The following is a 53,311-nucleotide window of genomic DNA, read 5'->3' as shown; positions in this document are numbered from 1 at the left end:
CCCCTATTCGGCTATAAATCCATTTATTCCCTATATTGGCATAACCGTTCAAGTACAATATTCAGAAAGTCATCTCTGGCCTCACACGAACAGAGCCACATTCCAGAATAGTTCTCTGCCACTTCCTTTGCAACCAATAAGTGCAATGACAGAGCAGAAGTCACTATCTGAAGATTCCTAGATTAACACTCCGAGTTCTTCAACAAGATAAAAACTCAGCAAACCTGGAAATCCCCGCTTGCTGTGTTTTGATTAGTAATGGAACTCTAATGAGCAACTGATAGCTATCACTTCCTAGTGACATCTTTAATTGACGTCTTATGTCCAACAAACTTGCGTCAAACCAGGCACCTGTCAGGTATAAATATTACCAACGTTGCCTTAAGCAATTGCCTGTTGCTAGCCGTCTGCTGCTGCCCCCGCTGTTAGCTGAAGCTAGCACCCTGTTGCTGCAGCCTGCTGCCCATCGCCCGAAGCTGCTGATACCATTATCGCTGCTAAAGCGCGAACGATGGTGTGGTGTAACTAGGAGCTGAACAGCCGTCCCTCTGCGAAGACATCCAGCAGAAGCCAGCTGCCCGCGGACGCTGTCTCCCCTCCTCCTCGACGCGCTGAAGAGAGACGCTGCCTTTCTCGTGCAGAGAAATCCAGCTCCAGCGTTTCTAGTCTGCCCTGGCGGGTGACTGGGATACCGAGTTCCTCCTGAAGGAGATACCAGACCTCCATCATTCTATTCAGCGGTATGGTGTTGACTAAACCCTTATTGAGAATTCTTGAAGCAAACCTTGGCAAAACCAACTTAACTTAAAGCTACTTACTTACTCCCCTTCCACGTGTTAGGCTTAGGTCAGGCACACTGGGGTAGGCTTAGTTAGAAGCACCAGTTGAGTATTTTAGCCTAATGTATATATGAATGTATATATGTTTTATTACTTTTAAACCATTGTATGGCTAAGAAACCATATCAATGCTTTTACAGTATTATTTCGCAATTCATCTTACTGTACGTACTTTTTATAATAAAAAGTCTTGCAATTGTGGCAATACATTTCTCTTGTACGAGAAGAAAGACTGTTCAATAAATGTCAACCCTTTATTGACAAACGCCCGTCTCTCTAGTCTCTACATATTGTGAAAGTAGACTGCACTAACCTGACTGAGTGAAATACATGTCTATTGTTTCACACGACCCTAGAGATGGACTCTTGATCTGAGGAGCAAAGTTGTCATGTTGCACGGTTGTTGGAAAGCTGAATCCCTTCTTATCTGTGCCGGGGAAGCTGATCACTTCCCATGCAGAGAAGAAAGTTTCCAGTGACCTCTGAGCTAGTTGGTAACACACCCAATTAAGTTTAGCATAGTCAGTAGAGGCCTGGAAGATCCGCACTTCTACGTCGATACTACCGTTTGTTATTCCAATGCGCAGGGCCTAGTGGGAAACTAGGAACTACACTGGTTTCTGAAGGGGCGCTGCTGGTTCCGTGCACGGCCCTGCCGGGATCGCCATGCCTCCTCGTCCTCCACAGCGCCTCTGGTGCAGGGCAGGTAGGACCTGGTCCGACAAGCACCCGCGACAGTCTCTCCGGCGATGAGCATGCCGCGTGGAGGACCGGCAGTGCTATTTTCAGCAGACAGGAGCTCCGAATCTTGCTTCCTAAGCCGCCGCTTGGCCATGCCACCACCATTTTCTTTTAAAGCACTCCCAGGCCATGTTAAACTTGCAGTATCAAAAGCCACCACTGTTAAGTTGTTAATTGATGAGTGGTCTAATTTTATGGATATTATGAAATTATATATTCTAAATTCCAATAAAATGTAAGTGCAGTTTGTGATGGCAGACTATAATCAAGGCAAAGGATTTGTTGTAGCCTGAATAGGAGCAAGTCTCAGCTCCCTTGTAGCACTTGTCAACATAAACCTGCACAATTGAGTATTTTTAGGTAGGTTCAAAAGCAAACAGCAACTATGCTAACATAAGAAACTACCTTCATTAAAATGTAATTCGGAACCCTGTGACTGAAACACCTAAAATAAAACCATGATCGATACAACATGCATGGTTGTAGCACGTAGGATTCCACACCAAAAAAAGTTATGGATGGTACTTCAAGGAAGGCACTCATTAACATGTGGAATAGTCCAGTCTTTTCCAAAGCAAGGCGGCATTAAGAAGAAACAGTGGTGGAGAGGAGCCAAGATGGCGACGGGAACGGACGTGTAGCCCCTCGGCTCCTCGATCCTTTGTTCTTCGCGATGATATCCTGACCTTTATCCTGCCGCTGTGTGATAGCGAGAGGACGGCAAGAGAGCGCTGCATTTACTGGTGCTCCCCTGATGTCCCTGCCTGCCTGAGATCCCGATATATTACCAAGTGCTTTACGGCGTTCGTCCCTACCTCCGTAATCGAGACCCAGGCTGGGATGCAGATATGGCGGCTGCCGGAGCTACGAGGGGGTACGGATGCAGAGTGAACCTGAAGTCCTGATTGGCGCCGCTGTCTCCTAATGTATGAGACTGCCTGCCACTTTTGCACTGTGTGCCTGCCGACCGGGAGCTCTCACGGGTGCCGATGCAACCGGGACCTACAGGGGAGGTGAGTGGCGCCACCCCCACGATGGGAGACATTCGGACACTGTAGCTTCCCCATAAGCCTGCTACCGCTCCGAATTGATCGGCGTGAGGTCCTATCACGGATCGCCCACTGCTTACGGATCTGCCCTGGGACAGCGACCTGAGTCTCTGTGATTTTGCGGTATTTGCGTTCAGGTGCCACTGTGATTCCCCCGATGGGGCTGCCAAGATGGCCGATCCGGCTGCGCTAATTACCAACGTTGCCTTCGATAAGCACTAGACTGTGCTGCGGGGCACTGTACTAACTTTGGGACCGCGCCTCTGCTAGTGGAGAAGATGGGACCCCCGGCTGCTCTAACTCCTGGCTCTATTCTCGATGCACTCGACAACTTGCGGGCGGACGTGCATGAAGGCTTTCTATCGCTGTCCAAGAGTCTTGATGCTGTCGCGCCCGGGGTGGATTCTACACCATTGGCTTCCTTCTCTCACCGTGACGCTCTGCCTATCCTGACTCTAGACCGGGTTACATTGTTGCCGCACGATTGCTCTACACTTCGGCTCTCCGACAGTGCTGGCGGACGCGTTTTGATGCCTGCTTTCTTCACCAGCGCTACACTGTCTCCATGTCTGTCGGAACTTGTAACCTTTGCCTGGACTTTGCTGCCTTCTGGAACGGCGCCGCAGGCACGGCATTTGGTTAGCCTTATTGTCCACGCTCAGTTGGCCCTGCTTCTGCCTTTCATTATTCTGCAGCATTGGTTGGCACCACTTTGTGGTGTTCATGGATTCGGTCTAGACTGGAACCGTCCATTTTGTCTTGGAACAACAACTCCCTGTCGAAAGCGGCCATCTTGTTCCTTTGTCTTGCTAGTGGGGGGTCGCCCCACGAGGGTCCCGGCCGGGGGGACGGGTACGGACTGGCCAGGGTTAGCGGACTTAAATTGGTGGACAGTGTATTCCTGGCTGGCGAGATTTCGGATTGCAGCGCTCCTATACAATATACTAGTGAGACTCTAATTGCTTTGTGTGATGCTTGCAGCTCCCTGCTTTTGCCGATGCACATGTGGGGTGGTGACGACTTGGTTTCGATTGGCGGGTGGGGACTCGGAATGGGGTACCTCTTAAGTGCGTGCTGCTGTGATACCCGTGATCTCTCCCTATTTTACTCAGTATTGTATGCTATCGATTCTGTTACTGTGTATAGGGTAGAAGAGGTTGTATGGCTGGGGTGTCCGGGGGACATAGTACTTGGTGGGCTCCTCCCCTCCTTTCCTCTTTCTTGGGAGTTACCCTTCTGTGGGTTTCTTGGGGCGACAGGCACGTTAGTGGGGGGGGGAGGGCCATGGCCTCTTCAACATGCAGGGTGGGGGGGGTTGGGGCTTGATTTCCTTTCTTTTTGTTTCTATGGCCTTTTCTTCTTGTTCTCTCTCTTATTCCTCTTTTTCTTCTTGTCTATCTGGGGTCAGACGGGGGGTTGGGTTTGGTTCTTTCCAGAACGATTTTTGCGCTTTGTATCTATGTCTTATCACATGGTTGATTGATTCTCTAACTAAGATATCGATTTTACTGCATAGTCACTGAATGATTACAATTATTTTGCTCTTCCTTCCCTTTACTATTGTTTGAGGGCGCTTGATCTGTCACGAATTTTCCGATATAATGAGTGCTTTATATACGTCGTCGCATCCTTCTATTGCTGCTATTGAATGATCCCTCTAATATCCTACTATACTGTTGATAAGCTGGATTATAACTCCTTAAGTGATATACTCTTTGGGTGGCGCGCTAAATAGGGCGAAATGTACTTCTGCGTTTGTTTATTATTATAGTAATGATGTATGCTAGTATTTTGATAACGATGTCTCCTTTGTGGATACCCTTATAAGTGGCTCGCCCACCCAGCTACCCGATCTGACTTTAGGACGATTCGTCAAAATGATAAAATGAAACCCTCTTTATCCTTTTCCTCCGGTCCCTTGCCAGTTTAGCGCTGTGTTGTTACCTGTGTCATCTATTGTAGCGCAAGGTACCTTGGTAGGTTGTATATTGTCATAGCGGCCGGCCCGCAGTGGTTGTAGGCAGACGCTGTGTACTATGTTTGCGATAAATAAAGGTTTTCAAAAAAAAAAAAAAGAAGAAACAGTGGAAGATGGTATAGTACTAATGTGGATTGATAAAACCGGTTCATTCATAAATTTGTACTCTCGATGACCGATAAAAAACACCCCACACACGCGACTTCCCATTAGGGACTCCCTGCAGCCCCATACTCCTGCCACAGAAGACTGGCATCAAGTACCTCCTCCCAGAGGTTTACCAGCACAATGGATGAGGAGGCAACAAACCCTCCAATTCCCATCCTGAAAGTCACTGCGCAATCTCGTCCATCACAAAACTGAAGTATGGCTGTAACAAATCTCTATACTTTTACTTCTCCAATTTGCGCTAGTTTTCTATAAGAAGCAAAAAGTGGAAATTTAAAAAATTGGAGTGTTATGGAAGTAGGGGATGCCAGACTACACTGGCACACTGGTCAAGGTGCTTTTAACGATCTAACCGTGGGGAGCTGTTTCGGTAGATTCATACAGGTCCACAAGTAAAATGCAGTCCCTTAAAAAGGGAAGACAGTGGTAGAGTAGGCTTTGTCCAGTACTGTTGGTTTATTAAAAAAAAGGTTTTAAATAAATGCAAAACTGTAGCAAGACCATAAGCCTGCTAGAGCCCCACCACCAAGTCAACTATAAGAGAATATAAGAGACTAAAAAGTTAGTTATTCAATAGGCTTCCAACCCATTACAGTGGCACAGAAATTGGTTTGAAGGGGAGACTTAGTCAAGGTGGATAAACTGCCCTCCACATTTGCTTTGTTAATCAGAGTTCTGGTCAGCCATCTGACATTGCGTCAAAACACACCCCCTCAAAAAATTAATCTCACCCTCCAGGACGTAACCAATCTAGATGTGCCAAGAGGCTAGTTCTTTCTAAGGGTGCAGCTTTATAACCAGTTCATGCAGATCAAGCATTACCCCAACAAGACCACACAAGAGTCTGAATGTGCTGGCAAATTTAGAGGTCCAAGCAACTCAGTGCTACAAACCTGGGAGCAAATCCAAGCCTCTCCCAACCTACACCAATAGCAAGGTTAAGAAAAGACTGCAGAGCGGCTTCCAGCAATCAGTAGACTACTCTGCCAAATTTCAAGAGACCTCAAAAACGGATTAAGGTCTCAAATTAGATACAGCTTGCAGACTGCCCATGCTTCTTTCAAAAGGCAGAACTGAACAACTCCTGGTGTATCATCAAATTCCAAAGAGTTACGAATGGAGCTCACACTGAAGTGGAATTCAGTTGTCAGAGGCAGATCCGGGGGGGTTGAAGGGCTACATTTAGAAGTGAAAAGTATATTCAGTTTTAAGTGACTGCAGTGGAGGAGTTCGAATTTTCAGGAGATCGGTGAACAGCCTAAAGAATCCTGCTGCAGAAGACAGATTAAAGAATACAAACAAATCTTACATGCCCCAGAGTGAAGGCCCATATCCATGGTCTCCGATATGGTTATGTAGTCAGAAAGGGGACTGAAATGATGCGCATTGGTCAGGTTTAGGGGCTGAGGTGTAGAGGGCAAGGATGAACAGGCAAAGCAAGAAAGTAAGGATCACTACAGAGCTCAAGTGTGCACTGTATCTGTGTAGATACACAGAACACTAACCTACACATCTTATGTCAGACACAGCAAGAGATAATCAGGTATAGCAACTGGGGACAAATGACAAAGTTTTTTAAAAGATACTTTATTTCTAAATATACATTATGAAACAATTTATAATAAAATTACATTATGAAACAATTTATGATAAAATTACAATATGTACAAAGCAGCATCAATGTAAAAGAGCAAGCAGCAGAAACGTTACTCCTATGAGCCTTCTTCCATCAAGGAGGTAAATAAGTTCTCAACAAGTTCAGATCTCAGCTGTGGGATTGTGCTGATTTTCATGAGTTTGCTTGTTGAATATTTGTTCTTTGTAGCCTGTAGATTCAAAATAAAGAGATTAGCATTGGCAAGTTGACCACAAAAAAAATATATATATAGCCATATTGTAGAAGTGAGTTTTGGAAAACTGAGAATTTCTGCGATAGGGACAGACTTTTCTTGGAAATGTTGCCGCCATGTATTGAAGGCAGCTTGCTGTGACTGGCAAAAGACATTCGCTGCGAAACACTTATATCAAGCCCAACAGTCTGGTCTGCAGGGATCCATTTTCTACCGCATCCCACTGCTTCAGCAATTCTCCACAAACTTAAAACCTTGTGGATATGGAGGCTTGGACAAGTCCAATTAACCACTTGGCTGCTAGGCGTTTCCCCCCCCCCCCTGTGCTGGAAATTGCCATTTTAGTGGCACCATGACGAGCTCAGCTCGTCATCAGCACACGACACCCGTGGGTGATGACGAGCTGAGCTCGTCATCAGCATCGATGGGGTTAAATCAAGAATCAGGTGCTGCTTTCAGAAGTATCATGCCTAAACAGGACTCGGAGCTACCGAAGTACTTAAAGTAGTACTGTAGCAGCAAACATATCTGCAGGTGTTGATTAACCATATAGATCATTGCGATGCTTAACCCAGTTTTAGCATCTGATCTATATGCCTTACACATTTGCCAATGTATATAAAATAAAAAATAAAAAACTGTTGGGTCGATAAGTGTTCTTGTTCCACACAGTTTGTCGAAATACCAGTTGTTTTCGCGTTAACTTTGGTTAACATTAAGGCATGGGTTCAGTTTTTTTAAATAAAGGTAAGGGCTAGCGTTAAATGTTCTATAATAATTGGAGTCAATAGGTTACAAAAGTGTAAACTATACATTTTAAGTGCATTTCTAGGCTAGGGGAATAAAGTTTGGGACCAAGAAGAGTGAGTGTAATTGCAGACAATCTTGTGCACCGTTACCAACACTCAGAACTGCAGTTTTTTCTTTACCGATAGGATCTCTGCATCTGGACTTCTGAAATAGGCAGCATGCCCATGGTCCAGTCTAGATTGAATTAATAGAGTCACGGCCATGGTATAGAAATCCAGTGGGATATTTTTTGGGTGGGGTAACGGGAGCTCAGTTTTAAATACCAGAATAGCATTACTCTTGTGATCAGGGTTACCATGGAGAGATCAGAAACAATACCCAGATTGTTATTTGGCGGCATGGGTTGAGTGCTCAGTACTTCAGGGTACCAAGCTAGATTCTATTTATCTAAATTTGTATGAATAGTTTAGTCATGTGAGGGTCTATAACTCCCTTAAATAAATTCGAACTGAAGCAGTTTAAATCAGGAATAGAACCAGCATACAATAGATTTGGTTGACTGCTTGATAGCTTAAAAAGTTATTTAAAAAGTTATTTATAATTAGCATATATTTAGAACTGTACTGCCCTCACTGTAGAAGGAGCCAGTGGGACCCTAAAGAGACAGGATATCATTTTTAGTCACAATGTTCTTTAAAAATCTCATACAATACAATGTTGTTAAAATGGCAGCGGTGAGAATACCGATCCCAGTGAAAATAAATGCAAACTCTGACCAGCTCTCCCTTGAGGTATAATGTAGCAAGCACAATATTGAAACTCGCATTAACCGGAACGCTGCACAAACACTGAGGGGACTATGACTAAATACTTACAAGGTGTTTGGTCAGACTGTTATTCACTCGAACTACATTCTTTGCCAGGTGTTTCATGACCAGCAACAAGCTGTCCTCGGAATACCCAGTGTAATACTGTGTAGTAGGATCCTTAAAGAAAGAAAAAAGATAATTTACCCTCAATGCAGTAGGTCATTAAATGTGTACGCAGTGTAACATCAAGAGCTAATGTAATTATACAACGAAGCTCCAGCTTTAAAAAGATACGGAGTAGCGAAGACGAGCTAATTGGTTCAATTAAAACCTAGATAGTCGATTGATGGGCATGAAGAGATTTCAGAACTTCGTCAAAACCTCACAATTATAATTTTAGGCTCGAGTATGAGACCAAGTAAGATCTTAGCCAGAGATCAGCCTAGGTTAAAAAAAAAAAAAAAAAAAAAAACCACACACCATTTCCAAACAACCCACACAAAGCTTGCATCTATGTAACCACCCCAAAACCTGTCCCTGGAGCACATCATGTCATATCTAATGCTGCAGGATAACCTAGCCTTCGCCCACCCTCAAAGACCATTGATACATAACTCAGGGATACCATCTGTGCGCCAAAGTATTATAAAGGTTATGATTGGAGTAGCACGACCAAAGCAAGATGATGGAGTTGCGTGGCAATGTACTTGCTTTTGGCATCAGTATCCATGAGGGGAGAGCTTGGATTCATGCAGGTAATTGGTGTAAGTGTGTGAAGGTGTACTCTGATCCATCGAATAGCTTTTAAATCCACACATAAGAGTTGGAACAATCAGTGTGGAAGCTGGAGAACATACATACAATGTTCTGATGGGGCTGGTAGAAACTCCGCGAGATAGTGTGGTAGCCTTCAACTGCGCAATTTATATACTGCATTGGTAGGGTAAGTGATTTTGCATTGTACATAAAGATTTAACATAGAAATTGCATAGTTTACTCATTTTACTATACGAAGAGTAAGAATGCTCGAATAGAAAAGCGATTTTCACAAAATGCCATGAAGTAAAGCCTTGCGCAGAGAGTCATTGACTTGGTGAAACCATCAACCACAAAAATGCATTGCCGTACAAACAATGGTTTGTCTTCTGATGTGACCAGAGAGGCCCTAAACAAAAACAGTTCAAGTGGTGATGGTATGGAAAAAGTAGAAGCTGGAATAATGAGGATAAAAGCTTAGCCAATTTTCCAAATCAAGCGGAGAAATCTACTCACTATGGCGAGTAAGCCTTGATAAGGGAGAGTGGTTTAGGGCCTACTCTGATAAATATCTAGAGGAGACAAAGAATGGGGTTTTGTTCATTCGGAAAGTGAAGGAGCCATAAACATGTACTTAAATCTTGTAAAATTTGCTGTCTGTATAAAGACAGGTCAAATGTGAGCTTCGGTTTTCCTAAAAGTTGCTGCATATTTTATGCCCGAGTGGGTTTTACAAAATCCTTTAACTTTGCAGTCAAAGAAAGTAAATTAAACTGTCTGACAATCGTGCTGGGTGCACAACATTTAAATAGCTTGTAAATGAACTATAGAAATATTTCAAATTATATATCCACATTATGGGAAGCACTTTTGTAATTTCGAAGCGAGATGGACACAAAGGTTTTCAAAGCCTCAAAACAAATCAGAATACTTTTCTTGGTGATGGGCAAGTGATAAAAGTTCGCTGAAACCAGATTTACTCCAATTGTCGGTTGTACACTGCATGTCAGTGGGAATCTTTGTGGCCATTTTAATGGAAAAGGTCTGCCTGTTTATGACTGCTAGCACATCATGCCGTTAATATTTCTGAAGAGATTAGAAATACACCTGCACCCGCCTTAACGACAATGCTATTAGTGAAGTCAGTCAAGTCAGGGTTTATCTGTACCCTGTATGTGTGTTAGATCACACATGGAGCAAATGTTTAGTCAATTAAATAAGAATTTGACTCAGCAAAATATCATATTTGCCCAAGATCCAACAATAGGAGACCAGGGCATCACAGTTGGGTCAGATTTACGTCGATAGACCTGCAGGTCTGGTAAAAATGTTTGATTCAAGGCCAGCAAATGTGTTTAATGGTAAATAATTCCAGCATAAAGGTTGTATCCAACACCAGTCCAACAAGGCCGGCTCACTGGATCAGCTCAACCATAGTAAGATTAAAACCTATGCAGTGACAGCTTCTAAAGATGTATGTAATGGCAACCCCACTCCCCTACACCCTCCTTATGGCCTTATCCCCTTTGTAACCAACATCGGACACAACAGGAGGCCAATGTGTTTATTTTCATGGAGAAGACCAGAGACTGGTAAAGCACAGGATGAACAACATTAGCAGGTGATTGTGAAAGACACCCCTCCGAAACCGCTTTTACGCACCTCTAGAGAGAACCCAATGTATCTTGCTTGTACAGGAACCTAATCCCGTACAAGCAGTCTTGATTGCACCATGGGGAAACTAGCACAGGCCAAAAGAGAACCGATCACTTCATTAAGAGCTACAAAGAAACTGAGGTCAGATTATACCAGACAAATTATCCCCGGCCTCAAGTGGCCACCAAAACGGTGTAGCTTCCATAAGGGCCGCCAGAAACTTAGTTAATGCATCACTTCACACAACCACTTCACTAGCTACACAACACACTTTCATAATGTTTCAAACTCACCCAGCTGCCACGTCCCAAAATCTTCTGAGACAGGCATAAAGCGGCTGCAGCAACTTCCGAGGGGCGAAAATGAGCCATATCATAGTCTATCAGCACCAACTCCATCAGGTATTTTGCCAGCATGTGTGTTACACCATCAGCCTGCGATGGCAAAGTAGGTTAGGTTACATAACATTTGCATTATGCAAGGAACAGGAAGCGCCAAATGTTGAGTGAACCATCTAACGCACTTTTGTCATAATTTAGGACCTTTGCAAACAAGTATTGGAAAATCTGGGAATAGTTAATTCTTTTTACTTTTAGCATGCATCACTAGAATAAAAGATTAGGCTGTAGCCTAAATCTGGCAACCATATGCTTGCAACAAAAACACTTTAAACAAATATTGTAATTCATGTGCGTAACCCTATGGGTGCTTCCTAGCAGGGAGAAAAGATTAAACCAGTGTAAAAATTCTTTAGCATTGATGAACATTCAAGAATAGGATTCTTTCTGGAACAAAAAGTTACTAGAAGTTTTGAATTCTTGAAGCTGGGAAGCTAGTTTAAGCACACATGGATGCCTAAAATATATGCAAACACTAGCACTGAAGTGCATGCAGTCACTTAATGCAAGAGGCATTGCCTGGCCTACTGCCCCTTGCTATATGCTATATGCTGTGAACAGAGCAAAATAGCGAGAATAGCAAAAAAGGTTAAAGGATGAAAGGGGCAGATACAAAGACCCACGATGCATGAATTTCATTATATATATATATATATATATATATATATATATATTTTTTTTTTTTTAAATGCACAGACGACTGGCGACCAAAATGAAAGGCAAAAGCCTCCTTGAACTTGGGAAGAACCAAAGCTGTGAGGAAATGGCATGGGAGAATTGAGTACTATTACACTGTTGAAATGACTGCAATCACAGCGGCAAAGCTTCAACAATATTATACTATACCTTGCTAGCTCTGGATGCTCTTCGTAAGAAGTGGATTGGCAGTGGTCGTCCCAAACTGAAGTTTAGCCCTTGTAGTATCAACTTCTCCATTTCCAGGATCTGAGCATTGGAATATGCGTTGTCCGTCATATACACAAAGTCCCTAGCCTCGGGAACAAAGATTTCTTCATACTTCGCTGCCAAGAGTAGGGAAGACACTCCCACCAACTGAAGCTTGTTTCTGGTAACTGGCTGAATCTGGAAGTGATATCAGAAGATTACATGCTCAAGTACAAACACTTGCAGATCTACGACAAACCAGTCACATAATGGAACTATTCTACTGTAGTAATGAACAAACTCCCTTTAAGGCCATATTCTGCCTTCCCATTTCAAGCTGCAAAAATAGAAATAAAACCACAAACACTAATCTGTGCAATTGGAACACAGAAGCAATTACCCATCAAGCAGCTACGGCTTAGACCGTCTAACACACTACGCAAATCATTTGAAGGCTACATATAAAGCTTAGGCTACAGATGCAATGGTCTTACACTGGAAGAGACCATGCAATACTGTATGGTTTGGGGATCTATAACAACTGCCCTCGTGTTGAAGGACGGCACCTGAAATCCTCCATTAGGAGGAGGATGTGGAGCTCAAAGTCAGAAACTAAGACATGCCATTTACTTAATAAGCAGGGTCAAGAATGAACAATAAGGCTAGACCTGTAGGCAACTTGCTTTACAGCATGTGCAGCAAAAATAGCCAATCCAGTTACTCTAGTTGGAGAGCCTAGCTCACTCTTTATGAAGACCGACCCTCAACGCTGCTGCAATTCAAGCATTTTAACCGGCAGCTTATCACCTTAAACAATGTCCCCATAGCTTTACTCCAACATGAGGCACAGGCTTCGCGAATTGCCAGATCAAGGTTTTACTTTTGCATGCAACAGGCACAATCACATTCTTAGCTCACACCCTATTCTGGAGTTTAGAATAAAGGTATTGCAGTAGCACTAATCAGACAGCGTGGCAGCAAGCAACTGATTCGTTCACTTGCAATGCAGATGGATTTTAAGAGCATGGTATGGTTCCAGAGGGAACAATGGGTGCAAAGCTAAAGAACCTCCATTACCCGTTACATCAGGTTTCTCCTAACTGACGACTAGCGGTCCCACGGGACACCAGTTATGTGAAATGCAGTGCATACTTACTTGCAAAAAACGATCAATTAATGAGACACACATGTATAGTGTTTCCTGAAGAAGCTGGAACTTGGAATGAACTTGAACAAGCCAGTCAATCAGGATAGCACGCATGCGCCCATTAATTTCCCGTCCATCAAGGTACCCTGGAAACACAGGCTGTTGCACCTGGAATATTACATAAGAAACACGTTTAATGCAGGAGTCAATTTAAAACATTTAAATAACGATAATAAACAAAAGTAAATATGGGCTTCAGCAGCTACAAAAATAAATAAATAAGTAGACTCATCTTAAGAGTCTTTCCAAATATTAAAAAAATAATGTTTACCATGCCACTTTCATAAAAGTGCAAGCCTAAAAACGGTGAAATTCTGCACTAAAGTCTCTTGCCACATGTGTAGACTGCCAACATTAGCAGAGTTAAAACAAAACCAGGCCACCCAACCAATTGGCTACAACATTGCATATGTCAGCCATGTGTCTTGATGAGCAACCAGTGGCACGGTCCATCTTGCTCGCCCATACAATTTATTTTAAAGAATTACTGCGATTAACATACAACCAAACAGGGTTTCTTGGCACTAAAACCTACAGTTCAGTGCACAGAAGTCAATGTCCAACAAGTAAAGCCGCGTTTTCAGACCACTTGGTCCAGATTGCAAATGCAGTGGCAAAGGGTTCCAGCGTGTAGCAGCAGCCAAAGCGAAGCTCTTCCACTGGTCTTGCAACAGCATTTGGTTGCATTTAGCAACTTTTGGATGCCAGGTTAAATGAGACTGGACATACTCACTAAAGGCGAGGGAAAGGGTGCAAACTGCGTTACGAAGTTATTTTGATTTGAAATAAAATATCAATTCCCTCTTTAAGGAAGATTGATTTGTGAAAAGCTAAAAGGTGGACTGTTTGCAATACTACATAACTTTCCATCAGTGACACCACAATGAACCAAAACCCCCTTAAGTGCAAGAATTAAGGCACAGTAGTCTGAATAATGAATTTTCCTAGAGATGTGCCACACAACCACCGTAGAATTTGCAGCCGTTATTTAGAAATGTTGGGACCCACGTTGAAATCTGTATTACAGTGATGGTCCAGACAGCGGAGCAGGAAAGAAAGTTTGGGGAGATGGTCACCTGATAGTTGCTGGGGTTCAGTTTAGAAAGCCATCCCAAGACTGGTCTAGAGATCTTGGGAACTGCAAGTACTTGCACCAACTTTGGTGAACCACTCCTGAACTTTGTTTCAACTCTTCAATCTACATGCACTTCATAAACCAGAGTGCTCAGGGGCGATCTGGAAGAGAGGCTAGCGGTGTGCGATCCATCGTAGACTTCAAAGGGCTCCCATGAGCCCCTAAGCTGACGAGCTTTTGGAGACGCACCTGCTCGCCGGAGAGTCATCGAGGCCGGTGATGGTTACTTGGCAGCCTTCTCATCCACCCCAAATACTTTCTCTACTGAGGAGGGAAACTATACCGAAACCCGGGCCATGTCTCGGGTCTAGAGATCTTGGGAACTGCAAGTACTTACTTGCACCAACTTTGGTGAACCACTCATGAACTTTGTTTCAACTCTTCAATCTACATGCACTTCATATAACAGAGTGCTCAGGGGCGATCCGGAGGAGAGGCTAGCGGTGTGCGATCCATCGTAGACTTCTAGAAAGCCATCCTTGCTACAACTGCAAATCCTTAAGGTACATTGTCCCAAGACGGACATACACTAGAATAAGCCGCAGATTATAAGATGAATTACAGAGAAAAAAAAAAAGTCAAAACATAAAAACGTCAGAAATCGCTAATGAGCTCAGGTGCTAAAAGCCAGGAAACCCTAGAGATGGAGCATAGCACAGACCACCTTAACCAGCAGTTATATGGTGCAGCAGTCTAGGTTTGAAGTAAACTTATTTTTTTCTGGTTACCCCGAGTACAGGACGCTTTCCTCGTGTTAAGCTTAGTTTACAGGCACACCAACAGTTTAAGTGTAATAAAATGATTACAAAAACGCTGATAAAGCAGTAAACTTGTTGGTTAGAGCAATACAGGCCTGTTACAAATAGATTTGAGATGCATGCCTTGTACAAGCTATGCTCATGAGTTTGTGTAAAATCCTTTAAGAAACTTTACTTTCATCCTCCTTTTCTGCCGCAAGGGCACAGTAGCAGTGACCCACAGGTCTCCTGTACAGTGAAACTGTCATGTAGTGCTCATCTCCAGGCTGAAGAAATCTTTGATGGTGTGAAGGGGGGCTTTTGCTTCAAAGCCTGCCAATTACAACATGAAACGCTTCCATCACATTGTGGAAGGTTGAACCTTATTTATATACAGATTACATATCCAAGAAACCAAGGAGACGCAAGAACAGTTGAGCCATTGGACTCAGCCAATAGTAGAACCCAAATATTTAAGCAGCCAGTCCAGCCTATGGATAAGATACAAAATAAGAAAAAAATATAAGACGTTTTTATTGGTCACTATTCTGATTTAGATTGAAATAAGTTTCCAATGCACCAGGAGACCAGTGTATGGTTAGGGTTTTAAAGAAACCCATTTAGAAGACCTTGGGGTTTTATGGTTGGTTAAACATCTTCAACCAGAAGTGGGGTGATTAAAATATATATCAAGTTCATGAAGGCACGGAGAATGTCATCACTAGGATATATATATATATATATATATATATATATATATATATATATATATATATAATGTTATAAAGTATTACAGATGTATTGCATCAAGGAATCAGATATACCCAATTGAGAAATGAGTGCCAAAGTCAGCCATAAGTTACTAGGCCAAGGAACGTCTTTTACACGTTAATCAGGGCTTAATTTACAACTGCTTTCAAGAAGACAAAGTTATTAACAAGTGGTATATTACCCATTCTTCAAGTGGCTTTAGGTCTGCCAAGTGTAAAGCAGGGAGATTAGTTACCTATCAAGGATGTAAAAAGTTTTACATGGCAATAGGGAGTTGCTCTACAATCGAGAGACCATATCATTGTAATTACCAGTTAATGCCCCTACCGTCATATGGCTTCGTTTAGAAAACTGAATCTACAAGCCAATCCAGCCTCCAGAAGTACAAGCAGAAAATCTGCCTCATCACCACTTCGAATGGCAAAGAGTGGGTGGGGCAAAAATAAATAAAAGATCCAGAAGGGGCAAAAGGCAGTGACATCTGCAGACTCAATAGCAAACTATTTACACTTCCATTACTAACCCAGAGTACAAACCGTCTGTAGCTCAATGCGTTGCATTTACATACCTCTAGCTGCCGGAGATAAACAAATATTTCCTTGGCATAGCTGCAACACTGTTGAGGATTACCATCCTCATCAATATTCTCCACATTTATCAAAGCATCAGAGAAGGCTTGACACAACTGGTCTTCGTCCATGGAAACAGCATTTGATTTAGAGCAGAGAACCTTCATAAAAAAGGATAAAAATGATACAAATTATAGAAATAAAAAGCAGAGTTTCAAATATTAACATCTAAGCACCATTAACCTTTTGCTCATTAATGATCACATTGCAATGAGCTCAAAGCTGATTGACACAATACAGTGAAGTAAAGCCTTTTAATGGTCCATGATGAATGGGTCTAGACCAGTGCCACAGGAATGAAGATTCTGCAGTCATGGTCATAATCACATAATTTAAATGTTGCCGTAGGAAACCTCTACTTTTCAGGTGCATAATGGGCCATTAATACTTCAGGGCAAGCCTGACCTGCAAAGCAAGGCATGGGGAGACTACAACCCCCCCCCCCCGCCCCCCTCTAGTCTTTGATCCTTTGGTCTTTCTGAAAATACTCAATCTAAATACAACCTCAAATCTTGAACTCCTTACAGAGACATTGAAACCTTTCCTAAGTTAAAAGGTTTTTTTTTCTTTTCTCCCCCCCCACCCCCCACACACCACACACACTTGTGCTGTTTCTATACATAACTGTAGATGGTCATATGGGCAGAAAAATTAAGGAGATATATACTACTGTGAGAGACACCTATAGTTCCGGTTAGATGGCAAATAAAGTAGCAAAGCTGTGTTAATTTACATTGTGCATATAAATCAGTATCCCCTCAATTTCATTCATTTTGCCTTATACAACAGGAGCCTTGCGCTTCCCTAAGGCAAACTGTTCTTTTTCCTAACAAAACTGTGCATCACTTTGAAACATGAATATATAGAGGCAAGTTAACGGCACAATCGCATTTCCAGTGTGCCATCCATGGGAATGCAGGCATGTACATAAAGTAAATAGGAGGTGCACACTACAGAACGCAGTCGTTTTGAAAAAAACAAATTTCACCAAATACAGGAGAAGGTTCAGGACTATTCTCAAACATCTAGTGAAAGGATTGAGGGTAGGTGCGATCTAATTTTACAAACTAACCTGGCTGAGGTCAGTTTTAGCCTTTGAATCCTGGAATGCCTTTTGCTTAAATGAAAATGTTGGTTCTCAAGTGGATAGCTTCCTTCTCCTGAAGGACGCAACACGCTCATGCCATTTATATCAGAACCCAATGACCTCATCTGCAGAATCCGACAGGGATCACTCAGCCCCACACTTCAACATATACATGACTCCTCTGGCTAAGAGAAGATCCCACAGAATCATCATAATTCTCTATTCGGAAGCATGTTTGGAGGACTTCCGCAAAACAAATGTTTTATGAACTTTGAGCTTGGAAACACAGCAGGACTACTATCTCCTGTAGTATCTCTAAAGTTCAGACCCACGATATCCTTTAGGCCGACACAGTAACACAGCAAGGTAGGACCCCTGGGGAGACCTATCTGATATATTGATCCCATCTTGCGAAGGACAGAGGAGACCGAGACTTCCCGGCCAATATACTGAATAGAGATGCTGAGGTTCCTGCATGCAGATGCTCCAGCTCGCAGTGGTATAACATCCCTCGCAGGGTGTCCAACTCGAGACTAGGACGGGGTTCCATATTCTGAGGTAATGGTGGTGGACTAGATTCTTTGCATAACACCTACACAGACGCTAGGTGCATCTAGTTAGGGAGGAATCATAGGAGCAGCATTTTTTATCATGTATTTTATGTACTTTTCTATATTGATGATTACTGCAAGATGGTAGAACTTTACCATCCTTTTACTTTCATTGTATATATACACACACATCTGCTATTGTCTAATGGTTGTTGCAGGACATCTACTCTACACTAGAACTACTCAATAAATTCTTATCGAAAACATTCAGGTTGTTTATTCTTTGTATCTGAGAAAACCTAAGTGAGCACAAGTGATTTGAGCGAAAAGTAGTCTATTGTTGCCACGATTCGGAGGGATCAGGGTTGTCAATTTCTGAGTTTGCCAGAATCTATTCTCTCCTTGGTAAGAGGAGATTATAGTGGCACTGTGAGCTAGCTGTTAGACTGGCTAATATATTCGGTGGGGTGCACAGAATCAGTCTGCCACCAATCCCACAGTTGGTTATCCAAACGTGCAGATCCTGTGTAGGTTACATAGGAACTACACGACAATAGGAGGTTCAGTCTTCCTAATAGTACAATTATTAACTCAGTTAACCATATTAACAGCTTCGCTGTTTAAACCTTCTGGAGATGGTAAAACTTTGTACAATCTTGGGATATGGCACGCAACCCACACGGAGGACGAAAAACTATGAAGACCACACTGGGGCGGGACTTCAATTATGTAAAGTGCTTCAAAAACATGTGACGCCGTCTCTCCTGACATTCAGCCTTCAGCCCATGATTAAGTGCGCCAGCACGAAACGTGTCGGGTAACAGGACTGCTATTGAGTGTGTTTGCTTCAGCTTTTCTTTACGCTCCGCATCCTTCAGTAAAGTAATTTTCCAGCATAAACCTTACTTGTTTGGCGTGTTCTTCCACGGCAGGCAACTTGTGGACTTGATATACATACATATATATATATATATAGAGAGAGATTACTCCTGGGCGCTGATGAGGCTACACAGCTGAAATGCTGCATTCGCCCCTTTGTGCCGAATTTGAAAATAAAGCCTCCGAAGTGTTCCCCTTTTGTGGTCTCCGCCTTTCTTTGTTGATGGGACTCTTGCTGCATTTTGTCACGCCAGCCAACAGTCTCAGGGAGGGGTGGAGGGGGGGGGGCATGCACTATCACCTTTGTCCTCTACTGATTCTTCAAACAAAGGGCAGAGTGGAGCTGCAGGGGCCCTAAGAAGGGGTGAAAACCATTAAAGACTCACTAACAAGAAAAAGGTCTTTTAAAGACCTGTAAAATTCACGCCGGGAAGAGGTCTAATCCAGGCCGTCACACGCGCAGGGGGAGGGGGGGGGGGGGCCTCCAACCTTGTTAATTCCTACATCTGAAATGCTTTAGCTGCAGTGGGAGGCAAGGAGCCCCCTTTGCTAAAACTGAAACTAACCATTTCAGAGCAGAGGAGACTTGCCTCACACTGCAGATGAAATGAATGTCTGTTGCTTTCAGTTTTAGCAGGGAAGGCTTCCTGCCTCCCACTGCAGTTGAAGCATTTCAGCTCTCTGAATTTACCCCCATCCAGGGAGGGACATTTCTTCCCAGAAAGGCGACAATGTTGCTTTTCAAATTACACTGGCAGGAGCTCAATGATCGCAGGGCTTAAAGGCTTTTAAGTTGCCAAAAGACAAATCCCAGTCAGGTGTTTAAACAGCCTGCAAATTGCTTCTCTGGACACTAAATATGGGTTCCAAAAAAGTATGTATTCATTTAGGATGTAACTTTTCTGTCTTCATTCCCTTTTATGATCAGTCATCATTCAGGCAGCCCTAAAACACAATTTAAAGTGCTTTCTATTTATATTTGCGGTTCAGAGTATGAACAGATAAGTGCTGAAAATAGAGCTTTAGGTGACTGCTTATTTTTGTACCACCTGGGACAGCAAAATAATCAGTTGGCAACCCTAATCATAAAACTGGAAGTTTGTTGCAAGATCAGCCCAGTATTTATTTCCTCCACCCTCGATCCCTGGTTAATGCCATAATTGCAATATCAAAACATATCTGAAACAGTGCGCTGCTGTCAATAGCATGCTGAGTTACTGCAAGTGTCTGGGAATGCACCCTGCATTCAGACAGCTTGCTCCTCATTCTCGCCCTTCACTTTCATGCTCACCCTGCACTCACAGCGATCACAACTCCCTCATACTGACCCCCACGCACTCAGACCATCCACCCTACACTCAGTGATCACTCTGCTCTCACAAATCACTTGTGTGGTTTTCCCGGTCCCTCAACCTGCAGCCACCCAAGCACACTACCCACCCTGGACTCATGTGACACTTCACTCACCTGTCCCGCTCACTGCTCAATCTGCAATCTCACTTAAAGCCAATCACTAACCGCATTCTTTAGTCCCACGCTGCACTAACATGCACACCCAAATTCATATGGTCACCTCACTCACCCTGCAGTCACTCCACTTACCCTACTCTCACTCTTGCATACCTCACTGTGCACTCACATGAGCATTCCTGCCACCCTCACTGCACAGAGGTTTAATGTGCCTGCTACAAAGGTGGTGTACCATGCAGATCAAAGAACTGAGGGGCATATGTTCAAGGAAGTTGCGCAGTGAGGCGTTAGCAGGCATGGGTACTCAAACTCTCTCAGGGGCCGTATTTACAGTGTGGTTTGTGGCAGAGGGCCGCACCGGTGGGGCGGGGTCATTTGGGGGCGGGGCTAGAGGGGGTAAAAAAATGGTGCCGTTCAAAACATTACTAGACAATGCTGTATTTCCAAAGCAGATGTAACTACATGCAGCACCCATTTATAATATTTTTCTATTAGCAGACAAGGGCAATCTTAAGTGGGATTGAATGGCAATTTGCAGCAACAGGATATTCAGCACATGCCCAGTGCAGCACAGGCTTCAGAGTCCCAAAAATAGATGTTAAAGACAAACACTATGAACTTATTTTACATTTCATGTCACCAATTAGTTTTCTGTAATCTGGTACCAAGTTGGAAACGGCAAGCCTTAAGAGCTGCTCCAGATGTATGTCTGTAAGTTTATTTTATAAGTTTGCTCTTCAACAGTCCCATTGTGGAAAATGAACATTCACAAGCATATGTTATCCCAGACATACAAAGTACCTTCTGGGCCACTGTAACAAGAAGAGGAAACTTGTCAGGGGGCACATTTTCCAGAATTCTTCTGGTGCTTGCCCCAAAAAAGATGTTGCGAGGGCTGAATTGTGCTGCATGTCAATGAGCTCTAGTTCTGCTTGAGCCCTTTCCATGCCAATAAAGGCAACATCAAGATTCCGTGCACTCACCATCCAGCCAGCCCTCGCCTGCGTTTAAGGTCTTTCTACAGAGGTCGCGAGGGCCTGGCTCGTGCCTCAAAACAGACACCTCCATGCTCACAATTTGTTTTCCTAACCTGCAGGTACGTGTCTCGAGTCTTGCCGCCCGCCATGCTTCTGACCCCGCATCTGTGACCCCGCATATTCAGTGTTTCCCTCCTCGGTCCCCTTGTTTCCACCTCCCCACCCACGATCAGCGGTGTTTTGAAAACAAATTGTGAGCATGAAGGTGTCTGTTTTGTGGCACGAGCCAGCCCTCGCCTGTGTTTAAGGTCTTTCTACAGACGCCTCCATGCTCACAATTTGTTTTCCTAACACCGCTAATGATAGTGGGTGTGGGTGGAGAGGTGGAAAGGTGGAAACAAGGGGACCGAGGAGGGAAACGCGGAAGATGCGGGGTCAGAAGCATGGCGGGCGGCAAGACCCAGAACACGTACCTGCAAGTAAAGTAGCACTGAATATTCTCCGGCGTAGAAGGCTGCTGCAAAGATTCTCCGGTGCTGCAAGGACGTCAACATGGATACAGGAAGCTTCGCAAAGGTCCTTTAAAAGTCCGCTGTAAAAGCACTAGTTACAGCTGAATTTTCAAAGGCCCTGTGCTTCGCGCCAGCCAGGTGCCGTATGTGACGTTAGAGGCAGGCCAATTAGAGGCAAGCAGTAAGCAGAGACGATGGTCGCAGGAGAAAACATAGTGACTAGGTATTGGATACGTATTCACTACGTATGTTCCTGTGGCCATCTTCTCGGTTTACTAACTTCCTGGGATAAACATTGGTATACTGGAAACCAGGTCCACGAGTCGCCAAGAAAGGCCAGGCGGGCTGCCAGCAGCCCGCGGGCTGTACTTTGAGTACCCCTGGGTTAAGGCCTCTGACACTTCAGAAACTGAAGGCTGCACCATATTTACAACAATATGGTGCAGCCTTGCGTTTCCCCCTGCGCTGGTGCTACACTTAGCAGGGTAGCGCCAACGAAGACACCACTGCACCATAGTGCAAGGGTGTCAGAGTGCAGGGAAAAGATTCTTTATGTACAGGAGGGGGACCTTCCTGTACATAACAATCTTTAAATGCCATTTGTCTCACTTCCATGTGCGCTACTTAATGCAGCACACATAAATCACAAAATGGATTTTTTTTAAAGATTGCAATTACAAGACATTTTGCTTTTTCCATGAAGCAAAAATGAGGAGAAATAATGCATTTCTCTTAGTTTCACCAGTTTAAGACCAGGTTTTCCCTGTTCTTAATTTTACGCTGTGTCACATTTGCACTGCCCTTGTAAATAGGGCGCAACCACCATTTCACGCTAAGCATAGCATGAAAGGGGGCCTTATGACATTTTAAAAAATTCAGCTGGGGGGGCGGGGCTCAACCTTGAAAAGTTTGAAGACCTCTGCTTTTTTAGAGGGTGGAGTCAGCGAGAAATAACTAGGCTTGCTGATTGAGAACCTAACATCATTTCACGTTTAGGCCTACCTTCAGTAACAAGAGGTCCATGAGAGCTAGAGGATCATCCAACCCCGGATGTTTGCTTTGGACACGTGAAGCTCTAAACTGGTACAGAATTAATGTGCAAAGTGTGGTATATGCAAGAGACACTTACTTCTGGGAGAGGTTCCTGTACAACCGACTTCACTGGTACATGCTGCCTTGGCCTCATCGAAACATTGGAAGGTTTGACAATAGATTGCACCTTAACCGGTACTTTGACATGCTAGAAAAGTAATAGCGCCATCAATTTATTTTATGCAGATAGTCACCAAATACATATAGACACTACATGCAAAAGATTCATTTCATAATCACTTGTTCAAAATACAATAGTACAACTAAAAAGAACAGCCAGCCAGCCAGCTGGTCATATTGACCCGTTATCATGCATGTTACACATTAGCTTGTTACACATGCCTGCATAAAGTGACCTCAAACACCTAACAGCAGGTAGAGTTCCACAGGTCCTTCTTCCAATATATTGGTTCAACAAGGTATCTTTTTGTCCTTATGTTTGGAAGGAAATCTTTATACCTAGGATAATGTTGATACATACAAGGACTACTTCATAGGCAGCACTGATTTACAAGGATGCGTTCAACTCACCCTGGGTTGCCAGCGGCCCAATCACCAAGCCCATTCATTATCTAACCATGGCATTAAGTAATGTACAGCATTTTAGGAATATATTAAGATTAAAAGGCAACCATTCAGGACTGGTTAGTCCGTGGGTGAATTGTCATATGATACTCTTGAGCAATCAAGTAGGTGACTTTATAGAAAATAGTGTATAACAGATTGGGGGAAGAACAAGCTCTTCCTCTTTCAAAACTCAGATTGAATAGGCAGACATGAAACTGGGTAACCAAGTCAAGAAATATCCAAGTGCTAGTGGCACTACAGAAGGCAGCATGCATACAATAGGTAGTTGTCAAGTCCCATGTTCTTACCTTTACTTGTTGCACTCCAGCAGTAGCTTTATTCCCAAGCTCTCCCAACACAGCTCTTTTGCCAGGGGGCTTTTTAGTTCTGGCAATTCCACCTTTTGAAAGATTTTCTGCCTCCAATGAAGCCTAGAAGAAAAACGCAAGAGCAAAAAAAAAAAACTATCTTCAGTTTTGTCACAAGCAAGGACTGGTCATGAGTCATCAGCTCATTGAACAACCTCCTAACTTTGTTATATATACTCTAGTTCAAAGGAGTTCTGTCAACAAAATGGCAGCAAGCTCACACCTGTGGATTACCAAGAACAAAAACACCTTAATCAAATTGTCTACGCCCATGTAGGCTGCTTTAAATTGAAATATTGGTCACTAAGAACTGACAAGGATTCTCCTGGCCAAAAGGGTCCACCCGAAGCCCTACCTCCTAATGATGGCCCTCTCCCCCTCTTAGAGACATTTCGCCAACCTCAGCCGCTTGAAAATAAAAAATAAAAAACATGTACCCAACCTGGACTAAATCAAACATATCCCTGAAGTAGTCCAGAAATTACTCACTAGCAGGAAACTGACATTACACATCTACGACCCAGTCCCTGCTGTGATTGTTAAAAGGTCAGTCACAGCTCTCCTCTATGGACCAAAATAATTAGCTCTTCCCCAAAGAGTGGCTCCATGTCATGCCCCCAGTCACTCATCAGCCAAATCACCCCACTCAAAAAAAGCTGCCGACCAGAACATTAATAACTGCTAACCAATAACTAACCTTCCTCTTGCCAAAACCATTGAAAATAGGTGTGCTCGCACAACTAAACATCCACTTGCACAACATCTTCCAATCTGGGTTCAGGAAAGGATGCAGCGCAAAGACTACAATACTGAACATCAGAGACAATCTGCACAGATCTCTGGATGATGGCCAGGCCTGTCTCCCAGTCCTCCTGACCACCTTTGATACTGCAAACTATGACATACTCCTAAACACACTCTCGCAGCATGCAGGCATCAACGAAACTGTCCTTCAGTGGTTCACTCTTTTCATGAACCAACGCTCACAGCTAATCAAACTAAACAACTCAACACTGAAAGCACTGGCAATCTCACAAGTAAACTCTCAAGGATCAATCAGTCTCCTGCCACATTCAACCTCTATAGGGAACCCCTACCACGGATCCTGAAACAAGCCAGAATTGGCAATCTATGCAGAGGACACCCAACCCTACATGAAAATCTTGTCAGTCAAAGACATCCAGCACATGACTAGCACTTTGCAGTTCAATGCTGGCTGACCAGCAACCATCTTAAGCTCAAACAAAACCAAACTAGTTTTCCTCCAACTTACAGAAAAATCCTTTCCCGAAGATATCTGGCTTTTAATATCTCACTGCGCTAAACTGTCCATCTCAAATTCTGAAATACCAGAGGATTACACCAGTCACCCAAGCACAAAAGAACATATTAATAACTATGCACAATAGTGCCATCTACACACTGAAACACCTTAAAAGTCAAACCCTTTAGCTCCATCGAAGGCCTAAAGACTGAGTTGCAATCCTCCTCAAGCTGGACTACAGTAATGCAACCATTAAGGGCGCCCCAAAAATACACCTAGCCTCCTTTAAAGCCACACTCCACGCAGCGGCTGGACTACTGTCAAGAGAGTTGCTTTGATCACATCACCCCCCCCCCCCCTGAGCACTCTGAACATGTGTATATCTGTGGCATTTACCAAATCGCATTTCTTGCACCTAACTAAGGCACCCTTTGCTATTTTAGAGAGTCTAGCTGCAAATAAGTAGGCCCTGTGTATGGTAAAATAGTGATTCCTGCTCAACCAAGCAGGTTTCAGTATAGAGAACAGTGTCTGGAGGGTGGTCTGCCACACCTCCTCCCAGCACACATCTGACATGACGTCTCCCCACAATTCCTCTGCCAATTTAAACTCTTATCAATGGTTTCAACTAGAGAACAAAAAAATAAATTTAAAAAAAAGAGGCTTCTTTCCTCCCTACAGGCCTGGAGACCAATTGATCCTCCAACGTGTTTCCTACCCCTACCGGCTTATTAAGATTGTGACCAGATCAGCAATTGTATATACTTAAACCTGGACATATTCTCCAGTGTGTTATGAAAGAATTCCCTAGGTAAAAGGGACCCATCCAAGGCCAGATCTTTCCAAACTGTTATCCCTGCTGTTTTAAGTGGGATTACTGGTTGATCCTTTAAACATTCCGGGCTACCGGTGAGTCCCAAATGGGAGCACGGCTAGAATAATAAATTGAGCCCGGTACAGTGCTCAATTCTAACCCACATTTGTGCTGCCGCCAAGAGGACCTTCAACCTTTTCTTGAAGAACTTTTGATCCCCAAACTCAAGTGGTAGTCCAGTTCCTTTCAGCATCTCAGCAAACATAGTGCCTCTTCCCGAGCCGTCTGGGGATTTCAAAAACATCCGGGAATGAGATGCCTGAAAGGCCCAGGGATAATACTGAAGGTCAGGGAGCGTAAACCCCCCCCCCCCCCCTTCTACGCCTTAGTTTTTTCCACGCTATTCTTGTGGATTTATATGCCCAGGCAAATGAATTCATGGCTTGTTGCAGTTTATCTATTGTCTTTTTTCGAAATGCAGAGGGATGGTGCAGAAGAGGAAAGTAATTTTAGGTAATACCCATTTTAATCAAATTAATTCTCCCAGTAATAGTCAGAGGAAGATGTACCCAGGATTTCATAACCTTTTGGTAAGTAATCTCTAGTAATATTTGAAATTTTGGTCCCTGCTATTCTATCTATATCTTGTACGATCCTAACACCTAGATACCTCATGTCACCCTTGGTCTGGTACCCATTCCCGGACAAATTCCATACCATAATCAGTTTTTTCTGCATTCACTTCATAGCCCGATATCTGGCCAAACTCTTGCGCTAATCTAATAACCCGAGGGAAAGACACCTCCAACTCTGATGACAAGATCATAATGTCATCGGCCTATAGGGCGACCTTCCTCTCCCACGCTCCAAACTTAAACGGTATAATACTTCGATCTTCCCTCAGACGATGATCAAAGGGCTCAATGTACAAGTCAACAAATAGAAGCGGGGAGAGTGGTCAGCCCTGTCTAGTGCCCCTTGTGATCTTAAAAGAATTGGTCAATTTCCCATTGACTAAGAGTCTTGCAGTGGGATCTTGATATATAAGCGGTCTAGCTCGACAAAATTTCACCAAGATTGAACTTTTCCATAACAGCTATTAAATACGTCCAGTTGACCCTGTTGAATGCCTTAGTGGCATCCAATGTCATAACTGCCAGAGGTACAGAGAAGGTAGAGGCCAGATCGATTGCACCTATAAGATCATGAGTTAAATCTGATAGATTTCCGACTTACAAAACCCTCATGATCCGTGTGTAGCATACTACCTGCTACACCTCCCAGCCTGTCAGCCAGGATCCTTGTGAATACTTAATAATCCGTATAGAGAAGAGAGATCGGCCTATAAGACCCACAGCTTGCCGGATTCTTTCCTCCTTTCAAAATTAATGAAAAGGTGGCTTGACCCCAGGAGGTATAATACCCCCAGATAATGTTTTATTGAACAATTCTGTCATAGTGGGTATTATTGCATCTCCCAAAGATTTATACAGTTCCGCCTGGATGCCCATTGGGCCCAGCTGCCTTATTCCCTTTACAAGCGGCGATAGCCTTTCTAACCTCCTGCTCGGATATGTCCTGCTCCAAGATCTCACTGAAGGGGAGTGAATATACATTTCCCTAACCACTCCTGCACAAGGGCCTTATCCACCTCATTATCCTCCGTATAAAGTGTCTAGAAAAAGTTAAGGAAAACCTCGCCAATTTCTTCATCCGTAGACACTGAAGAGGAATTATCCTTGCTTTCTATCAAGTTCTGTGTCTTATCTGACTTGACCTTCCAAGACAGAAGTTTACTGGCTCCCTCCCCATATTCAATATGTGCCACCTTACTGGCTTCCCATGACCCTTTGCTGGATGATAGCATCGAGCTGATCTTTAAGGGGTTGTGGTTCTGATATAGCTTCCTGTCTTCTAGCTGCATTTATTTCCATATTCAACCTAGTCTCAACTGCCTTCATAGCAGACTCTTTTTGTGTCAGTTCTTCTCTGTATTGCCTATTCTTATGACACTACGTTTATGACTATCCCCCTTAAGAATGCCTTCCAGGAATCCCAAACCATTGAGGTCGCTGTAGTGCTGATGTTCAACCCAAAAAAACATCCTGATTGAGATAAATGTGTAACCTCTAAATTGTGTAGAAGCAATACACAATCAAATGTCAAATTCCGTGAGGGCGCACCCCCTACCAAGCATAAGTCCCTCCAGACCGCTGCATGTTCTGATAGGTGAGGCGTCAAATAGCCCATGTTCTTAATCCTACCCCTAAGATCGTGACTGAGCAGGATATAATCTATCCTGGATTTATGATCATCATCATCATCATTATTATATTAGGATACGCCTAGTTGTACATCCAACCTTTCTCTCCATACACCACACAAGCCCATCTGTCATCATTGGTATTAAAACCTAGGGGAAAATCAGTGAATATTTTAACGTACCAGCCCCAAGGCAAAAAAGCAGGCTTCGATCCCAGCGGTTGATCGCCTTTAAGAGATAACTAGCTGGGGATTTGGGAGGGGCCCTCTGCACGTACCTGTAGTATTGATAGCCATTTTAACATGACATAATAAATGTTCTGTCACCTCCTTGGTGATGGATTGTTTGTGCTTGAAGCCCCCTGGGCTGTTTGACATTATTCCCTGGAAGCTGTTGAGATGAACAGTAATAAAGACAGCTTTATCCTCAACCTGTTGTATTCGTGGTCACTTCAATTGGCGACGCGGTTGGTCTACCGTTCATCTCTACATCCCACATGTGTAGAGTCCATCTACTCAAGATTTAATATATATTTTTTTTTAAAGGAGTTTGCTGCTCTAAGAAGAAATTTCTCTGAAGTGCATCGGATCATATAATCACCGATGGGACAGTGTCTCGGCTGATACAGGCAAATTTTGACAGACCTTTGGGTACATTGTGAGGAATCTTTATTTTTACCCAATCTCCCACCTTGATTTTATAAGTCCTCACTTCCTTGTGAGAACTCACTCCTGAATGACAAACTCTTTTCTTTATTATATACAGGGAGATATGCCTAATCATTAGCACTCACTTCAGAAGATGTGGCAATTCTGGAAACCAATCCCCTCATCCAAGCTGTGCACATTCAAAACGTAGCAACTCTCCCTCTCAACAACTCAAAAGGACTTTTCCCCAAACTCAGTGCCTGGTGTGGTTTGAGGAGCCCAAAGCATACTTTGTACCACCTCTCCAACATCAACTTTTTCAGAAACAGCCCATTGTACACATTCAACCAAAATGAGATTCATGCACTCAATAAAACAGTTTCCTTGTGGGTGGTACAGTGCAACCCGACGGTGAATAATACCGGATTGATTTAGAAAACTGGACATCTCTTTAGAGACAAACTATACTCCGTTGTCTGACACTAATTCTTTGGTAAATCCCTCTTGAGAAAGACTCTCCAGGAACCTAATCACTGTGTGTCTTGGGATCATAAAACATACTTCCCACCATTTGCAACAACCAAAGCAAATCTGTATTTATTGGAAAATGCATTGAACGGTCCAATAATGTCGAAAGCCAATTTCATCCAAGGACCAGACGGCAACTCAACTTTCACCTTGGGAGGAATAAGTCTTGATCACGGTCACTAGAACAACAAGTAAAACAATTTTCAATCATATTCTCAATATGTCGATCCATTGATGGCCACCAATAAATGGATCGAATCCTACTCTTGGTACAAGTTTGTCCAAGATGACCCTCATGTCCAGCCATAATACGATCTCTCAGGCTTTCTGGAGGAACATTCTTCACCACGTAATATCATCTGCCCACCTTCTAGAGACAATTCATCAGCCACTTCGAAAAAGGTTGCAGATCGCCATCTAAATGTTTTTCCTTCGGCCAACCTTGAATGATTCTGATTTCAAGCAAGCAAAAAAAATATCAGAGTAATGCATCAAACCATTCTTCCTCGTTGAAACATCCTCAATTACAAACATCAATGCTTGCAATTAAACATTCCTCATCTTCATCAACTAAAAACTCACTATGCACATATGGCAAAGGCAGTCTGGAAAGTAAATCAGGTCTGCTGATGTTTTTTCCTCCAGGAATGTGTTCAACCGCAAAATGGTATTGAAGTAGCTTAGAACTCAATCTAGCTATCCTGGGAGTGTGATTTTTCACTACAATACCATTCAGAATAGGGATGAGAGGTTTGTGATCAGTCAACAACTTAAAAGTCCTACCCCAGAGAAAACTTTTAAACCTTTCTACTGCCCAACAGCAAGCCAGGAGTTCTCTCTCAATGACTGAATCATTGTTCTCGCTGGGGCGTAGTGATCGAGAGACAAAACCTACAGTATGTTCAACACCAAATTTTATGTGAGTCAACGTACCACCAAGACCATCTAGACTTGCGTCCACAGAGACAATGGATTCCATGGAAGGATCAAAAGGAGTCAAAATGTTACGAGAACTAAGTTCACTCTTAATATTTTCAAATTGAAAGGGGATTCTTCCAAGAAAAGCGCTGATAGAAGCCATTGTCAAGGTTCCTTCTCCAAAGACTTAAGAGCAAGTTTCATCTTTCATGGGTACGTGCGAGTTTTATTCCAAGTTCATCTCTAATTTTTCAGCCAAAAATGCTCATTTACGTGAACTTTTGAAAAGAGGAACTGTTTTTCTTTGGGATCAAATGGGTCAGACAGATTTTGAAAATATTAATATTTTTGTTGGTGCTTGCCACATTTCCTGGGTCTGTAAAAAAATGTGTGGCAGGTTTACAATGCTCAGGCTAGCCTGATCGGCTGCCAACCAGGGTATATCTCTGCCCTTATTAGACTTAAGGCAGTAGACTATGATGTCTCTCGTCAAGGAGGCTGCTTGGTTTTGCCACACCTTCATCCAGAAGATCACTGGGCAGGTATTCATGTAATCCTCAATAAAGGGCAAGTTTAACTCATGATGGCAAACAAAAGCAGAACTGATTGGTGCCCCCAAAACTCTCCGGCAATATCTATTTTCCTCTACCTGGATGTTATTACAATTTGCGTAGTCCCAAATTTCCGCTCCATATGTTGCGGTCGGTAGGCACAGATTTGTATATTTTCAGAAGGGGTAGCACTACCTCCGTTCTTCTCTGTTTGGGGGGGGGGAGACAGGATCGAGTTAACTGCTTTTATAAATTTTCTCCTGCTGTGTGCCAAATGGGCAACCAAGGAACCGCTATCTGTATATACCAAGCATGGGAAAGTGCGTGTGCATAATATTTTTCGGGACCAGAATTAATAACATTTACAGAATCTTTTTTGGGGCCACAATTCATGTTAAAAAAAAAAACGTTTTAAATTTGTTCAAAGGTCCAACTTATACATAAAATCCCACAGTAACAGTATTTGTAGCCACTTACAGCACACCACATAATGAACTCCAGTAAATCAAATTGTCCATGCTGGCCATTAGACAACGATGACAATTTCAAGGGCCACAATCTAATATTTAGACGGTAATTGCTCCGATGTAAAATTCAATGGCATCCTTAATTCCTCTAACTGACAAATAACCCTCAAATTCCTATAGATTTCTTCATGTAACTTCAGAAATATAACAATGCTGTGTTACAGCTGTAGAGCTATCTTAAGAATGTTTGAGGTCCTGGGCCTGAGGCTTATTTGGGGCTACCAATTGATTCATTGCTAAATTTGCAAAGAACGAGTGTTGGTGCATGGTAAGTAAGAAAGCTTTCAAGTGTTTTGTGCGGATGGGTGAGAATGTGTGTCTGAGACAGAACATGTGTATGTGTGAGCATGACCTGTGTGAAAAAGTGGAAGACACAGTAAAGGAGGGAATTACATGAGCGAGAATGAATGCAGATGAGAGAACAATAATAAATTAACTGAGTCACTCTGTTCGTCACTGAGTGAATTGGAGTGAAACAGACAGGTCAGAGAATGAGTCAGTGTTGCAATCAGTAACACTGACTGAGTCAGTGTGAATAAGGTTTAGTGGCTGGGAATGAGAAGAACCTTTATGAATCAATGAGTGGGACTGAGTAGGTCAGCGAGACCAAATAAGCCAGAGGACTGAGTGACAATGAGTAATCCAAAATAAGGCTATATATGCGAGATTGAGTGAATCAGAATGAGTGGGAGCGAAAGAGAATAAGTGATCCTGAGTGAGTAAGAACAATTAAAAGTGAGTACAAGAGTGATTGAAAGTAAGTGAATGAGACGAGGTGAGAATGAGCGAGTGTAAGACTAGGAGCAAGCAAGTGTTCCCCCAAAATCTTCAAGAAGTCAGGTTTGGTCACTGAAATTCGAGCCAAGGATTACGCCTAAACTTTAAGGTCACCAGCTGCCACTGCGACAGATACTTTAAAACGAAAGCTGGATTGTTGTTGGTAAACTTGTACTAGATGGAGATTGGATCCGCGAATCAATTGTTTAACTTGTTGTCACTTGCCATCACACCCAAAATCAAAAGGGCTATTTTGGATTCTCCTTTAGCTACGGCGACTCACGTATGCAGGAGGTTTAATCAAATTACTACATTAAGCAGCAACAGAGAGCAAGCCGAGTCTATCGACAAAACCGTCATGTACGCCACAATTGTGCAAAGCACTTGCAGATCGCCCATAATGAAACACAAAAGGTTGTCCATCTTCCAGAATAAACCCAGAGCATTATTTTTGCTATACAGAGCAGTATCCAGTTGGGAAACGCGTGCCTACAGAGGTGCAACATGGAAAGGATAAGCAGAGGACTTCGACTTGGATAGTGTGCCCGCATACCACTTAGAAAGAGATACGAGAAAAGTACCGTCCATGGGAACTACAAATACAGCGGAGGTAATGAGGTAGGCGTACCGGAGGGACATTTGCTACTGAGAAAAGGGTGTCTCGATTAAAGGAAACGATGGAACAAACACCAAATGAAAGAGAACATCGAATCCGAATGAGTCCAATAACTAAAACGATTAGGAACATAAGCGGGTCTACTGAATTACAGGAAACGGGGTGCAAACACAGATCGATAAAGAAACAAACTAGACTTGGGAAAGGGACAGAATACAAAAGCCGATAAAGCGGGCACAGGTAAAATGAAAACAGACCCTCCCCTATTCCTGTACTCACGATAGGACGTCTCGCGTGCATCATTTCGGTAAGGCTCTTTCCCGAAAACAAATAATAAAACAACAAAAGTTTGGTGAATCTATAGGTGCCTAGGTGCTGAGTGTTTAAATGGCGCGGCGCTTCCAGCCATTGGCCAACGCTTTGTACAATGCTTCGTTCTCATTGGATTGATCTCGGAGTCCTACGCTCCGTAAGCATGGTGACGAAATTTCGAAGATGGCGGCTCTAACACATTTATCTTGTCGCGAGATAGTACCGAGAATAAACACTTCCCAAACACTAGACCGCGCAAAAAAATGAAGTCTTCAGAATCAAGTACATTTTATACCAGGTTGGAAATGTATTAGTGACACCTGTATTTCCAAGTTGCAGACGAGTGACTATCGTTCCATTCCCATACATGCCAACATTTCAGAAGAGCAAAGTGGGAGAATTAAAAAAAATAAAATCGGGAGAATGGGGCATTGAATCGTAAATGCACGTTTTTTTTTTAAACATTCAGATGCACGGAGCGCAATGGCAGGCAGAGAGAGGGTGATGCAAGTGTTGTGCACTGGCCTGGCAGGTTGCTGGCAGTGCATGCACTCCTCCTCCCCTTCCTGTGTGGCAGCAAGGGCTGTAACAGCTTCCCCGCACAGACACAGCCGTCCCAGTACTTCATAGGTCTTTAAAAGACCATTGCCTTGTTAATGACGCTTTGTTGGTTTTTCACCCCTTCTAGAGCCCCTGCATCGCCACTATGAATATTGCTGGAAGAATTAGCACCTTACACAATACCAAACCCTGTCAGCTAAAACCCCAGAGGAATCGGGTTTTTGCTTGCAGGAATCGGGAGGCGGGAGACTAGCCTTCAAATCTGTAGTCTCACGCCTGAATCGGGAGGGTTGGCATGTCTGCATTCCCGTTTGCTGAGCCTGTTTTTCAACATGGCGGCATACGTTGGATGTTGCGCGGTGTACCGTTAGGTGTGTTCAGTTGGGTGACACATGAAATACTAGAACTGGCGTACTCTACAATCAGAAGGACAGAATCTAGCAACCGTACCCCGCATCAAACTAGCCAGGATGGGTAGCCGTTCATTCAGATATCTAGCCGCCAAACTCTGGAATGGCCCCCCAGACCAGATCCGAGGGATACAAGATCTGCTATCTTTCAGGAAAGCAATCAAAACACACCTCTTCTGTTAAACAGTATTCTCCCTTCTTTCCTCCCTGACCCTATCCTCCGTCCATTATCTCATACAGAAAGCGCCGGGACGCCCCTTCGCTGGGGAAGCCGAGCGCTATACAAGCACATATAACATTAACATTAACATTAACATAAGTACATACAAGCCAACATTTTTGGACAGAGACTTGGGAAATTTAAAATCAGGAGTCTCCCTTCGGAATCAGGTATGTTGGTATGTATGTTAGTAATACGATGCCCAGCCGCGTGAGGCTGAGTTTGGGGGAGGGGCGAGAAGGAGGGATTTTATAGACGACCACGATGGAAAATGAAATAAATAAATAATTTTTCCTTGTCGAAATCCCACCCGGCCACACCGCTCTTACCTGCACAGGCTGAAGCTGAGGATGCCCACTTAGATCAGCCTCAAATCAGTGTTGTGGTCAGGTATTGGAACATAGTTTTCATCAAAAAGTGTAAGTCGGCTCTAGGCCCACGTACTTTGTAAGTAAGGGACATGGCAACTTAGCCATAGTGCTTGGAACTGGCCACAAGCACGTCCACTCGGGCTCTTTAATTGTCAAGGTCACGTGACCGGTGACACCTGTTGGATGGGTGTAAGAACTAGCCCTCGTGGGAGAGGCTGGCAAACCACTAGACTGTGTCCAGCAGGACACAACATTCCTCCCAAATTTTATTAAAATCAAAAGTCCAACCTGTGGGATGGAATGAAAAACAACTAAAACAAATGAAGTTTCACAACTTCGAGAGACAGTCAGCAGGACAGCGCATGGACAGGCGCAGCTGGGAGCACCTGGGCATCTTGGCACACTTCCATAACTTAACCAGGTTCCTCTCGACATGAACACGGTGCCGATGAAGTCCGGACCCTTCGGCATCATGTCAGTTGGGTGACAGTCCACCTATGTGATGTTGATCAGTCCAGCGTGCTCTCACTGTGATGCAGTTGGTGATTAACAGATTAAACTTGGGGCATCAGGAGCATCAGTGGAGTCCATTGTGAATGTTTAACAATGGCGTTGCTTGATCCACTGTAGACCGTTGTGGTGTGCTGTGACCTGTAGAAATCTCTTATACACAGTCTTGCTACCTCCTGAAATCTAGCGGTGGGGCTTAGTTTAGTCCATCTCACATGCTTGGGGGAGGCCCATTAGTTGAGTTGTCACAGGACTGTCTGTGAACTGCACTGGGGCTGCATACCTGTCTGCATCTGGACAGCCGCAAGACCACCTCGGAGATGTGGCGAAAGGCCACGTGTGGCATATCTTCTCTGCACATGCTACAAAGTGGAGACAGGCCACTTGTTATCAGCTATTTTCACTGGGACCACCTGCCAGTTCCCTCGTGTCTGTTGGACTGCGCATCTTATCCCATCAGGTACCACTCGCAGGTCTGGTCCTGTCTGTAGGACTGGGCTTCTTCTCAGGTGCATCAGCCACTTTGTGGACAGCATCATTTCATCAACGGCAGTGGAGGTAGGTGTGCTTTGATCAATCCGGTCTGCAGCTTCTTCCATATCTTTCTTTTCCTCAACAAGGTGCTCCGCGTGCGACTCATGTTCGCTGTGGGATACAAGTCTCCTTTTTGCGGTGGTGGCAGCTTGCTGCTAGGGGACATGCAACTCTCCTCTTGCCTGTAATGGGCTGATGTGTGACACAGTCTTATGGCACATTGGGGGGCGCTCCCTGGATATTCTCTGGCCCACTGCGGGCGGTACTGTTGCAGTTAAGACATAGATGCTCTCTTAACTGCATTCAGGCCATGCTAGGCAGTTACTCCCTTCCTTTCTCTTGGGGAGCTTTGGTGGTACTGTGATGGTGTTGTGGGTGGTCTCCACCTGACAGACTGGCATTCCTTCAGGCTGGTATATCACATGTACAATGTTAGTCTCTCAAGGCTGCTGAGGAAAAAACAACCTCTTCGGACGGTCACCAGGGGGGGCGTGCAGCGCTCTGTCCCCCCTGGTCTTGGTGCTCCATGGCAGCTGCAGTCTCCGCTGGTGCATGGGAGATAGGGAGCTGTTCATGCAAGTATTTGGGCTGCTGCTAGGTGACGCTGCAGCCACGCTTCACTCTTCTGATGTTGCAGCCTCACTGGTTCCTCAGGCCATCCCTTCATTGGAGATTCAGGTGCAGGGTGTGGGAAGGTAAGTGTAATCACTAATGGCCACTAGGTGACACTGCAGGCTAATTTCCTTTTTCTAGAGCAGTGCAGCTTATCTGCTCACACTCAGCCCATGTGGGCCACTTACACTGCGCTCGGGACCCCAGAATCTAGGTGCTGTGTAGTGACCAACAGCTAGGTGCGCTGCAATGATTTCAGGCAGTCACAGTTGCTTCATCAGTCTCTCTGATGCTGCGAACGCTGGCTGTGCTCAAAGCAGGTGCGGGGTGAAACAGGGCTGTGCTTGTGCTTTGAGCCTTTTGCTGTTGTCACTGGGCATGTGCAGCATCTCTTTTGTTGGCTTCTGGCTGGCAACCAGACACTTACTGTAAGCGTCATTGTCTCTTAGAGGGTGGCCTCGGCTGGCTGCCAGCATGCTTGCTCTGCTTTCCTTGTGGAGGCGGCGGATAGCCGCGAAGGGGTGTGCATGACACTCTGTGGCAAGTTGAATGAATTGAAGGACACCGGTTGTAGTTGAGATAAGGTTGACGTTTATTTCTATAAGCAGTGTAGGAAAGACAACGACCCCAGCCACAGCTGACTCCACGCTCTTCAAGCTGTTCTCTTCGCCTGGGCGCTCACCTTAGAACCTTCACAGCTGTGACATTCTAAATGATGTCACTAGCGGTGCGTTCCAAGGTGATTGCAGGGGCGAAGGTGCAATGGTGTGGCAAGGCTCCCCCCTTCCCCCCCAGGCGGAAGATACCACACATCCCCCTCCTCTACACTAATGAAAGAATACAACAAGTATAAGAAACAGGTGAATATTGCTGCAAACTACTTGGTAACATATTGCTCTAGGTATTTCGGGCGATTAACCACCCTGTGGCTAGCCCTGCGGGAAGAGTAGGATTCCCTAGAACACTCCCGCTCGGGCAGGTCACCCCTCATCTGGGAATTGTCCTCTCACTCAGCACTATTGTCCTTGTCCTCTGGGGAGGTATGATAACTTACAACTCTCCCCAGGTTCCAAATCTTCCCCTCCTGAGTTTTAACAGCATTTTTAAACAATTTTACAATTTTGGTGGGCCTAGTGAATTCGGACCAGTTTGCCCTGCCTGTCGGCGCTTTGATTTTAACCACATCTCCTACCTTGAACCCTGCCTCTTTGACGGAGTGTAGTTTGTCAAACCTGACCTTCCTGTCCAACATAGCTTTGCGTTCCCTGTCCTGCCTTAGTGTCTCTCTAGAGTGTCCCGTCCATTCTTTGTGCCACTCCATCCAACCCGGTGCTAACTTCGTGTTGGGTCTTCTCGCCCAGAGTAGTTCAAAGGGTGTGACACCAGTTGTCTGATGGGGGGTCAGCCGGTAGGCCTCCAAGCGTTTCCCTAACTCTTCCTTCCAATTTAACCCACTGGCCCTTGCTAACTGGATGTTCTCCTTGAGGGTTTTGTTGAACCGCTCGACCATCCCACTGGTCTCAGGGTGGTACAGTGCACAGCGCTTGTGTTTGATCCCATTTTTCTCAAGGAATTCTTTCATCTCGTTTGAGCAGAGTTGCACTCTATTGTCGGTTAACAGGCTGCTAGGTAGACCTTCCCTGAGGAATAGTTCTTGCAGAAATTCAATGACCACCTTGGTAGTGATCTCGGACACCATCTTCACCTCTGGCCACCTTGCATAGAGATCCATAAGCACCAAAATGTAAGGGGTGCGAAGCTCACCCGACAGAGGGCCTACAATGTCTAGTGCCACCTCTACCCAAGGACCCACCGGGTGTGGCCTTCACTGCATGGGAGGGGTGTGCTGCTTCAACACTTTGTCGCTGGTTGAACACGGTATGCAGTCTCTTATTTTCCTCTCGATTTCATTATCCATGTTGGGGCACCAGTAGTCTGCCCTCATCCTCTGTTTAGTCTTGGTGATCCCCAGGTGTCCTTCATGGGCCAAATCGACTAGGCACTCCCTCAGTGTTCAGGGTGGAATTAATCTTGTGCCCCGGAACAGACACTCCTCTGTGATTGACATTTTCGTTCCTGACCATCCAGAACGGACGTAGCGTCTCACTCAGTTTGTCTTTGTCTTTCCACGTTTCTTTGACCCTTTCACACACTTCCTTCAAAAGCTCATCAGCTCTCAGGGCCTCCTTCCAGCTTTCCTCTCCAATGGCCCCCTGGGTGATTACACACACCTTCTCCGATTGCATCCTGTCGTCGTCTTCATCATCCTCCTCGCCTACATCCACTTCCGTTTTGTTTCTCCTTCGAGGCGTGAGAGACAGTCGGCTGCAAGATTCTTTGTTCCCGGCACGAATTCGCCGTCGAAGGTGTACTCCTGCAGGTTCACGACCCATCGCCTGATTCTACTCGAAATCGCGTCGCGCCCTTACCTGTTGAACACATCGACCAACGGCTTGTGGTCTGTTCTCATATTGAATTTGGTTCCCCAAACAAAGTCTCAGAATTTGTTCATTGCCCAGTGTGCTGCTAGGGCCTCCTTCTCTATCACCGAGTAGTTTACCTCAGCCTTTCGAAGGGATCTTGACGCGAAAGCTATAGTTTCTTCTCCACTCTCTCCCACCTGCGTGAGAACTGCTCCCATGCCTTTTGAACTCGAGTCCGTGGTCAATACCGTCTTCCTCTTTGGTATGAATGATTTGAGGCTTGGAGCTTCAGCTAGCGCTTTTTTCACGTCTTCAAATAATTTCTGGCACTCTTCGCTCCAACTAACGTCACGCCTTTCTTAAGCAAAAGGCGTATAGCATAAGTTCTGGCAGCAAATTTCTGTACGAACTTGCTGTAGAACTCCAGCATTCCCATAAATGATTTTGTCTCTTCTTTATTCTTGGGAGGAACCAAGCTGGTAATGGTGTTTTGGAGTTCAGCCTTGGGGTGAATTCCCTCTGCTGTCACCTTGTGCCCTAAGAAGTCTATCTCTTCACAGCCAATCCTGCACTGCTCTCTCTTCACTGTGAGACCCTGCTCTCTGAATCTCTCGAATACTTGCCTCAATCTGATTTCATGTTGCCTGTCGTTTACGCCAAAGATCAGCACGTCGTCCTTGTGAGAAGTTGGCCCGATATGCAGTGCTCACTATTCTAGTGATCACTATGCATCGGTCCAAACGACCCTTATGGTGATTGGTTGTAAGTCAACCTTAGACCAGCTATCCTAGTAGCGTGGATACGAGCAGTCTTCGGGCTAAACTCTAGAGGGCGTGTTAAGCCAGCTGTTATACCATCACATACCCCTTGAACACCGAGTGAAAGGACACCACACAAGTGTTATGAAAATAAACAGTGTATTTATTAGAATCACAACAACCCTGTACTCTTTATGAGGACAGGGTACTAAGCACAGAACAAAACTCTTAGGAAAATACTTCAAGTGCACAATCAATACAAGTGCCCGAGGGCACGGAAAGTTTAGTGGTCTCGGGCGGACCCGATTAGGCAAGTCGGAAGCGATAGGGACTCGGGATCCTTAAGTAAGGAGGCTATGCGGGCACCGAAATGCCGAAGTTACCTAGCCCCAAGGGCTGCGGCTGCACAAGTCTTTACAGGCGTCTGGAGTCTTCGCTGACGAGCCAGGAGCCGGAAGGAAGGAGTTGCTGGCCGGCGACCAGTGGAAATAGTTCGTAGAGATCCAAACCTGGATCAGAGATGGATGACACCTGAAAGCAGAGGGGACCAAGTTCGTACTACTAGCCAGTAGTCAGAGGGTACCAGGAAGGCACCGGATGATCGTCACCTCGACTAGGTGAGTGGGCGACGCTAGGCTCTGCAGTCTCACGGACCAGGAGGCGTTGTCGGCGACCAGGATGGAGGTGCGAGCTGTCCCACGAAGATTGATGCTGTCGGCGTCGCTGGGCCCAGGATTGGGCAACAAGCCTTGGCAAATTTCAGGGCCCCGTGGTGGGCCTAAAATGGCGTCTTGAGTGGACCAGGAGGGTCCGGGTGCTCCTCTCGCAGAAGGGAGCAAAGGCCAGTCTGGAGCAACCAGACCAGCAGCGTTGGTTGTCGGGTGTCGTCAAGGAGGTCACAAGCCAGCGGCTAGTGATCAGACAACGTGCTGAACAGCAAAGAGCAGAAGGGCCCCACGCAGATCGTGGAGATGCTGGGAGGCTGCACTTCGATGCTGGAGCTGCTCAGGGTCGGGGCTTCTCGGACCCCAGAGCACTCACCAGAGGATCCCTCGGCGGTCGTGCTGGTTTAAGAAATCGTGCAGGTTTTGATGATGGCCGGTCCCTCGAGGTCCCATCGCACCCACAGATCTCAGCTGAGCTGACGACGTGGGGAGAGGTCAGAGGTGCCAGGGAAGCCGGTTCTCGTCGAGCTGGGCAGTCGGATTCCTGAGGAAGGACTTGCAGCAAACCGCAGAGTTCTTAAATGGTGCCTGCGGATGCAGGGTGACTACTCCTTAGCCACAAGGGAGAAATCTTGAGAAGAGTCTCGAAGTCCTTTCGTAGAAAGTATTCTTGATTCAAAGATGATCTAATTTGGAAGGGTCCCCGCTCCTGCCTTTATCCTAAAGAAAGGGGTGGGGACGTGACTAGGTCCTGCCCTAGGGGTGGGACCAGGAAGGGGGGTAGTTACACCCCTCTCCCATGCCGGACTTTCCCCAGGTCAGGGGCTGGCGCCCCTGGAACTGGTTCTAGCCGGCAGATGCGTAGTGAGCACCGGGGTGCCACTCCGCAGTCACCTTCTTGTAAATCCCTGCCTACCCAGGATACACAAAACCCTGTCTGGGATGGTGCGAACACCGCCCCGGACAGGAAACCCCTTGTCCAAGCTCTCCTCGCTGGAAGGACTCCCAGCAGCAGGAGGTCAGACTCGTGTCTGTGGTGGCAGCATCCATTTTGTGGAGCTGAGGCTTCAGTTAACTTTAACCGGGATTCACAGTTACGTACATGTCGTGTCCCTCTAGAAGGGCGGAATGCTAACCTCGTCGCCGGCATTGGTGAGGGGTCAGCTTCCCGATTCGTATGACACCTTACTCGACATGTCTTGATAACGCGATACCGAAGTTACCAATATGGTACGCGTTATCATGGAACAGCCATTGGGTCTTGGTTCTGCAAGCTGCAACCGGGCTCGGCTCGTGCCAGAGCCCAATTCACACGATTCCATGCACTCTGCCTTTAGGATTGTCAAGGCCTGCCATAGGAGTGACTGATAGGAATGCGGGTGTCCATTTTAGGGTTAGATATAGGTATACTATACCTAAAGCAACGGGCGAGTACACCACGTCGCCCCAGCTGTCGCGCAGCCAGTTGTGTCAGATTTAGATGGCCATCCAGGGGTGGCATAATACATGCTTCAGCCCCTGGTAAGCCCTGGGTACACAGATGCCCTGAGTTACAGGGTCTGACAAGGTGGCCCAGTCCCAATTGGTTAATGCACCTAGGGTACACACATCAATTTAGCGAGAGAACAGCTAGGCTGTGGGTCTAATTGGCAGGCCCACAGCCCGAGAAAGTCGTAAACCAGTGAAACAAAAGCAAAAAATCTGGGTGATCATAGGATTGCAGACCCTACTCTCCTACATGACCCCCCCCCCCCCCAAACGTTGGGACAATAAACTAACCTTGACCAGGTGAGTCTTCTTGTTCTAAGTGGAAATACCTGGAGAGCCCATCTGCATTGCCATGATCAGTGCCAGGTCTATGCTCCACTGTGAAGTCCATCCCCTGTAGGGAAATGGACCACCTAAGCAGTTTGGGGTTTTCACCCTTCATCTGATTTAGCCATAAGAGGGGCTTATGGTCGGTCTGAATCTTGAAATGAGTGCCAAACAAGTATGGCCTCAGTTTCTTCAGGGCCCAAACCACAGCAAAGGCCTCCCTCTCAATAGCTGACCAATTTTTCTCTCTGGGGGTCAGCCGTCTGCTTATAAAAGCAATGGGCTGGTCATTACCATCGAAATTCAGTTGAGATAGAACAGCTCCCACACCCAACTCAGAAGCATCTGTTTGGACAATGAATTGTTTGGAGTAGTCTGGACTCTTGAGGATAGGTGCCGTGCACATGGCCTGTTTTAGGTCATCGAATGCTTTTTGACAGCTCGCTGTCCACTGAACCTTTTTTGGCATTTTCTTACTCGTCAGTTCATTAAGTGGAGTCACAATCGATCCATAATTTCTGACAAACTTTCGGTAGTAACCAGTCAGGCCCAAGAAAGCTCGAACCTGAGTCTGGGTGGTTGGAGGAGCCCAGTCCCTGATTGACTGTATTTTGCTCTCCAGTGGTTGAACTTGGCCTCCACCGACAAGGTGGCCCAAGTATACAACCTGTGTCTGCCCTATCTGGCACTTGGTAGCCTTGATAGTAAGACCTGCTGCTTGCAGAGCCTCTAACACTTTCCGCAGGTGGACCAGGTGATCCTCCCAGGTGGAGCTAAAGACAGCAATATCATCAAGATACGCCGCGCAGAAGTCATCCAGCCCAGTGAGAACGTGATTCACCAACCTTTGGAAGGTGGCAGGTGCATTTTTCAAACCAAAGGGCATTACCACAAATTGATAATGCCCATCAGGGGTAGAAAATGCTGTCTTAGGCTTGGCGTCCTCAGCTAACCTGATTTGCCAATACCCAGCTGTCAGGTCAAACGTACTTAAGTAGTTGGCAGAAGCCAATCTATCTATAAGCTCGTCTGCCCTCGGTATTGGGTGGGCATCAGTCTTAGTGACTGCATTGAGACCCCTGTAGTCTACGCAGAACCTCATCTCTTTCTTACCACCCGGGGTGTGAGGTTTCGGCACGAGAACTACGGGACTAGCCCAAGGGCTATCCGAGGGTTCAATGACTCCCAGCTCCAACATCTTCTGCACTTCAGTTTTGATGCAGTCTCTAACGTGATCGGGCTGCCTGTAGATTTTACTCTTGACGGGCAAGCTGTCACCAGTGTCAACCTCATGGGTACACCAATTGGTCTGACTGGGGGTTAGAGAGAACATATGCCGGAAGGATTGAAGAACCTGTTTACAATCCTCCTGTTGATGTTCAGAGAGGCTGCCACAAAAGACAACACCGTCCACTGATCCATTGTCAGGATTCTGAGTGAGCAGGTCTGGGAGAGGGTCACTCTCTTCCTCCTGTCCCTCGTCTATGGCCATGAGCAAGCTCATGTCCTTCCTGTCGACATATGCCTTGAGCCTGTTGACATGGAGCACCCGGTGGGGGCTCCTGGGAGTTTCAAGGTCCACCAGGTAGGTGACCTCTCCCTTTTTCTCCAGGATGGTGTAGGGCCCAGACCATTTGTCTTTGAGTGCTGCTGGGGCCACTGGCTACAACACCCACACCTTCTGTCCAGGCTGATAAACAGTCAAGACAGCCTTTTGGTCATGCCAAGCTTTTTGGAGTTCTTGGCTGGCCTTAAGGTTTTCGGATGCCTTCTCCATGTACTCAGCCATCCGGGAGCGGAGGCCAAGCACATAGTCCACTATGCTGGTTGCAGGCTTTTTGAGAGGTCTCTCCCATCCTTCCTTCACCAAACACAGGGGTCCTCTTACAGGATGTCCATACAAAAGTTCAAAAGGGCTATAGCCAACCCCCTTCTGTGGGACCTCTCTATAAGCCAATAAAAGGCAGGGAATCAGGACGTCCCATCTACGCCGGAGCTTCTCAGGTAGTCCATGAATCATCCCTTTCAGGGTCCTGTTGAACCTTTCAACAAACCCATTGCATTGTGGGTGATAGGGTGTAGTGAATTTGTAGTTGACACCACATTCCTTCCACATTGCAGTCAAGTAACTCAACATGAAGTTTGTACCTCTGTCAGAGACAACCTCCTTAGGGAAGCCCACTCTGGAGAACACTCCAACTAGGGCTCTTGCCACAACAGGTGCTGTAGTGGTCCTAAGGGGAATAGCTTCAGGATACCTGGTGGCATGATCCACTACCACCAGTATAAACTTGTGCCCTGATGCTGTCTGGGGTTCCATTGGACCGACAATGTCAATCCCCACTCGTTCAAAGGGCACCCCCACCACAGGCATTGGTATAAGGGGGGCCTTTGTCGTGCCACCTGACTTACCACTGGCTTGGCAAGTGACACAGGAGCGACAAAACTCCTTGGTATCTTCGTTCATGTGGGGCCAGTGAAAGTGTGAGACAAGCCTGTCCCACGTCTTCGTCTGGCCTAAGTGTCCTGCTAAGGGAATCTCGTGGGCCAAGGTAAGAAGGAAACCACGCTGAGACAAGGGGATAACCAGCCTCCTGGTCATGCCAGGCTTGGGGTCTCTTGCCTCAGTGTACAGGAGTCCATCCTCCCAGTATACCTTGTGGGTACCTGTGGCGTTCCCAGCAGCCTCAGCAGCAGCCTGCTGTCTGAGGGGTTCAAGGGAAGGGCAGTCTAACTGGTCCTTCCCCAGGTCCTCTCGTGTGGGTCCCCCTGAGCCCAGAAACTCAACTTGATCAAGTTCGAGTTCTTTAGGTTCAGTTTCCCGCAATTCCTGGAGGTCAGCCTCCTCTGAGACCTGATCCTCGACCTGGGGCAAGGGGGAAGGCGATGCCTTAACCCGACTGCTCTTCTTCTTGGCCGGTGTCTGGTCCGTTGTTCCAGGATCCAGCACCTGTTCAGTGGGGCATCGTCTGACCTGTGACCTAGTCACAGCAAGCACATGTGCTGGCAAGCCTAACATCTCCATGTGAGTCCGGTGCTCCACTTCTGACCATTGCGATGACTCCAAATCATTGCCCAACAAACAATCCACTGGGAGGTCTGAACTAACAACAACCTTTTTCTGGCCATTTACCCCTCCCCAGGAGAAAGCAACAATCGCCATACTATGACTGGTAGTGACGTTGCTGGCATTGGTCACCAGGAAATCTGTACCTGGCATGATCTGTCCAGGGTCCACAAAGTTAGGCGTCACCATGGTGACACTGGCACAAGTGTCCCTATAGGCCTGAGCCATTCTTCCATTGATCAAAGGCGTCTGTCGGTATTTGCCCAAAGTATTGGGACTGACATCAGGGGATATATCCACATCCCCTGTACAGACAAGGACAGCCTGAGTGAGTGTGCCAACTAGGTTGTCACACCCCTCAGAACCCAAGGTTAACCCAACTAGTCCCTTGGGAGGCGCACTACTACTGCTGGCTGTACTAAGGGGCACAGGTGCCTTAGGGGCTGCAGTAGCAGGAGTCTGCCCTCCTTTCTTAGTGCACTCACTAAACCAGTGAGTTTTACTTTTGTAGTATTGGCACCACCTTTTCGATTGGCCTTCTTGATTCTTCTTTTTCTGGGAAGCCTGACCCCCCCCCTCTTTGGGTTGTTGTGGACCTGTCGAAGACTTCTGGTCATTTTGTTCCCCTTTTGAATCTTTACCCTTCTGGTCTGCTTTCTTCTGACCACCCTGGTTCTGACCCTGGTTTTGCTTAACCCTTGTTCTGACCCATCTGTCTGCCTTCTTTCCCAATTCTTGGGGAGAGGTCAGATCCGAGTCGACAAGGTGCTGATGCAACAACTGGTTCTGACAATTGTTTAAAATCTGTTCTCGCATGATCAAATTATACAATCCTGTGTAATCAGTAACCTTACTGCCCAGCAACCAGCCCTCCAAAGCCTTAGTGGCACAATCGACGAAATCAGACCAGTCCTGAGACTGAGTTTTCTGGGTATCCCTGAACAGCAACCTGTACTGCTCAGTGGTTAGGCCGAACCCATCAATCAGTGTGTTCTTCAGGACCTGGTAATCGTTAGCATCCTCAGCTCTAGTAGTGAGGAGCTTATCTCTACCTTTACCTTCAAAGGAGAGCCACAAGATAGCTGCCCACTGACTCTGGGGGACGCACTGTACAGTGCAGGCCCGCTCCAAAGCAGTAATCCATTTGGGGATGTCGTCCCCTTGCTTAAAGGGGGGCACTATCTTACTCAGGTGCCTAGTATCTAAACTCCTGTTTTCCCGTGGGGGAATGCTGCCACCAGTGGGATTTGTCCCACTCAATTCTTGCTCTCTAGCAAAGGCGAGTCTTTCTTTGGCCAGGGCAAGTTCTTCCCTTTCGATCCGCAGATTGACTTCCCGCTCCTTCGCTTCGTACACTCTCCTCTGAGGGGATGTCATCCCTCTTCGAGAAGAGCCTCGAGAGCCATTGGTTCGAACGGATCTGTTAGAGCCTCTCGACAGAGACCTAACTCATCCATTCCAAATGTTAAGCTGGCCGGAGAGGGGCCCCAGGGGTCTCCTAGTACCACTCTCGTGCCTGCTTAAGTTGTCCCTAGTTAGCTGGCTAACTACGACTGGACCTTTGTCTGCCTCGTCCCCAGATGTCTCTGGATCCTCGTCCTCCTCTTCACCTTCTGCGGAGAGATGGATAAGGTCAGGGTCACCTCGGGTTCCCTCGAGGGGGGGCATATTCCCTTCTGGATGAGAAGGGTCCGTGTTACCGGCCCTCCTAGCATCATAAGTCTCTAAGAGGCCAATCAGAAAAGGAATGGTAGGGTTTGCACCCTGTTTTAGCTTCCGAGATGTACAGATCTGTCGCATCTCTTGGAAGCTAAGTGCAGCATATCTGGACATGACCTGTGGAGGGTCGACTGACACAAGGGGAGACTCAGAGTTTCCTACTTTGTCTGACATGCTGCTTCTAGTGTGGTGTAAGTGATGCACCTACCTACACTATATGTATACCTACTGATCCCTTGCTAAGAGTTGTAGCCAAGGTGTGCTAAGCCTTGAGGAGCTACAACAGCTGGTTCAGTAGAACTCAGAGTATTCTAAGCTAAGTTATATGTACCTGGAGTACTTATGCGATCTTTCACAAGATATTCTTAGGATACGCGTGGTAAAACAACAGCAAGCTCAAATCCCACCGCTGCCACCAATGTGAGAAGTTGGCCCGATATGTAGTGCTCACTATTCTAGTGATCACTATGCATCGGTCCAAACGACCCTTATGGTGATTGGTTGTAAGTCAACCTTAGACCAGCTATCCTAGTAGCGTGGATACGAGCAGTCTTCGGGCTAAACTCTAGAGGGCGTGTTAAGCCAGCTGTTATACCATCACATACCCCTTGAACACCGAGTGAAAGGACACCACACAAGTGTTATGAAAATAAACAGTGTATTTATTAGAATCACAACAACCCTGTACTCTTTATGAGGACAGGGTACTAAGCACAGAACAAAACTCTTAGGAAAATACTTCAAGTGCACAATCACTACAAGTGCCCGAGGGCACGGAAAGTTTAGTGGTCTCGGGCGGACCCGATTAGGCAAGTCGGAAGCGATAGGGACTCGGGACCCTTAAGTAAGGAGGCTATGCGGGCACCGAAATACCGAAGTTACCTAGCCCCAAGGGCTGCGGCTGCACAAGTCTTTACAGGCGTCGGGAGTCTTCGCTGACGAGCCAGGAGCCGGAAGGAAGGAGTTGCTGGCCGGCGACCAGTGGAAATAGTTCGTAGAGATCCAAGCCTGGATCAGAGATGGATGACACCTGAAAGCAGAGGGGACCAAGTTCGTACTACTAGCCAGTAGTCAGAGGGTGCCAGGAAGGCACCGGATGATCGTCACCTCGACTAGGTGAGTGGGCGACGCTAGGCTCTGCAGTCTCACGGACCAGGAGGCGTTGTCGGCGACCAGGATGGAGGTGCGAGCTGTCCCACGAAGATTGATGCTGTCGGCGTCGCTGGGCCCAGGATTGGGGCAACAAGCCTTGGCAAATTTCAGGGCCACGTGGTGGGCCTAAAATGGCGTTTTGAGTGGACCAGGAGGGTCCGGGGTGCTCCTCTCGCAGAAGGGAGCAAAGGCCAGTCTGGAGCAACCAGACCAGCAGCGTTGGTTGTCGGGTGTCGTCAAGGAGGTCACAAGCCAGCGGCTAGTGATCAGACAGCGTGCTGAACAGCAAAGAGCAGAAGGGCCCCACGCAGATCGTGGAGATGCTGGGAGGCTGCACTTCGATGCTGGAGCTGCTCAGGGTCGGGGCTTCTCGGACCCCAGAGCACTCACCAGAGGATCCCTCGGCGGTCGTGCTGGTTTAAGAAATCGTGCAGGTTTTGATGATGGCCGGTCCCTCGAGGTCTCGTCGCACCCACAGATCTCAGCTGAGCTGACGACGTGGGTAGAGGTCAGAGGTGCCAGGGAAGCCGGTTCTCATCGAGCTGGGCAGTCGGATTCCTGAGGAAGGACTTGCAGCAAACCGCAGAGTTCTTAGATGGTGCCTGCGGATGCAGGGTGACTACTCCTTAGCCACAAGGGAGAAATCTTGAGAAGAGTCTCGAAGTCCTTTCGTAGAAAGTATTCTTGATTCAAAGATGATCTAATTTGGAAGGGTCCCCGCTCCTGCCTTTATCCTAAAGAAAGGGGTGGGGATGTGACTAGGTCCTGCCCTAGGGGTGGGACCAGGAAGGGGGGTAGTTACACCCCTCTCCCATGCCGGACTTTCCCCAGGTCAGGGGCTGGCGCCCCTGGAACTGGTTCTAGCCGGCAGATGCGTAGTGAGCACCAGGGTGCCACTCCGCAGTCACCTTCTTGTAAAGCCCTGCCTACCCAGGATACACAAAACCCTGTCTGGGATGGTGCGAACACCGCCCCGGACAGGAAACCCTTTGTCCAAGCTCTCCTCGCTGGAAGGACTCCCAGCAGCAGGAAGTTAGACTCGTGTCTGTGGTGGCAGCATCCATTTTGTGGAGCTGAGGCTTCAGTTAACTTTAACCGGGGTTCACAGTTACGTACATGTCGTGTCCCTCTAGAAGGGCGGAATGCTAACCTCGTCGCCGGCATTGGTGAGGGGTCAGCATCCCGATTCGTATGACACCTTACTCGACATGTCTTGATAACGCGATACCGAAGTTACCAATATGGTACGCGTTATCATGGAACAGCCATTGGGTCTTGGTTCCGCAAGCTGCAACCGGGCTCGGCTCGTGCCAGAGCCCAATTCACACGATTCCATGCACTCTGCCTTCAGGATTGTCAAGGCCTGCCATAGGAGTGACTGATAGGAATGCGGGTGTCCATTTTAGGGTTAGATATAGGTATACTGTACCTAAAGCAACGGGCGAGTACACCACGTCGCCCCAGCTGTCGCGCAGCCAGTTGTGTCAGATTTAGATGGCCATCCAGGGGTGGCATAATACATGCTTCAGCCCCTGGTAGGCCCTGGGTACACCGATGCCCTGAGTTACAGGGTCTGACAAGGTGGCCCAGTCCCAATTGGTTAATGCACCTAGGGTACACACATCAATTTAGCAAGAGAACAGCTAGGCTGTGGGTCTGATTGGCAGGCCCACAGCCCGAGAAAGTCGTAAACCAGTGAAACAAAAGCAACAAATCTGGGTGATCATAGGATTGCAGACCCTACTCTCCTACAGTCCTGATAGCACAAGACCCCTGGAATGCCTCTGAGGATACTGCTCATAATTATCTGAAATAATGCTGCGGCCGAGACTAGGCCGAATGGCATTCGTTTGATTTTGTAGCCTCCCATCGGTGTGACGAACGCCGTTAGTTATTGCGAATCTTCATGAAGCTTGACCTGAAAGTAGGCCGAGGTCAAGTCCAGCGTCGAAAATACTTTTGCTCCCTCCAACATGCTCTTCATTTGCGAGATATTTGGGAGTGGGAACTTGTCAACAATGACCTCTTTGTTTAGAGCCCTGAGATCGATGCTTTGTCGGACTGATCCATCTTTTTTTCTTGCTGCGCCGATCGGCGCCAGCCACTTTGTAGCCTCCACCGGTTCGATGACTCCTAGATTGAACAGTTGCTCCCATTCTTCCCTCATGGCCTCCTGAATAGCTATGGGAAGGTTTCTGACTCTTGCTACCACTGGCACTGCTTTCTCCTTCAATTTTATCCTGTGGGAATAATTTTTTAGGCATCCTAGTTCCCCGCTGAACACTTCCTTAAATTCTTCTTCTATCTTCCCCAACATCTCGCCTACTTCCTGCACTAATATCTGCAGAGTTTTGTTAGGGTCGAGATATATGCCTAATTCTTTTTGGGCTTGCCACCCCAGTATGTTTCCCCCTCTTTGGATACATAGATCTTTGCGACCGTCAGTCTGTCCTTGTAGCCTACAGTGCCCCAAAAGTATCCTTTAATGTTAATGGGTTGTCCCCCATAGCCTCCCGGCCCTACATCTATTTTCTTTAATGTCAACTTCCCTTTTGCCACCTTCTCACATTCTTTTGCGTTTATTATCGTTATCTTGGAACATGAGTCAAACATCACCTCTACTCCTGTTTCTTCCACCCTTATTGTGTCTTTGGGATTGCTAACCTGTTCGCTTTTACTTGCAGGACGATTTCATCACACACCCATGTGTTGTTGTCTTTACCTTGCCTCCTGTAAATATGACTGCTCCTGCAGCATTGCCTGAAATGTCCTTTCTTACCGCACTTGCTACATGTAGATTTAAAAGCAGGACAATCTTTGTCACTTGCCATATGCCCTTGCTTACCACACCTGTAGCAGTTGCCTTTGAAACCCCAACCCCCTTTTGTCTCCCTCTGCTCTTTCTTCTGGTCCTTTACTGCCAATACACAGTCACTTTCCGCTGTCACTTCACTCACTTTGACCTTACTTTCGCTGTCTTGCTTGATTTCACTAACACATTGCATCATGTACTCTACTTGTTTAGCCACAATGATTAACTCCCCTAGAGGCGGGTCATCTTTTAACCACAACTCTTCTCGCACCCGCTCAATTCTGCACGTCAGAACAAACTGGTCCCTGATCCTCTCCTCACATGCTCCCCCAAACTTGCATGTAGCCGCCAGCTTGCGTAAATCTGAGGCATATGGTTTCCCCCTCTTTTTGCCCTCTTTTGCCGAAATGGTATTTTTCCATGATGGTGCTCGTTTTGGGAAGGTAATGTAAGTCTAACTTTTTTAGACTTATTTCAAATTCATTTAATCCCCTCGCCTCGTCAGCACTTAATTCTGAAAGGTGTTCCAACACTTCCTGCCCTTCCGCTCCCATGTAGTGCATCAACAAAGCTACCTTCCTTTCTAGGCCTAAGTTTGGTCCACACACAACAGCATAGTTCTGAAAGACCTTCTTCCATTTGCTCCACTTAAGGGCGGGTTCCCCTGGACTGGATAAAAAGAAAGGGGGGAGTGACATTTTGCATGGTTTATTCTTGGCTGGGAGGATACCCCTTGTGCGACTACAATCACTACAGGTTGAATTCTACCAGTGTAGTGTATTGGTACGGTGTACAGAATCACAATGCTTGTATTCACACAAAAAAAAAAAACACTCGAGTGTAAACCTGAATCCTCCTTCTCAGTAAACCAGTTCTTTACACATGGTGACAGATTTAGCTAAATTCTCCCTGGAGCCCACTAGATGGCGCTGTCCCACACTTATAACTTTGTCTGAAAGGGTCTTTCTCTCAGTAATTCTGTGTTCCTCCTCTCTACTACAGTTCTATTTCCCCTCAGACAACAGGACTTGCTGGGAACCAGTGAAGCAACATCCCCAGCTTCCACAGGCTACGTTCACTGATGTGAGGTGTAATGTTTATTGATTCGCCTCCTGCTGCCTCACAACCGCACCATCACCGTTCTATGCGCTTGCATTCTAGAGCGAAGTCACACACAGGCTCTTGCCAGGCACCCTGCCCTGCAGCGACGTCCTGGAGGTGGTCCACGGAGCCCACACAGTCTCTGCGAAACCTGTATGACGACCAAAATGACAGCCCCCTGCTGACTTCTCTTTACTCACATCAGCTCGCACTGTCATTGTCCTCACACCTCGCGGCTGCAATCGGCTGCCTCACCCAATGGGTTTCCCGTCGTCCGCTCACCAAGTGCTGTTGCCTTACACTGCTTTCCGCTGCAGACTGCCTCACGGGTAGAGCGCTTATGTACGCTAAGCCTTCACCCAACGCTGGAAGGAAACGCACCCTCTGTAGCCTGCCGGGGCCTGCTGGGGCACTCACCGGGGCACTCAGGCGATGGCTGTGTTCTGACCAGGTCTTGACCCACTCTGCACTACCGGTCACTCGTCTGGATGGTAGCTCCGCACTTCGCGCCAGACTGCAGCTCTACGGACCCAGTGGAGGGAAGTCAGGACATCCGACGCTTAACAGCGACGGCCCAGGGCACCAACACTAACATTTCTTCTCCCAGTAGGTTTACTAAAAACAAGTATGCTTATTGAGAGTGCCAGGTGCTGCTGAGTTTTTCCTGCCGAAGGTTCAGCCTCATGGGCTACTTCTTTGCAAGTTGGGGTCGCGCCTTTCATTCCTTTTTCGCCCGCATCCCGTCCTCGTCGCCGGTGTGGCAAGTTGAATAAATTGAAGGACACCGGTTGTAGTTGAGATAAGGTTGACGTTTATTTTCATAAGCAGTGTAGGAAAGACAACGACCCCAGCCACAGCTGACTCCACGCTCTTCAAGCTGTTCTCTTCGCCTGGGCGCTCACCTTAGAACCTTCACAGCTGTGACATTCTAAATGATGTCACTAGCGGTGCGTTCCAAGGTGATTGCAGTGGCGAAGGTGCAATGGTGTGGCAAGGCTTCCCCCTTTCCCGGGCGGAAGATACCACACACTCTTCCCACCGTTTAGACTTCCTTCATGCTGTTGTTCAAACTGCTTTCAGTACAGCAGCTACTTGGGTCTGGAGGGGGAGAATCTTCTCTCAGGGCTAGTCTTATTTTCTTTGTCTCACATACGTTAGACACACCTTCTGCCCTGCATTTCTTTGTTCTGCGCTGGGGCGCTATTGTCCCTTCATGCAATGGTGAAGCTGTTCACCCCTCTTGTGTTTGAAAACCAGGTTTCTTCTGGTTTTCCAGTCAATAGGATGCCTGCTAGACTGTTCTTTTCAGAGTCTACATGTGAAGCAGCCATCTGGCAGCATGTGGTGATATCAGGTGACCCCTAGGGGTGTATGTAGCACTCCCATAGGCAGTCTCTGCTTTCGTTTGCTGGTATTGCAGGGTGGCTTGTTATACTAAAATTGTAACAAAGTAGTTAGGCTTCATATGCAATTTAAATGTTGAAACCGGGTGCCGTGCAATGA

At 46.1% G+C, this 53,311-nt stretch overlaps 1 protein-coding gene across 1 annotated transcript; it reads right to left on the bottom strand.

Annotated features, from left to right (window-relative positions):
* Positions 1-6,346: 6,346 nt before the first annotated feature.
* CCNB2 (cyclin B2) lies at positions 6,347-33,195 on the bottom strand. Its single transcript, XM_086959384.1, has 9 exons — positions 33,046-33,195; positions 23,802-23,924; positions 22,964-23,074; positions 16,298-16,459; positions 13,036-13,194; positions 11,841-12,077; positions 10,890-11,030; positions 8,251-8,361; positions 6,347-6,601 (listed from the first exon to the last, which is right to left on the bottom strand). Exons 1-9 carry the CDS (start codon positions 33,067-33,069, stop codon positions 6,488-6,490), a joined length of 1,182 nt encoding a protein of 393 aa, XP_086815510.1. The 5' UTR covers positions 33,070-33,195; the 3' UTR covers positions 6,347-6,487.
* Positions 33,196-53,311: the final 20,116 nt, after the last annotated feature.

Source organism: Lissotriton vulgaris, chromosome 2_2 (assembly GCF_964263255.1).
Source record: "Lissotriton vulgaris chromosome 2_2, aLisVul1.2, whole genome shotgun sequence".
NCBI classification, from domain to species: domain Eukaryota; kingdom Metazoa; phylum Chordata; class Amphibia; order Caudata; family Salamandridae; genus Lissotriton; species Lissotriton vulgaris.
The sequence above is the reverse complement of the archived record's forward strand: the minus strand, read 5'-3'. Positions and strand labels throughout refer to the sequence as shown.

Excerpts from the sequence above, each read along its gene's own strand:
- CCNB2 (XM_086959384.1), bottom strand. The coding sequence starts at position 33,069 with ATGATGCACGCGAGACGTCCTATC. Across the intron at positions 13,195-16,297 it reads TTTATCTCCGGCAGCTAGAG|GTGCAACAGCCTGTGTTTCC; the intron begins GTATGTAAATGC and ends GTAATATTCCAG. Across the intron at positions 12,078-13,035 it reads TAATTGATCGTTTTTTGCAA|ATTCAGCCAGTTACCAGAAA; the intron begins GTAAGTATGCAC and ends TATCACTTCCAG.